Source organism: Mauremys reevesii, linkage group 14 (genome assembly GCF_016161935.1).
Source record: "Mauremys reevesii isolate NIE-2019 linkage group 14, ASM1616193v1, whole genome shotgun sequence".
Lineage (NCBI taxonomy): Eukaryota > Metazoa > Chordata > Testudines > Geoemydidae > Mauremys > Mauremys reevesii.
Window position 1 is genome coordinate 13,380,624 of NC_052636.1, and position 69,841 is coordinate 13,450,464.

At 57.0% G+C, this 69,841-nt stretch overlaps 2 protein-coding genes across 2 annotated transcripts in view; both read left to right on the plus strand.

Moving 5' to 3' along the window:
* Positions 1–19,629: 19,629 nt before the first annotated feature.
* Positions 19,630–44,615, plus strand: LOC120381501 (hydroperoxide isomerase ALOXE3-like). Its single transcript, XM_039499679.1, has 14 exons — positions 19,630–19,837; positions 21,940–22,144; positions 25,692–25,773; positions 26,236–26,358; positions 31,066–31,169; positions 32,002–32,174; positions 32,881–33,024; positions 34,238–34,441; positions 36,138–36,224; positions 37,313–37,482; positions 39,853–39,974; positions 40,360–40,460; positions 41,930–42,100; positions 44,248–44,615. Exons 1-14 carry the CDS (start codon positions 19,691–19,693, stop codon positions 44,425–44,427), a joined length of 2,013 nt encoding a protein of 670 aa, XP_039355613.1. The 5' UTR covers positions 19,630–19,690; the 3' UTR covers positions 44,428–44,615.
* A 22,274-nt stretch (positions 44,616–66,889) lies between these two features.
* LOC120381913 (arachidonate 12-lipoxygenase, 12R-type-like) overlaps positions 66,890–69,841 on the plus strand; it is a 27,105-nt gene continuing 24,153 nt past the window's right edge. Inside the window, exon 1 of the mRNA XM_039500079.1 lies at positions 66,890–67,086. Coding sequence (XP_039356013.1) covers positions 66,940–67,086 — 147 coding nt within the window. The 5' untranslated portion in view covers positions 66,890–66,939. The remainder of the gene's footprint in view (positions 67,087–69,841) is intronic.

Below are 69,841 nucleotides of genomic sequence, written 5' to 3' on the forward strand. Positions count from 1 at the left end.
TGTGGTGCAGCCAAGGGTGGTGCGTGACTCCCACTTTGGGGAGCCCCAGCCCCGCCCCTTCTGCCCAAGGCCCCGCCCACCGGAGACCCGAGCACACCCCTCCCCGGGGCCCACCCAGCCGTGCCTCTCACCACTAGCCCCAGGCTATCGGCCTCAGCTGAGCCCCCACTGGCTTCAGGGGAGAGAGGGAGTGTGGGCGGGGCCTCGGGCAGAGGGTGGGCGGGGCTTCAGGAGGTGTGAGGGCGGAGCCTCCGGTGGCGTGTGGGTGGGGCCACAGCCTGGGTTTGGGAAGGCCTATCCTGGCCTATTATACCGGCATTGATCAATGGGGCTACTCGATCTCAAAAAATAATCTAATGCAGACCTGGCAGGATCCAGGCAAGGCGCAAACACAGCCAAGGGCTCCCCGTGACTCATCCCGGTCTCTGAAGCCCACAGCCTCAAAGGCCTCAGCGGTCAGGATCTGGGCCCAAGGACCCGGGGAACACAAACAGAGGCATTTCATGGTAGGAGATTTTTAACAGGATCCCGAGGCTGGAAGCTGAAGCTGGAGAAAGCCAGATTGGAACGAAGGAGCCAACTTTTAACAGAGCGGGTGATTAACTTTTGGGAAAACTCCCCCAGACCGGTGGGGGGGATTCTCCAACATTGCGATCATGAGAGAGGCCGAATTCGACCCAAATCTTTATTCCCGACAGCGCTGGCTCCTGTCTCTGCCACGCGAGGAAGGACAAAGGGGAACAGGGAACATCAATGCTGAGGCTGGGGGATCATATGATGCCCGCAAATCGGGCCCGGTCTGTTACTGAAGAGGTGATATTAACAAGGGGCTGAGAAATTCCACCCCTCCGCCCGTTAGCCACACTCATTAATAGAAAGAGCACTTGATGGTTACCTGTTCTGTTCATTCCCTCTGGAGCACCTGGCACTGGCCACTGTCGGATGACGGGACACTGGGCTAGATGGACCTTTGGTCTGACCCAGTGTGGCCGTTCTGATGTTCTTATGACTCAGAAGGGCTGGGTTTTTATTCCTGCCTTTGCCGGGTGAATTGAGCAAAAGTTTCTCCCCGCCATGCCTCACTTTTCCCCATCTGTGAAATGGGGATATGGCTTTGTGCTTTGAGATCTCCGGAGAAACCTTGGTGCTGGGGGGAATCCCTGTTTGTTGGCGAGGTTCTGGAGGAGGCATATGGCGGAGTCAACAGGCTAACTCGCTTGAAGATGAAGCTTGAAAAGTTCGAGGGGCTGATATCATGGGAGGTCACCTGTGATGATTTAGGAGGTTCCTTCCAGTCCTACACCCTTGTCAGGGGTGGTGAAAAATCATTGCCCGAAAATCCATCTGTCTTGAAAACTTTCGATCGGGAACCCTCCCCTCCTAAATTTTAGTTTTTGAACCCATTCTACATTTTTTTTCCCCAGTTTGCCACTGGGAAAAGGAAGAAACAAACGAACAACAAAACAATCCGTGAAACACTGGAAAACGATCACTTGCCATTTTTCAAAGGCAATTTTATTTTAATTTTTTTTTGGCCAAACTCCCCACCCCCGCCCCCCAAATATCCCCTGTAAATTTTTACTCCTAAAAAAAGACTGGGTTTTCATTCCAAAAAAAGTTTGAAACAAACAAGCATAAAATTCTACTGGCTCTACAATTTTGGGGACGGCCACTCTGAAAGACAGAGACGAGGTGAGGGAGGGAGAGAGCGAAAAGGAAGGGAACCGGCAGATGGAAATGAAAGTGGAGTGGGGCGGGTAATAGGAGCCTATATAAGAAAGACCCAGAAATCGAGACTGTCCCTATAAAATTAGGACATCTGGTCACCCTAGGAGTAAGGGAGACAGGAAACAAGGCCTCACCGCATTTTGAACGGATACTATCGGCATCCGAATCTTCCCAGCTGGGTTTGCAGCTGGAAATTTATTTCCGTAAGGGATTGGAATAGAGACGGGGGCGAAACGAGGCAAGTCGCAGGGTGCTGGAGGAGGGGAGGACGGGGCAAAGGATGGGGGGCGTAAGGGTCTCATACACCCAGCAAAGTCCAAACTGCAGCCAGTGAGAGGTGGCTGGGGGCGGGGTGGGGTCGATAAACAGACAGATTTGCCTTGTCAGAGCAAGCCCCGGGCCCTTGAAAGGCCCGTCTGGCTCAGGACGCTGGTTGGCCTAATGTCACCCAAGCTGGAAACAGCTGGATATTGGTGCCAGCCATCACCAGACGGTTAGTAAAACCAGGGGGCCTTGGTTTCCAGACAGGATAACACAATAGGTGCCGAGCGTCCCAGCTGGGTCGGGGGGGGATGCATTTCTAATCCAGAACGACACTGAGTTCTCCGAATCTGGAGCGACACACAGACCCGAAACGCAGTGGACCCCAAACCTGCCTCTTCGTGAAGCTGATTTTACGGGGAGGGATTGCGATATGGGCTCTCATCCGGAAAGTACCAGCTAAGTGCAAAGGCCAAGGCCTTAGTGGAGTCATTGGGGCCAGATCCCAGCTGGTATCAATGGGCATCTCCCCACTGGAGTCAATGGGGCCGGATCCCAGCTGGTGACAATGGGCGTCTCTCCACTGGAGTCAATGGGGCCAGATCCCAGCTGGTGACAATGGGCATCTCCCCACTGGAGTCAATGGGGCCAGATCCCAGCTGGTGACAATGGGCATCTCCCCACTGGAGTCGATGGGGCCGGATCCCAGCTGGTGACAATGGGAATCACTCCAGTTGAGTCAATGGGGCCAGATCCCAGCTGGTGACAATGGGCGTCTCCCCATTGGAGTCAATGGGGCCGGATCCCAGCTGGTGACAATGGGAATCTCTCCAGTGGAGTCAATGGGGCCAGATCCCAGCTGGTGACAATGGGCGTCTCCCCACTGGAGTCAATGGGGCCGGATCCCAGCTGGTGACAATGGGAATCTCTCCAGTGGAGTCAATGGGGCCGGATCCCAGCTGGTGACAATGGGAATCTCTCCAGTGGAGTCAATGGGGCCGGATCCCAGCTGGTGACAATGGGCGTCTCCCCACTGGAGTCAATGGGGCCAGTCCCGAGCTGCCCCTAGGAGGCCTGGCTCTCCAGGTAGGCGCACAGCGCGTCCCTGACCTGGGCAGCTGCCCCGCCCCCCTCCCCCTCCGCCTCCGGCGTCTTCTCGGGCTGCTCGAAGCTGGCGCCCAGACGCCGGGCCTCGGCCCCCCAGGCCTCGTCGAAGACCTCGTCCTTGCGCTCGCAGATGTTGTGGAGGATGCAGCAGGCCGAGATGAGGCGGGGCAAGTTGTCCACCGCGCAGTCATTGCGCGTGGTCAGGCAGCGCCAGCGCCCCTTCAGCCTGGCCACGGCCTGCTCCACCGGCTGCCGGCACCGGCTCAGGGCCTCGTTGAACCGTTCCTGGGCGCCGCCCGGCTCCCCGGGGTAAGGGGTCATGAGCCAGGGCAGGAGAGGGTAGGCCACGTCGCCCAGGACCACCATGGGCACGGCCACCCCGTCAAGGTCCAGCGTCTCCGGGGGGAAGAGCGCCCCCTCCTGGCCTTTCTTGAAGAGGGTGGATTTCCGCAGGATCCGGGCCTCGTGGGCTTTCCCCGGCCAGCCCGTGCTGATGTTGGTGAAGCGGCCCCGGTGGTCCACCAGGACCTGCAGCGCCATGGAGTAGTAGCCTTTGCCGTTGATGTACTCGGAGGCCTGGTGCGGCGGGCACTGGATGGGCATGTGGGTGAGGCCGAGGGCCCCGGCGCAGTGGGGGAAGCCCATCTCCCGGAAGCCGGCGGCGATCTCCCGGGCGTCGCCCACCTCGACGGCCCGGCGCAGCAGCACCCGCTGGACGGCCCGGCACACCTCCAGCACCACCGCCCCGGCCGTGGAGCGCCCCACCCCGAACTGGTTGCCCACCGAGCGGTAGCAGTCGGCGGTGGCCAGCTTCCACAGGGTGATGGCCACCCGCTTCTCCACGCTGAGCGGGATCCGCATGCGGGTGCGCTGGCGCTGGAGGGCAGGCGCCAGCTCGGCGCACAGCCCCACGAAGGTGGCCTTGCGCATCCGGAAGGTCTGCAGCCACTGCTGGTCGGCCCAGGTCTCCAGCACGGTCCGGTCCCACCACTCGGTGCTGCGGGGCCGGACCCACGGGCGGCGCCCGGCTGGGCGCTGGCGGGGCCGGGGCACCGGGACGGTGGGCCGGCCCTCCTCGGGCGACTCGGCCCCCGACTCCTCCTCCTCCTCGTCTTCCTCCTCCGCCTCCTTCAGCCGCCTCTCCAGAGCCTGCAGGAAGGCCCAGCCCCGGCGGGCCGAGGCCGCGGCAGAGGCCTCGCTGCGGGCACGCAGGTACCCCATCATGAGGGTGCCGGTCTGCATCAGGGAGAGGATCACCGCATCCCTCCGGGAGGCCTCCATGCCGGGGAGGGAGGAGGCCGGCCTGCGAGTGCCAGGGGGGCGGCTCGGGCCCGGTTCGGCTCCCGTCCTGCCTCCCTAGGCCCCGAACCAGAGATCTCCCACAAGCCCGAGCGCCGACGCTGCCCCACAATGCAGCAGGCTCGGGAGTTTTGCAGAACGCCACACGGGCCGTCGGATGGAGCGACACAGCCCCGGTGTGGACACTTGGCAGAACTGCACCGGGACCAGGCCTGATTATTATGTGTTCACGGCAGGCTCCTCGATCAAGGATCTGCTGAGATCCGGCGGCCGGAAGTTGGAAAGAGACCAATTCAGACTGGAAAGGAAGGGGCACATTTTTCCCAGCGAGGGGAAGGCGCCGTTGGCACGGCAGACCGAGGCCTGTGAGCGATTCTCCAGCCCTGGCAATTTTTCAATCCGGGGAGGACGTGTTATTTTGGGTTTTTTTAATCTCGAAAAGATCTGCTCTGGTCCCAACAGGAATGAATTCAGGCAAGAAGGTGTTATACAAGAGGTCAGAGGGCATGGTCCATTCTCCTGTCCTAATCCCTGAATCCTGAAATCCCGGCACCTGGGTTCAAAACGGTTCTTTTCGCCTTCCGCTGCGAATGAACCTTCTTTGATTGCAAACTTAACGCAGTTCATAGACTCATAGACTTTAAGGTCAGAAGGGCCCATTATGATCGTCTAGTCTGACCTCCTGCACAACGCAGGCCACAGAATCCCACCCATCCGCTCCTGTAACAAACCGCTAGCCTATGTCTGAGTTATCGAAGTCCCCAAATTGCGGTTTGAAGACCTCAAGCTTGGTTCTCGCTTCCCTTCTTCCTTCTCGGACACTGAATAATTATTTTAAACAGGGCATCAGAGAATGGTTTTCTACAATTGTCCTCCATCCGCAGGGCAGGACAAGCCCAGCGGAGGAGAAATTCATCAGCAGTGAGTTTCCTCTGGTGTTTTTCTAACCGACTGCAGCGTTTTCATCCACCTCCCTTCCCGTGGTTCTGGGCACAGCCTCACCCGTGGGTTGGTTCTAGTTCCTGATACGGTCTGTTCGGTAGGGACGGGGAAGGGCCAGAAGTGCAAAAAATATCCGGCCGAACATCTCCAGAACAAGGGCAGAGGCCCAGAGAATCCCTGAGCATTTATTTATGGCTCTGCTCTCTACCCGGGGAGGTGGTGGGATCTCCTTCCTTAGAGGTTTGTAAGGCCCGGCTTGACAAAGCCCTGGCTGGGATGATTTAGTTGGGTTTGGTCCTGCTTTGAGCAGGAGGTTGGAGTAGATACCTCCTGAGGTCCCTTCCAACCCTGATCTTCTATGAGTCTATACCAGAGGTGGGCACACTACGGTGGCCCGCGGGACCCTCCTGCCTGGCCCATGAGCTCCTGGCCCAGGAGGCTTGTCCCCGGCTCCTCCCCTGTTGTTCCCCCTTCCCCGCAGCCACAGCTCACCCTGCCGCCGGCGCAAGGCTCTGGGTGGCCAGGCAGCGCAGCTGCAGAGCCGTGGCCTGACCTGGTGCTCTGTGCTGCGCGGTGGTGGGGCTGGCTCCAGCCGGGGGGCTGCCTGACCCGGGGCTCGGTGCTGCGTGGTGGTGGGGCTGGCTCCAGCCGGGTGGTTGCCTGACCCGGTGCTCTGTGCTGCGCGGTGGTGGGGCGGGCTCCAGCCGAGCGGCTGCCTGACCCGGGGCTCGGTGCTGCGCGGTGGTGGGGCTGGCTCCAGCCGGGCGGCTGCCTGACCCGGTGCTCTGTGCTGCGCGGTGCTGGGGCTGGCTCCAGCCGGGCGGCTGCCTGACCCGGTGCTCGGTGCTGCGCGGTGCTGGGGCTGGCTCCAGCCGGGCGGCTGCCTGACCCGGTGCTCTGTGCTGCGCGGTGGTGGGGCTGGCTCCAGCCGGGCAGCGCGGCTGTAGTGCCACCAGCCACCAGAGCTCCAGGCAGCGCGATACGGGGACAGGGAGCTGGGGTGGGGGTTGATAAAGGGCAGGGAATTTGGGGGGGTGGATGGGGGCAGGGGTGTGGATAGGGGTTGGGGTGGTCAGAGGACGGGGTACAGGGGGTTTGAATGCGGGCAGGGGTTCTGGGGGGGCAGTCAGGAAGGAGAGGGGGGTTGGATGGGGCAGCGGGGGGGCAGTTAGGGGCGGCGGGTGATCAGGGGACAGGGAGAAAGGGGGGGTGGATAGGGCACCTATCCTTTATCCAGCCCCAGTTATAAGCAGCTGGATAATCCACCAGCCAGAGCTTTGTTAAATCATCTGATGATCTAGGGATCAGGTCCCTGGTGTGGCATGAATTACTGGTGTGTGGTTTTTAACATTTCTTTCAGAGACATAGAGACGTTCAGGCCAGGCGGGATTATCTAGCACCCCTAGGGGTGCCCAGAGGTTTTCCAGGGGTCGCATCCACTCACCTCGATCTTTGCCTGGTCTCACAACAGGCTGCGTAACCCTGCGACGAAACCCTGAAATGTGAGGCCAGTGTTTCTAGCCCAAGTGATTTCTTTGCTAATTACGTGGTCGCAGCGAGAAAGGCAGCCATTTCTCAGCCATAACGGGCTGCGAGGCTTTTCTACGTTCCTGTCTGATGGCGCAAGCGAGGCGTTTTTAAGTGCGGTGTAACCGGGGGCTCCGCCAGACAAATCAGACGCCTGAAAGGGGGACGGTCGTCTGTGAAGGCCGAGAGCGACCTGCCCTGCACGCCGCAGGCCGCAAAAACCTCACCCGCCCGCTCCTGAAATAGACCCACACCCTCTGGCTGAGATACTGAAGGCTTCAACTCCTGATTTAAAGACGTCATGTTACGGAGAACCCACCATTGACTCTAGCTGACTCCGGCAAGTGACCCGTGCTCCCGGCTTCAGAGGAAGGCGAACCCCCCCTGCCCAGGGTCTCTGCCGATCTGACCCCGGGGGAAATTCCTTCCCGATTCCAAACATGTCCATCAATTGGAGGCAGGCCAACAATTTTTCAGATTCACGCCAGGCTTTGGCCGTTGTCAGCTGAAGGACCCCTAGGAATGTCCCACTTCCCAGGCCAACCCGCCCGGAGCTCTCTGCAGAGGTTGACAGCTTGATGAAATGAACCGAACAGCCTGAGTGATCTGGGGTGAGTTTCCGATCAGTGCGAGCAAGGAGAATCTTGGAGCGATTAAAATATTTCTCACCCAGGTTGAGGCTGTAATGCCGCTTGACTTACCGAGTCATCAGCTCAGGCTCTCTGCAAACTCAGGCAACGTCGCTGTGTCAATTACGGTTGGGGCAGCTCCCTCCGCCTCACAGCGATGGGTTCAGGCTCTCGGCAGACCCAGGCAGTGCCACTGTGGCAGTGACACTTGGGTGCCATTTGCAAGATTTCCTTTGCCTCAGCAAAGCCTAGAAACGGTCCTTGCCCTTTTGAAACGGCAACCTGAAATTCCAGGCATGAGTGACAGAGAAAAATACCCTGAAAGAGATCAGCTGGGAGAGCAGGAGACTCGTGCGCTAAAGAGGCGCGAGCCAATCTTGCGGTGTAGCAAAACGTTTTGATCTCCAATGAAGCATCTGCTCCCAATCTTTTTCGAGCTGAGATTCATTTACTACGTTCTAATACAAGGTTCATTTTCCTCCTGCCCTGCTGGGCGACAGGTCACGTCTGCCCCATGCCTCAGTTTCCCCAGCTGTGAAACGGGGCCATTGCTACTGACCTCCTTTGTAACGTGCTTTGAGATCGGGCTGACGAAAAGCGCCAGCTAAGAGGTTGGGCTTATTAACATGAGCAGGAAGAATTGTTCCTGGGCCAGCCTACCCTCCTAAATTGTACCCCCCGTCCCCCCATCCCACCCAGAAAAAGACCCAACTGGACTAGAGGGGGTGCTGAAAATGAAGCGACTCCTCTATGAAGACAGACTAGGCCAGGAGCAACATTGTCAAAGTGCCTAGATGATTTAGGAGCCTACGTCTCGTTTTCCAAAGCCTAAACCCCAGTGGCTTTCGCCATGGGAAGGAGCAGGGCATGGGCAACCATGGCCTAGTGGTCAGAGCCAGTAGAGGGACTCAGAGTAGATGATTTAATGGTCCCGTTCGGGTTTGCCCTTCATAAATTAATGGACCCCCCCCCCGCAAAGGTTAGCAAGTGCCTTTTTTTGGGACACGGAAGCCGCCCTTTTCCCAGAATCACGGGACTCCGAGAGCTGAGGCTTTACGGGAAACATCAAATGTCGTGAGACGAAATGGAACCAGGAGAGCTGGCGATGCTGGGTGATGGACGGGGGGGGACTCACAATACAGCCACCGAGAATTTCCTCTTTCCCCCGCGTTCAGCGTGCTCGGCGGGCCCAGGCCGGAGGCGCCCGGCTTTGGAGCAGGAAACAGAGACAATAACTGGGGCTGGCCTTGTATTCGTGTGACCGTAGGGGAGCCCTGCCCTGCGGCGAAAGGGGTTTGAAACGGGTCCTGCCAAAACCACAGACATTTTTGTCAGCGTGTCAGTGGCTAGGAGAAAATCGCTCCTAACACGGCTTAGTTCTGTAGAGTTTTGTAGGGTTGTTTCATATGTTGCTCCCATCCCGAGTAATAACGATGGGGGATCAGATCAGCCGGCGAAATAAATGAACAAATAGAAAAAGAATCAGTGGCACGGAAACACTTTTTGCTTTTCGTTACAAACTTTCTTCAATTTTTTTTTTGCGTCTTTGTCAAAAACTTGCTTGTTCAACAGCAAAATCAACTCCCCCAAATCATCCCAAAAAATGGGAAGTTTTCTGCACGCTTGTGCGCCATCCGTTCCCACTGGAAAAAAAAACCCATGTGGATGGACATTTTTTTCGACTGGTTCTATTTATTGGGATGACTACAACAGCTGATTGCAAAATGTCCACATAATTCGTTATTATTAATAGTGCCTAATAATTTGAAGTGATAATAACACTGCAGAGCCAAAGAGGATGGATCTAGACTGTTCTCAGTGGTAGCAGATGACAGAACAAGGAGTAATGACCTCAAGTTGCCGTGGGGGAGGACTAGGTTGGATACTAGTAAAAACTATTGCACTAGGAGGGTGGTGAAGCACTGGAATGGGTTCCCTAGGGAGGTGGAGTCTCCTTCCTTAGAGGTTGTTAAGGCCTGGCTTGACAAAGCCCTGGCTGGGATGATTTAGTTGGGGATTGGTCCTGCTTTGAGCAGGAGGTTGGACTAGATACCTCCTGAGGTGTCTTCCAACCCTGATCTTCTATGATTCTATGACCACCAGAGTGTTAGGTGTTGTACGTACACGAACCAAAAAGATTTTCCCAGCTCCAAAATTATTTATTAATAAGAATTATTATTATGATTTCATTTTATTATTCTTATAATAAATGCACCATCAGCTGTTCTCATTTTCTCTTTCCTTCTCCATCTTTACGTTCTCTGGCTCCCTTCCCCTGGCTAGTTTCTAATGACGGTTAATTAAAATTAAAGGTCCTACTCTTCCTTCAGAAATATGGAGGGTCCATTTTTGCATTTTCTGAATGGAAAAAAATCATGCTTTGGGAATTCCCCCCCACCACCACAATTTGCACGGACTTGAAGAGCTCTGCAAATTCAGCAGGAAAACGTAAGAAGAGCTCTGAGGAATCTACCCAATTTTCCAGGTTTTTAACCCAAAAAGCCACACCTAAGGTCCCACTGAGACTTGAACTCAGATCACTGGATTCAGAGTGCTAACCATTACACCATGGAACCACTGCACTGGCAAGCATTTTGTCATGGCCACTTTCCGAATGATGTGGTCACACCCGGCTTCCAATGCGGTGGGTTGGCATATTTAACCAACACACGTTGGTTCACCTGGAGCAGGGTTTCTCCAACCTTTTTTTGGCTGGGATCCCCTCTGAAAATATTTCAGGCAGTGACAGCCCCTCCAAAAAGTAACAACCCACCCACCTCAGGCAACTATTCTGTGCGGAGTCAGGTGCCTTGCCAGCAGCTGCCACTCTCACAACCCACCCCCCTGGCCTCCCTTTTGGGTCAGGACCCCCAGTTTGAGACACGCTGATCTAGAGTCGCAATCAGGTGTGTTTGTGTGTCTCTTTCACCACATTGCCTGATGATATTTTTGTAGCAAATTTCAAGACAGCGGGGATTTCTCCTCCTGAACGTTTCTTACCTTCCATTTTATCCCGCTAAGTTTATCTTAAACCCTTCCCCGAAAACCCAAGGCCTTTATTTTTCCGGAATGATTTAGAAATCCACCGAACCTGGAGGGAGAGTTGGGGATCCCAGGAACTGGGGGAGATGTTCCCTGTTCCCCGCATAGAAGCAGCTCTGTGTGGAGGGACCTGTGTGACGTTATCGACGTGACCTGTGCCCGTATAGATCCTCGTTGCCACCAAGGTCGTAGAGTGGCACCAAACGTTGTACACAGGTTGGCGCGTGAGGTGTCTGTGGAAAGGTGCTGGTTTGCTGGTTATGATTATGACGGCTGGATGCGTGTGTCCTTGGGTGACACCCCAGACAAGCTGGTGTCAGCTCTGCCTGGTGGCCCATTCAGGACCATCAGCTGTACAAGTTGACCCATCGAGAGATGGCAGATACGCCTTGGACTCAGCAACGCATGCAGGGACAGAGCCCTACGGTTTTTTCCGTGCCGGGTGGCTTGTGATTGGAACAAAGAAAGCAGAGGCCACATGGCAAGAGACGATAAAAGGCTGCTGCATCTCCTCCATCCTACTTCGGGAGGAACCTTGCTCCCAATGGAAGCTCCGAACAAAGGACTCCATGACCCATCCCAGCTGCGGATGGACTCCAGAGACTCGATTTGAACTTGCAGCTTCTTCCGTCGCTGCGACAAGCCTGAACCAAGAACTTTGCCGTTCCTGGATGTAATTGACTCCATTTAACCCCTTCTAGCTCTCAGCTAGATCTTTCTCCTTTTAGGAATAAACTTTTAGACGCTAAAGGATTGGCAACGGCGCGATTGGTGGGTAAGATCTGACTTGTATGTGGACCTGGGTCTGGGGCTTGGTCCTTTGGGATCGAGGGAACCTTTCTTCTTTCACGGGGCGAAGAGGGGGGAGCACTCGCTCCACCCAGAAACCCCGGCTGATTGGGGGAAGTGGCTGCAGCTGGGGGCCACACCCCAAATCTGGGCCTTATAAGGCGGCCAGGGAAGCCAGCGGGACGGGCTCTCCCTGACTGGAGATGGAGCCAGGCCTGGCTGCTGGGAACTCACCCAGGGGACGGAGCGGGAGGCAGGGCCGGGGAAAGGCCTTAGGAGCTGGGACAGGGGGCAGGATCTGGTCCTAGGCCCCCCCTAGGTATTGGGCTCGCGGAGGGGCAGCCCGAGGGGGGTGGGGCGAAGGCAGCCGGTCCATCCCCCTTTGCCTGTGATGAGTGGCGGCTACTGCAGTCTGCCCCAGTCAGGCCGTACCCCCCCCCCCCCCGCGAAGTGCTGATGAAACCCCCCACCCCCCGAGCGCCACGCAAGCCCCGCCCCCCAGCACCGTGCTGCCGGAAGCCCCGCCCCCTCGAGTACCACACCGCCCAAAGCCCCGCCCCCCTCAGAGCGCTGCCCCAAGCCCCCAGCGCCCCCAGCAGTGCACCAAGCCCCGCCTCCTGAGCACCACGCCGCCCAAAGCCCCGCCCCCCTCAGAGTGCTGCCCCAAGCCCCCAGTGCCCCCAGCAGTGCGCCAAGCCCCGCCCCGAGTGCCACCCAAAGCCCCGCCCCCCTCAGAGTGCTGCCCCAAGCCCCCGAGTGCCCCCAGCAGTGCGCCAAGCCCGCCCCAGTGCCACCCAAAGCCCCGCCCCCTCAGAGTGCTGCCCCAAGCCCCGAGTGCCCCAGCGGTGCGCCAAGCCCCGCCCCGAGTGCCACCCAAAGCCCCGCCCCCTCAGAGCGCTGCCCCAAGCTCCCCCAGTGCCCCCCCAGTGGTGCGCCAAGCCCCGCCCCCCTCAGAGTGCTGCCCCAAGCGCCCCCCCGAGCGCCCCCCCCCAGCGGTGCGCCGCCCTGGCCCCAGTGAATGGGGGCTAGATGGAGACTGGGCAGTAGCCAAAACTGAGGTGAGGTGGGGCTAGTGGGTGGGGGGTTCCCTGGGGAGGGGAGACCCAAAGAGAAAGGGGTTACTGCTGGGGGGCAGCACCCCGGTTAAAGGGGCACCGAGGTCTGGGAGGGACACGGGGGCCACCCAGAGAACAGGCAGATCACCAGCCAGCAGAGGGCGCTCCGGAGTGGGAGCGGAGCTAATTCCCGGGAGTCACCAGCAGGAGGCGCCGCGGGGGGTGAGTCCGCACCTCGGCCCGGGGGGGCGTCGGTTTGCGGAACCGTTCGTCCCCCATAACGAGCGGCCCTGGTGGGGTGCAGGGGCTCCCTCAGGGGTGGGGCAGGGTGCAGCCGGGGGAGCCCCTGGGATCTGTGCCCCGCCCCACACTTTTCAGGGCCCTCCACTGCCAAATCTATGCCAGCTCCGGTGCCAGATGCCTTTTTTTTTTTAAGCTCGGTCAGGGGGAGGATGGGTGCGTCTTGTCTCCGCCGCACACGCAGCTGGCCTCTTTCGCTCCCTTCCTCGGTGCATCCTTCAGGTTTCTCTGGCGCTGGCCTCAGCCTTACAGCCATCTCCCTCCCGCCTCCGGTTGAAATGCAGCTGCTTCTGGGGGTGGGGTATTGGGGCCCCCTCGCCCGGCGCTGAGATGCGGCCACCTCTGGGGCGGGGCGGCCGGTTACCCGGGGACCCCTCGCCCGGCGCTGAGATGCGCCCACTTCTGGGGCAGGGCGGCCGGTTACCCGGGGACCCCTCACCTGGCACTGAGATGCAGCCACCTCTGGGGCGGGGCAGCCGGTTACCCGGGGACCCCTCACCCGGCACTGAGATGCAGCCACCTCTGGGGCGGGGTGGCCAGTGACCCAGGGACCCCTCGCCCGGCACCGAGATGCGGCCACCTCTGGGGAGGGGCGACCGGTTACCCAGGGACCCCTCACCCGGCGCCGAGATGCGGCCACCTCTGGGGCGGGGCGGCTGGTTACCCGGGGACCCCTCGCCCGGCGCCGAGATGCGGCCACCTCTGGGGTGGGGCGGCCGGTTACCCAGGGTCCCCCTCGCCCGGCGCTGAGATGCGCCCAGCTCTGGGGCGGGGCGGCTGGTTACCCAGGGACCCCTCGCCCGGCGCTGAGATGCAGCCACCTCTGGGGCGGGGCGGCTGGTTTTCCAGGGACCCCCTCGCCCGGTGTTGTGCAGCACCTGACACCATGGGGGTCCTGATCTCAGTTAGGGTCTGGGTAGCCCCTGGCACAAGCGGGGGGGGGACCTCCAGCTGCTACCATAACACAAATAATTCATACAAATATCTGCCCCCTTCCTGCCCCCTCAGCCATCGCTCAGGGCAGGATGAAGGCTTCACCGGTCGCTCCCTACCCAGGGGCGCTGGCTGCATGTGCTCTCAGCTGGTAACTCCCCATGGAAATACACTGACCACCGGGGGTCCCTGAGGCTCCATGGGAGGCTTGGCCACCATCCCTGCGGCTCCATGGGAGGCGGGGGGCAGAGGCGGGGGAACACACCTTGTGAATTACCCAAGTTGGCCACCAGGGGTCACTGCTGGGAGATTGGAGAGAAAAATCCTTTCCGCTAATTGGCCAAACGCGGCCGGGGATGGGGGGGTGGGTGGGCGAGGCTAAGGTTTCAGGGGGCAGGAGGGCAGGGATGGGGCGCAGGGCGCTGGGGGAGGGATGGAGTGCAGAGATGTGGTGCAGGCAGATGGGGAGCAGGGATGGGTGTAATGGGGTGAAGGGATAGGAGGTTGGGGAGCTGGGATGGGGTGCAGGGAGCTGGGGGGAGGATGGGGAGCAGGGATGGGGTGCAGGGGCTGGGGAGGATGGGGAGCTGGGATGGGTGTCATGGGGTGAAGGGATGGGGCGCAGGGAGCTGGGATGGGGTGCAGGGGAGCTGGGGAGGGATGGGGAGCAGAGATGGGGCGCAGGGGGCTAGAGGGAGGGATGGGGAGCAGGGATGGGTGTGATGGGGTGAAGGGATAGGAGGTTGGGGAGCTGGGATGCGGTGCAGGGGACCAGGGATGGGGCACAGGGGGCTGGGGGAGGGCTGGGGTGCAGGCAGATGGGGAGCAGCGATGGGTGTCATGGGGTGAAGGGATAGGAGGTTGGGGAGCTGGGATGGGGCGCAGGGGAGCTGGGATGGGGCGCAGGGGACCAGGGATAGGAGTTTGGGGAGCTGGGATGGGGCACAGGGGAGCTGGGATGGGGTGCAGGGGACCCGGGATAGGAGGTAGGGGAGCTGGGATGGGGCACAGGGAGCTGGGATGGGGCGCAGGGGAGCAGGGATGGGGTGCTGGGGAGCTGGGATGGGGCACAGGGAGCTGGGGGAGGACTGCGGTGCAGGCAGATGGGGAGCAGCAATGGGTGTCATGGGGTGAAGGGATAGGAGGTTGGGGAGCTGGGCTGGGCGCAGGGGGCTGGGGAGGATGGGGCACAGGGGCCTGGGGAGGGATGGGGTGCAGGCAGATGGGGAGCAGGGATGGGTGTGATGGGGTGAAGGGATAGGAGGTTGGGGACCAGGGATGGGGCGCAGGGGAGCTGGGATGGGGTGCAGGGGACCAGGGATGGGGGCACAGGGGCTGGGGAGGGATGGGGTGCAGGGAGCTGGGATGGGGCACAGGGGCTGGGATGGGGTGCAGGGGACCAGGGATGGGGCACAGGGGCTGGGGAGGGATGGGGTGCAGGGGCTGGGATGGGGTGCAGGGGACCAGGGATGGGGCACAGGGGCTGGGGAGGGATGGGGTGCAGGGGAGCTGGGATGGGGCGCAGGGGAGCTGGGATGGGGACCAGGGATGGGGCACAGGGGGCTGGGGGAGGGCTGTGGTGCAGGCAGATGGGGAGCAGGGATGGGTGTCACGGGGTGAAGGGATAGGAGGTCGGGAGCAGGGCTGGGGCACAGGGGAGCTGGGATGGGGTGCAGGGGGCTGGGATGGGGCACAGGGGCTAGAGGAGGGATGGGGAGCAGGGATGCGGTGCAGGCAGATGGGGAGCAGGGATGGGTGTCACGGGGTGAAGGGATAGGAGGTCGGGAGCAGGGCTGGGGCACAGGGGAGCGGGGGGGATGGATGGGGAGCAGAGATGGGGCACAGGGGGCTAGAGGGAGGGATGGGGAGCAGGGATGCGGTGCAGGCAGATGGGGAGCAGGGATGGGTGTCATGGGGTGAAGGGATAGGAGGTTGGGAGCAGGGCAGGGGGACAGGGGAGCTGGGGGGATGGATGGGGAGCAGAGAGGGGGCACCGGGGGCGAGAGGGAGGGATGGGGAGCGGTGATGGGTGTCACGGGGTGAAGGGATAGGAGGTTGGGAGCAGGGCCGGGGTTCAGGGGTGAGGGAACAGGGACGGAGGCGCGGGGGCTGGGAGGGGCGCGCGGGAGGCGGGCGGAGGCGCGGGGGGGGGTGTTGGGAGCATGGCTACTCTTGGATCTGTCCAGCCACGTGTTTGTTCTGCGCTCGTGACCGCAAACCTGGGCCGGGTGCAGCCGGCCCGAAGGCAGGTGACTAACCCCCGTCATGGGGTGTTTGTTCTCTGCCCCACTCCCTGGGGGGGGGTGACGCTCCTGCCGCGCAACGTCTTCTCCGGGTTTCTCCTTTTAATTAGGACTCGCTGCCCGTACCCGTCGCGACGTCTCTGCGGCCCCGAGGGCAGGGCAAGGAAACGTGGCCTGGAAAGCCGGGGGTGGGGGGCGGTGGTTTGTGATGGTCTTGGGGCGGGGGGGTTCCCCGGTCTCCGATCGGCCCCGCCGACTCATTGGGACACAGTCGTCGAGCGTGATCGTCGTCCCCGGATTTTGAAATCCTCCGGTAGGTGTCCTGGCCCTGAGACACGGCGGAGGATAAAGAGAGAGACGTTGAAGTCGGGGTTGAACCCTTCTCCGCTTCTGGCAAACGGCGGCTAGGGACGCCCTCCCTGCCCATCCTGGCTCATCGCCGTTGGCCGACCCGTCCGCCGTGAATTTAGCTAGTTCTTTTTTGAGCGCTTTGGCCTTCACCCCATCCTCCGGCGAGGAGTTCCCCAGGTTGACCGTGCGTTGCGTGAAGAAACACGTCCTTTGGTTGCTGTCTAATCCTTTCGGTGGGTGACCCCCGGTTTGTGCGTTGAGCGGAGGGGTCAATGGCGCTCCCTTATCCACGTTCTCCATCTGATAGATCCCGGACATATCCCCTCCCGCGAGAGGCCAGGATCAGTGAGGAACCCAACGTGGGTGGGGGACCTTTCAAGCCATGGAGGCCGCCCCGCGAGCGTCCCCTCTGCCTTGCCCGGCTCTTCATCCCGGAGCCGAGCTCCTCCGAGCCCTCTTGGCGGTGGCGGCGGGGTGGTCTGCTCGGCATTCGGGCTGCGGGTCGGACCCGTTCCCCCCACCGGCCACTTGCGGATGTCGGAAACGACCGGCGAGAGGACGGAGGGCCCCTGTCACTACCGGCTGAGGGTGTGTCCCCAGAACCCCCCTTGTTCCCCCATCCCCCCCCCCCCCGTCCCCCCCCGGCCCCCCCCCCGCCGCCACCGCCGCCTCTGTCATGGCCAACAGTGTCGGAGGTCCAGGCCAATGAGACCAGATGCCTGGTCTTCCGGTCCCGTGGCTGCCAGCCCTGCTCCCCAACTCCATCCCCTCTGTTCCCCCAGCCCTGCTCCCCAAACCCAGCCCTGCTCCCCCAGCCCTGCTCCCCAACCCCCATCCCCTCTGTTCCCCCAGCCCTGCTCCCCAACCCCATCCCCTCTGTTCCCCCAGCCCTGCTCCCCAAAGCCCATCCCCTCTGTTCCCCCAGCCCTGCTCCCCCAACCCCCATCCCCTCTGTTCCCCCAGCCCTGCTCCCCAACTCCATCCCCTCTGTTCCCCCAGCCCTGCTCCCCAACCCCATCCCTGTTCCCCAGCCCTGCTCCCCAACACATCCCTGTTCCCCAGCCCTGCTCCCCAACCCCATCCCTGTTCCCCAGCCCTGCTCCCCAACCCCATCCCCTCTGTTCCCCAGCCCTGCTCCCCAAACCCAGCCCTGCTCCCCAGCCCTGCTCCCCAACCCCATCCCCTCTGTTCCCCCAGCCCTGCTCCCCACCCCATCCCTGTTCCCCAGCCCTGCTCCCCAACCCCATCCCTGTTCCCCATCCCTGCTCCCCAACCCCATCCCCTCTGTTCCCCAGCCCTGCTCCCCAACCCCCATCCCTGCTGCTCCCCATCCCGCCTCCCCAAACTCCAACCCTGCTTCCCAGCCTCCACCAGCACTGCACCCCCATCCCTGCTCCGCAGACCCCATCCCTGCTTCTCCCCAACCCTCAGCACCCCAACCCCTTTTTCCTTCTCCCCTGCTCCCCAACCCTCTGCACCCCCTTCCTTCCCCCCCCACACCCCACCCTGCACCCCAACCACCCCCCCCTGCTCCCCAACCCCCGGCACCCCCTTCCTTCCCCTTCAAATCCATCCCTGCTCCCCACCTCCCTGCTCCCCAATCCCCTGCACCTCCTTCCTTCCCCCTCCAAACCCATGCCTGTTCCCCAAACCCCTGCAGCCCAACCCTGCACCCCAACCCCACCAACCCAACCCTGCTCCCCACCTCCCTGCACCCCAACCCTGCTCTCCAACCCCCTGCACCTCCTTCCTTCCCCCTCCCAATCCAACCCTGCACCCCAACCCCCAACAACCCAACCCTGCTCCCAACCTCCCTGCACCCCATCCCTGCTCCCAACCTCCCTGCACCCCAACCCTGCTCTCAACCCCTGCACCTCCTTCCTTCCCCCTCCAAATCCAACCCTGCATCCCAACCCCCAACAACCCAACCCTGCTCCCCACCTCCCTGCACCCCAACCCTGCTCTCCAACCCCCTGCATCTCCTTCCTTCCCCCTCCCAATCCAACCCTGCATCCCAACCCCCAACAACCCAACCCTGCTCCCAACCTCCCTGCACCCCATCCCTGCTCCCAACCTCCCTGCACCCCAACCCTGCTCTCCAACCCCCTGCACCTCCTTCCTTCCCCCTCCAAATCCAACCCTGCATCCCAACCCCCAACAACCCAACCCTGCTCCCCAACCCCCTGCACCCCCTTCCTTCTCCCCAACCTCCCTGCACCCCAACCCTGCTCCCAACCCCCTGCACCTCCTTCCGTCCCCCTCCCAATCCAACCCTGCACCCCAACCCCCAACAACCCAACCCTGCTCCCAACCTCCCTGCACCCCATCCCTGCTCCCAAACCCCCTGCACCTCCTTCCTTCCCCTCCAAAGCCAACCCTGCTCCCCACCTCCCTGCACCCCAACCCTGCTCCCCAACCCCCTGCACCTCCTTCCCTTCCCACTCCCAATCCAACCCTGCACCCCAACCCCCATCAACTCGACCCTGCTCCCCACCTCCCTGCAACCCAACCCTGCTCGCCAAACCCCTGCACCCCCTTCCTTCCACCTCCAAACCCCACCCTGCACCCCAACCCCAACAACCCAACCCTGCTCCCCAAACCCAAGCACCCCAACCCTGCTCCCCAACCCCCTGCACCCCCTTCCTTCTCCCTCCCAATCCAACCCTGCTCCCCACCTCCCTGCACCCCAACCCTGCTACCCAAACCCCTGCACCCCCTTCCTTCCCCCTCCAAATCCATCCCTGCTCCCCACCTCCCTGCACCCCAACCCTGCTCCCCAAACCTGCTCTTCCAGTTTCTTCCACGCCCGTCACCCTCCCAGGGGAGCACAGTGCAGGGCAGCATTGAGCAACAGGACAGCTGGCTCCGCCGGCCCCTGTGCCCGGCCTTCTCTGGCACCGGCACCGGGCAGCTGCTCTGTTATTACAAAAAGAAAGAAGCGTCTGTCTCTGGGGTGAGGCCAGAACAACCCCCCCCCCAGGACAGACATGCAGCCACGTTGCACAACTGGCCCGACCTGTCCTGCTCCGGTGACGAACGGAGAAAGGGGGCTGGGGAGCAGGGATGGGGGGATGGGGTCTGGGGAGATCGGGGTCCCCGTCGTGCCGGGCGCTGCCCAGCCCCCCGCCCCCGACCGAGATCGGGGTCCCCGTCCTGCCGGGCCCAGACCCCAGCCGAGATCAGACCCTCCCCCCCTTGCACGACTCTCTGGATCCGTCCCTGGGTCCGTGGCAGGCCCCGTGCTCTGGAGCTCCCCCCGCCAGCTCTCCGGGCACCGCCACGTGCCAGCTGGCACCGCCGCTCTCCGGCCCCGGGGCCGGGCCCTCGTCATGGATGCAGAGAGGCGTGGGGTGGCGTGGAAGTGCCTGGGGGCACTGCCTTCCCCGCCTCCTCTGCTCACGCTTGGCCTCCCTCCCAAGCCAGCACAGAGGTCACCCGGCCGGCTCCAGCGGCACCGCCGAGACGGGCTCAATCCCCAGCCCTGATGGCCGTCTACAAAGTCCAGGTGGCCACCGGCCAGGACTCGCTGGCTGGCACGTTTGACACCATCTCCATCACCCTCGTGGGCAGCCACGGGGAAAGCCCCAAACGCGTGCTGGACCGACACGGGTTTGACTTTCGGCCAGGATCGGTGAGTATTTGAGGGGGGGGTTCCTTCTGTGGCGGGGGGGTGGCTCCATTCAGGACGAGCGGAGCAGTGGTTTGGGGGCCCTGGCCGGGGCTCAGGACCCCTGGGTTCTATTTGTGGTTCTGCCCCAGAGGCCGGCGCCCGTGCCTCAGTTTCCCCGTGGGGACAACGGAGGAGAATAACCCCCGTCTCTGGGTTTTGCCTCCTCAGACGGGCTGTGCTGGATCTCCCGTCTCCGCCGGAGCCTGGCTGACGCCGGGCCAGACGAGGATGACTCGCGCACCTGCAGCGAAAGAGGATGGGGGGGGTGGGAGAGGCAGGGCTGGGGTACCCTCATGCCAGCCCGACCTGGGCGGGGGGAGCCCTAGCCCTTCCCCCGAACCCCTGCCCCGCAGTGGGGGTGGGGGGGGACTGCAGCCTGGATGCCGGGGATTTCCACGGGGGTGCCAGCGGCCTGCAGAGCCGAAAGGTGCCGGCTCCGTCTTTGGGCTCCACCCTCACCTGGCACTGGGGGGCTAGGCTCAGGACGGTCTGTCATCGTAGGTCTGGGGGGCCGATCTCGGCCGGGGTCTGGGCAGCGCCCGGTGCGACGGGGCCCCGATCTCGGCCGGGGTCTGAGCGGCGCCCGGTGCGACGGGGGCCCCGATCTCGGCTGGGGTCTGAGCGGCGCCCGGCGCAACGGGGGCCCCGATCTCGGCCGGGGTCTGGGCAGCGCCCGGCACGACGGGGGCCCCGATCTCGGCCAGGGTCCGCGCCTCCCAGCTGGGGCTGGCAGCAGCACTGTGCCTCCGGGAGGTGGTCCCAGACAGGGATAACGGAGCAAAGGCTCGGGGTGGGCACGGGGCCAGGGGGTCGGGTGCGGGGCCCTGGGCCAGTGGCTGGGGAGCGAGGCCGGCAGCTGGCACCCCAGCCCCGGGCCAGAAGCCCCGCGTAAAACCGGGGGGTGCTGCAGCAACCCTCACGCCCCCAGTACCCAGGCCTGTGCCCTGATCTAAGCCCCTGTGCAGCGCCTGGCACAATTATTTACCCCACCTGAGGAGCTGGTCAATCAGCTCTGTCAAGGTTTGTGTCACTTGGATGAAACGGAAATGGGGGAATGGAGTGAATGGGGCCAGACCCCAGCTGGTGTCAATGGGCGTCTCTCCACTGGAGTCAATGGGGCCAGACCCCAGCTGGTGTCAATGGGCGTCTCTCCACTGGAGTCAATGGGGCCGGATCCCAGCTGGTGTCAATGGGCGTCTCTCCATTGGAGTCAATGGGGCCAGATCCCAGCTGGTGTCAATGGGCGTCTCTCCATTGGAGTCAATGGGGCCAGATCCCAGCTGGGGTCAATGGGCATCTCTCCATTGGAGTCAATGGGGCCAGATCCCAGCTGGGGTCAATGGGCGTCTCTCCATTGGAGTCAATGGGGCCAGATCCCAGCTGGGGTCAATGGGCGTCTCTCCATTGGAGTCAATGGGGCCAGATCCCAGCTGGTGTCAATGGGCGTCTCTCCATTGGAGTCAATGGGGCCAGATCCCAGCTGGTGTCAATGGGCGTCTCTCCATTGGAGTCAATGGGGCCAGATCCCAGCTGGGGTCAATGGGCGTCTCTCCACTGGAGTCAATGGGGCCGGATCCCAGCTGGTGTCAATGGGCGTCTCTCCATTGGAGTCAATGGGGCCAGATCCCAGCTGGTGTCAATGGGCGTCTCTCCACTGGAGTCAATGGGGCCAGATCCCAGCTGGGGTCAATGGGCGTCTCTCCACTGGAGTCAATGGGGCCAGACCCCAGCTGGTGTCAATGGGCGTCTCCCCACTGGAGTCAATGGGGCCAGACCCCAGCTGGGGTCAATGGGCGTCTCTCCATTGGAGTCAATGGGGCCAGACCCCAGCTGGTGTCAATGGGCGTCTCTCCATTGGAGTCAATGGGCCCAGATCCCAATTGGGTTCAATGGGGCTGAGGATCTGGCCCTGTTGATTGCAATGGAGAGACTCCTATTGGCACCAGCTGGCAAAGAGGGGGCTGGACCCACAGCTCTGCCTGTTCAACTCTCTCCTTCCCGAGTGGCCAGGAACGCAGGCTCCGTGCACGGAGCTCGAACCCCCCGTGCTCTGTCTCCCCCAGGTGCGGGAGTACAAGGTGCCCAGCGACCGAGCCCTGGGGCCGATCCTGCTGATCCGGCTCCACAAGGAGCCCTATTCCTTCTTCCCCGAGAACATGTGGTACTGCAACACGGTCCGGGTGACGTCCCCCGAGGGCAACACCTACCACTTCCCCTGCTACCGGTGGATTCATGGCTACCGCACCGTGGAGCTGGCGGAAAGCACAGGTATGACCCACTGAGGGTGCGCCAGGACTCCTGGGTTCTCTTCTGCCCCTCCTGCATCTCGGGGGCTCCTGGATCTCTCCCGGGCCTTGGCCCCGCCAGGAGAAACCCACTGCCCAGTATATCCGAGGCCTGGTCTGCACCCAAGTCACGGGGATGATTTTAAATCCAGTTTAGCCACGTCGGTGCATCTTTGCGTGTGGACGCGCTTCACCTTGGTTCAGCCCACGGGGGTCCATTTACAGCTGGCTGGAGCTTGGCATGAGAGGGGTCAGCGACCGAGCAGAGACCATTTTCTTTGTTCTGATGACAAGTGGGAAGGGAGGAAAGGTACCATGGCCATTAGCTCGCTCGCTAGGTGCGTGTGGGGTGGAGGATGGCTGGCTGGCTAGACAGAAGGGGGGGTGCAGGGGGAAAGAACATAGGAATGGCCACCCTGGCTCAGACCAAAGGTCCATCTAGCCCAGTGTCCCGTCATCCGACAGTGGCCAATGCCGGATGCCCCAGAGGGAGTGAACAGAACAGGTGACCCCCGAGTGATCCTTCCCTTAGATAGTTTGATTTAGTTGGGATTGGTCCTGGGCTGAGCAGGGGGATGGACTAGATACCTCCTGAGGTCCCTTCCCACCCTGATATTCTACAATAGATAGATAGAGGGGGTGGATGGATAGATAGATAGAGGGGGTGGATGGATAGATAGATAGATAGATAGATAGATGGGGGTGGATGGGGATGGATAGATGGATAGATAGAGGGGTGGATGGGGATGGATAGATGGATAGATAGAGGGGGTGGATGGGGATGGATAGATAGATAGATAGATAGAGGGGGTGGATGGGGATGGATAGATAGATAGATGGGTGTATATGGGGATAGATGGAGGGATCCCCATTGTGGGGTTGTAGGGAGACGTGTACTGGGGAGATGAGTGTCAGGGGCTGGGCACAGGGGGTGTATGGGGATAGGGAGAGAGAGAGGAGGCGGGTGTATGGGGATGGGGGAGAGAGAGAGAGAAGGGGGTGTATGGGGATAGGGGATAGGGGAGAGAGAGGAGGGGTGTATGGGGATGGGAGGATAGGGGAGAGAGAGGAGGAAGGTGTATGGGGATGAGGGGATAGGGGTGTATGGGGATAGGGGATAGGGGAGAGAGAGGAGGGTGTATGGGGTTGGGGATAGGGGAGAGAGAGAGGGGGTGTATGGGGATAGGGGATGGGGGAGAGAGAAGGGGGTGTATGGGGATGGGGATGGGGAGAGAGAGAAGGGGGTGTAGGGGATGGGGAGAGAGAAGGGGTGTATGGGGATAGGGATAGGGGAGAGAGAGAAGGGGGTGCATGGGGATGGGGAGAGAGAAGAGGGGTGTAGGGGATGGGGGAGAGAGAAGGGGTGTAGGGGATGGGGAGAGAAGGGGTGTAGGGGATAGGGGAGAGAGAAGGGGTGTAGGGGATGGGGGAGAGAGAAGGGGGTGTAGGGGATGGGGAGAGAGAAGGGGTGTAGGGGATGGGGAGAGAGAAGGGGTGCATGGGGATGGGGATGGGGAGAGAGAGAGAGAAGGGGTGTAGGGGTTGGGGAGAGAGAAGGGGTGCATGGGGATGGGGATGAGGAGAGAGAGAGAGAAGGGGGTGTAGGGGATGGGGAGAGAGAAGGGGGTGTAGGGGATGGGGATGAGGAGAGAGAGAGAAGGGGGTGTAGGGGATGGGGAGAGAGAAGGTGTAGGGGTTGGGGAGAGAGAGAAGGGGTGTAGGGGTTGGGGAGAGAGAAGGGGTGTAGGGGATGGGGAGAGAGAAGGGGGTGTAGGGGATGGGGAGAGAGAAGGGGGTGTATGGGGTTAGGGGATAGGGGAGAGAGAAGGGGGTGTAGGGGATGGGGGAGAGAGAAGGGGTGTAGGGGATAGGGGAGAGAGAAGGGGGTGTAGGGGATGGGGAGAGAGAAGGGGGTGTAGGGGATGGGGAGAGAGAAGGGGGTGTAGGGGATAGGGGATGGGGAGAGAGAAGGGGGTGTAGGGGATGGGGAGAGAGAAGGGGGTGTAGGGGATAGGGGATGGGGAGAGAGAAGGGGTGTAGGGGATGGGGAGAGAGAAGGGGGTGTAGGGGATGGGGAGAGAGAAGGGAGGTGTAGGGGGTGGGGGGGAGAGAAGGGGGTGCAGGGGATGGGGGGAGAGAAGGGGTGTAGGGGATGGGGAGAGAGAAGGGGGTGTAGGGGATGGGGAGAGAGAAGGGGTGTAGGGGATGGGGAGAGAGAAGGGGTGCATGGGGATGGGGATGGGGAGAGAGAAGGGGTGTAGGGGATGGGGAGAGAAGGGGTGTAGGGGATGGGGAGAGAGAAGGGGTGTAGGGGATGGGGAGAGAGAAGGGGGTGTAGGGGATGGGGAGAGAGAAGGGGGTGTAGGGGATGGGGGAGAGAAGGGTGTAGGGGATGGGGAGAGAGAAGGGGTGTAGGGGATGGGGAGAGAGAAGGGGTGTAGGGGATGGGGAGAGAGAAGGGGGTGCATGGGGATGGGGGAGAGAGAAGGGGGTGTAGGGGATGGGGGAGAGAGAAGGGGGTGTAGGGGATGGGGAGAGAAGGGGGTGTAGGGGATGGGGAGAGAGAGAAGGGGTGTATGGGGATGGGGAGAGAGAAGGGGGTGCATGGGGATGGGGAGAGAGAAGGGGGTGTAGGGGATGGGGAGAGAGAAGGGGGTGTAGGGGATGGGGAGAGAGAAGGGGTGTAGGGGATGGGGAGAGAGAGAAGGGGTGTAGGGGATGGGGAGAGAGAAGGGGTGTAGGGGATGGGGAGAGAGAAGGGGGTGTAGGGGATGGGGGAGAGAAGGGGGTGTAGGGGATGGGGGAGAGAGAAGGGGTGTAGGGGATGGGGAGAGGAAGGGGGTGTAGGGGATGGGGGGAGAGGAAGGGGTGTAGGGGATAGGGGAGAGAGCAGGGGTGTAGGGGATGGGGGAGAGAGAAGGGGGTGTAGGGGATGGGGAGAGAGAAGGGGGTGTAGGGGATGGGGAGAGAGAAGGGGGTGCATGGGGATGGGGATGGGGAGAGAGAGAGAAGGGGGTGTAGGGGATGGGGAGAGAGAAGGGGGTGTAGGGGATGGGGGAGAGAGAAGGGGGTGCATGGGGATGGGGATGGGGGAGAGAGAGAAGGGGGTGTAGGGGATGGGGGGAGAGAAGGGGTGTAGGGGATGGGGAGAGAGAAGGGGTGTAGGGGATGGGGAGAGAGAAGGGGTGTAGGGGATGGGGAGAGAGAGAAGGGGTGTAGGGGATGGGGGAGAGAGAAGGGGTGCATGGGGATGGGGAGAGAGAAGGGGGTGTAGGGGATGGGGAGAGAGAAGGGGGTGTAGGGGATGGGGGAGAGAAGGGGGTGTAGGGGATGGGGAGAGAGAAGGGGTGTAGGGGATGGGGAGAGAGAAGGGGGTGTAGGGGATGGGGAGAGGGAAGGGGGGTGCATGGGGTTAGACAGGCAGCTGGAAGACCGGCGCCAAGGAGCCCCGGAGGCTTAGGGGGGCCGGGACGCGTCCCCCACTCCAGCGTGTGCCCAGATTTCCTCGTCTCTCTCTCTCCTCTCTCCAGCCCGAACCCCTTGTGACGACTCCCACCACCTGCTCCAGAAGCACCGTCGTGAGGAGCTGGTGCTGCAACAGGAAATATATAGGTGAGTGGCGGGCGGGGGGGCAGGATATTAAGGGCAGCCCCCCCCCACCCCCGGAGTAATGGGTTCAGGCTCCCTGCAAACTCAGGCAGTGTCGCTGTGTCGGTGACGGCCGCGTCCTGTTTTAACGCCTCTCTGTGCAGCCCCGAGGGCGAGAAACGAATGAACCTTTTTTTGTTGCCATCGACTAAATCCAGGGGGCGGGACGGGGTCTGGGGGGTGAGCCGGGAGGGCCGAGACGGCGCGCTCAGTCCCTGCGGTCTTAGTTCAGGCCCCGGTGCGGGGCGGCTTAGTGGCTAAAGCCCTGGAGTGGGGAGTCAGGCTAGCTGGGTTCTGCCCCCCGCCCCGTGCCTCAGTTTCCCCACCTGTAAAATGGGGATAAGGGCGCTTGGCCACCGCGGTTTGAGCTCGGCTGACGGCCAGCACCAGAGGGGCCTGTGGTTCACCGGCTCTCCCCCGGGACAGGTGGAAGGAGTACAGCCCCGGCGTCCCCTGGTGCGCCGACGTCGACAGCGCCATGACCGCCGTGGTCGACCTCCAGTACTCGTACCCCAAGGCCTCCGCTTTCTTCGGGCGGGGCGCGGCGGCGTAAGTGACGGGGCCGAAAGGCCACTTCCTGGGGGGGGTGGCCCAGCTCCCCCGAGGGACGGAGGTGCCTAAATCCCATGGGAACGAAGGGGAGTTAGGCGCCCGTCTGTCCTTCAGGAGCGGAGCTTTCGTGGCTGTCGTTAGGAGATCCAGCAATTATTTCCTTAGCCGGACCTCTGCCCCCCCCCTCCGACCTGACTCTCTCTCCCCCCACCCCCCCTCTCCATCCACCCCCCCATCTATCTCCTGCCGTCCACCCCCCCGCCTCCATCCCCCCCTCCCACCTCACCCACCCCCCTCTGCCCCCCCTCCGACCTGACTCTCTCTCCATCCACCCCCCATCTATCTCCTGCCGTCCACCCCGCCTCCATCCCCTCTCCCACCTCATCCACCCCTCTGCCCCACCCTCCAACCTGACTCTCTCTCCCCCACCCCATCTATCTCCGCCATCCACCCCCGCCTCCATCCTCCCTCCTCCCACCCCACCCACCCCTCCCCTCTCTCTCCCCATCTACCCTCTCTCCATTCACCCCCCCCATCTATCTATCTCCCGCCATCCAGCCCCCTCTGCCTCCATCCCCCACCTCATCCAACCCCTCCCCTCTCTCTGCCTCCATCCCCTCCCACCTCATCCACCCCTCTCCCCCCCTCTCTCTCCCCCATCCACCTCTCTCCATCCACCCCTCTGCCTCCATCCCCTCTCTCTCCCACCCCATCCACCCCTCTCTCCATCCACCCCATCTATCTCCCGCCATCCCCTCTCTCTCCCATCTCATCCACCCCTCTCCCCTCTCTCCCATCCTATCCACCCCTCCTTATCCACCTCCCCTCTCTCTCCCCATCTACCCTCTCTCTCTCCTTCTCTCCTCATCCATCCCCTCTCTCTCCCCCCATCCACCCCCCTCTATCCCCATCCACCCCCTCTATCTATCTATCTATCCCCATCCACCCCCTCTATCTATCTATCTATCTATCTATCTATCTATCTATCCATCCCCACACACCCCTCTATCTATCTATCTATCTATCTATCTATCTATCTATCCCCATCCACACCATCGATCTATCTATCTATCCCTATCCCCCCCTCTATCTATCTATCTATCTATCTATCCCCAGACACCCCCTCTATCTATCTATCCATCCCCAACCCCCCCAACAATCTATCTATCTATATATCACCACACACCCTCTATCTATCTATCCCCATCCACCCCCGCTATCTATCTATCTATCTATCTATCTATCTATCTATCTATCTATCTATCTATCCCCATCCACCCCATCTATCTATCTATCTATCTATCCCCAGACACCCCCTCTATCTATCTATCCCCATCCACCCCATCTATCTATCTATCTATCTATCTATCTATCCCCAGACACCCCCTCTATCTATCTATCCCCATCCACCCCATCTATCTATCTATCTATCTATCTATCTATCTATCTATCTATCTATCTATCTATCTATCTATCTATCAATCCCCATCCACCCCCTCTATATATCTATCTATCCCCATCCACCCCCTCTATCTATCTATCTATCTATCTATCCCCAGACACCCCCTCTATCTATCTATCTCCATCCACCCCCTCTATCTATCTATCTATCTATCTATCTATCTATCTATCTATCTATCTATCTATCCCTATCCACCCCCACTATCTATCTATCTATCTATCTATCTATCTATCTATCTATCTATCTATCTATCTATCTATCTATCCCCATCCACCCCATCTATCTATCTATCTATCTATCTATCTATCTATCTATCCCCAGACACCCCCCTCTATCTATCTATCCCCAGACACCCCCTCTATCTATCTATCTATCTATCTATCCCCAGACACCCCCTCTATCTATCTATCTATCTATCTATCCCCAGACAACCCCTCTATCTATCTATCCCCATCCACCCCCTCTATCTATCTATCCCCAGACACCCCCTCTATCTATCTATCCATCTATCTATCTATCTATCTATCTATCTATCTATCTATCCCCATCCAACCCCTCTATCTATCTATCTATCTATCTATCTATCTATCCCCATCCACCCCCTCTATCTATCTATCTATCTATCTATCTATCTATCTATCTATCTATCTATCTATCTATCCCCATCCACCCCCTCTATCTATCTATCTATCTATCTATCTATCCCCAGACACCCCCTCTATCTATCTATCTCCATCCACCCCCTCTATCTATCTATCTATCTATCTATCTATCTATCTATCTATCTATCTATCTATCTATCTATCTATCCCCAACCACCCAATCTATCTATCTATCTATCTATCTATCTATCTATCTATCTATCTATCTATCTATCTATCTATCCCCATCCACCCCTCTATCTATCTATCTATCTATCTATCTATCTATCTATCTATCCCCAGACACCCCTCTATCTATCTATCTATCTATCTATCTATCTATCTATCTATCTATCTATCTATCTATCTATCCCCATCCACCCCCTCTATCTATCTATCTATCTATCTATCTATCTATCTATCTATCTATCTATCTATCTATCCCCAGACACCCCCTCTATCTATCTATCCCCAGACACCCCCTCTATCTATCTATCTATCTATCTATCTATCCCCATCCACCCCCTCTATCTATCTATCTATCTATCTCTCATGTATGTAGGTAGGCTCTGCAGGGCTCAGTCGCACCCGGCATTGTCCTCGGAGATCGGGGTGCTCAATATAAACTTGCCGCTGCTCCGAGGGAGGTTGAGGCAGGGACCGGCGGGGCAGGAAGCAGCACCGGAGACAAGGCAGCCCCACCTCGCCGGCTGGATCCCGGCCGGCTGGGCCCTTTTCCTGCAGGCCGACGCGTCGGGGGGCAGCCCTGCCGAAGGGGGGCCGGTGCCCCGGGAAGCCGAGAACTAGGGGTCACCCAGCTGGAGGTCCCGGCGGTGCTGGGGCTAAGGGACATGGAACCGGGGAGGGATTTGCCCAATCTGTGGCATTGGCTCTGGGGTACTGGCCCCCACGTCCCGGGCTGCGGGTGAGGTCGGCCAAAGGGCTGGACCCATAGCTAGAGAGACAGATAAGTGGGGTGTGTGGGGCTGGAGAGACACAGGGGTGTCTATGGGGAGAGACACAGGGGTGTGTATGGGTCAGACAGACAGAGGGGTGGGTATGGGGAGAGACAGACAGAGCGTGTCCATGGGGTCAGACACAGAGAGTGGGGTGTGTGGGGACAGAAAAAGGGGCCACGTGGGGCCAGACAGACAGGTGTCTATGGATGGACAGAGGGTGCACGTGGGACGAGCCAGGCAGAGGGGTGTGAAGGGGGGACAGACAGAGGGTGTGTATGGGGTCAGAGGGCTGTGAAGGGGGGACAGACAGAGGGTGTGTATGGGGTCAGAGGGGTGTGAGGGGGGACAGACAGAGGGTGTGTATGGGGTCAGAGGGGTGTGAAGGGGGGACAGACAGAGGGTGTGTATGGGGTCAGAGGGTGTGAGGGGACAGACAGAGGTGTGTATGGGGTCAGAGGGGTGTGAATGGGGGACAGACAGACGGTGTGTATGGGGTCAGAGGGGTGTGAGGGGACAGACAGAGGTGTGTATGGGGTCAGAGGGGTGAAGGGGACAGACAGAGGTGTGTATGGGGTCCGCGGGCTGGGAAGGGGGGACAGACAGAGGGTGTGTATGGGGTCTGTGGGGTGTGAGGGGGGACAGACAGAGGGTGTGTCTGGGGTCAGAGAGGCGTGAAGCGGACAGACTGTGGGTGTGTTTGGGGTCAGAGGGGTGTGAAGGGGACAGACAGAGGGTGTGTATGGGGTCAGAGGGGTGTGAGGAGCACAGACAGAGGGTGTGTATGGGGTCAGAGGGGTGTGAATGGGGGACAGACAGAGGGTGTGTTTGGGGTCAGAGGGGTGTGAAGGGGGACAGACAGAGGGTGTGTATGGGGTCAGAGGTGTGAGGGGACAGACAGAGGGTGTGTATGGGGTCAGAGGGGTGTGAAGGGGACAGACAGAGGTGTGTATGGGGTCAGAGGGGTGTGAATGGGGACAGACAGAGGTGTGTATGGGGTCAGAGGGGTGTGAATGGGGACAGACAGAGGGGGGGTGTGGGGTCAGTGGGGTGTGTGGGGGGCAGACAGAGGGTGTGTATGGGGTCAGAGGGGCGTGAAGGGGGACAGACAGAGGGTGTGTATGGGGATCAGAGGGGTGTGAAGGGGGGACAGACAGAGGGTGTGTATGGGGTCAGAGGGGTGTGAATGGGGGACAGACAGAGGGTGTGTATGGGGTCAGAGGGGTGTGAAGGGGGACAGACAGAGGGTGTGTTTGGGGTCAGAGGGGCGTGAAGGGGACAGGCAGAGGGTGTGTATGGGGTCAGAGGGGCGTGAAGGGGACAGACAGAGGGTGTGTATGGGGTCAGAGGGGTGTGAAGGGGTCAGAGGGGTGTGCAGGGCACAGACAGATGGGTGTACATGGGGGCAGAGGGGTGTGATGGGCAGAGGGTGTGCCGGGGATGGACACAGAAGGGCGTGAAGGGGTCAGAGGGGTGTGGAGGGGTCAGAGGGGCGTGAAGCGGACAGAGGGGTGTGAGGAGCTCAGACAGAGGGGTGTGGAGGGGTCAGAGGGGTGTGAAGGGGTCAGAGGGGTGCGTGCGGCTCGAGGCCCAGGGCTCACAGCGCGGGAGGCTCCCGCTCTCACCCGGCTCCCCGTCCCCGCAGGCTGCTGGAGTGCAAGCTGAAGGGCTTCCTGGACCGGCCGTACTCCTGGGAGAAGTTAGCCGACATCCCCAAGGTTTTCTGGTTCTACGGCAACCAGGTCTCAGGTCCGTGCTGCCCCACACAGTGTGGGGAGGAGCAGGGAGGCAACCCCGTTCTCCTTCCCGGCATCGCCTGTGGGTGCTAAGCCCACACATGGCCCCCCCAGGTCAACTGGTCCTGCCACCCTCAGCCCCCCACCAGGGCTCCCCTCAGGGCTTCCAGCCCCCTGCTCTAACCACTAGACCCCACTCCGCTCCGTGAGCTGGGAAGAGAAACCAGGAGTCCTGGCCCCCAGCCTCCACCTGGTCTAATGACTAGTCCCCACTGTCCCCATACAGCCGGGAAGAGAACCCAGGAGTCCTGGCTCCCACCCCCCTGCTCTAACCCACCAGCCCCCACTCACCTCCCAGAGCCAGGGCGAGAACCCAGGAGTCCTGGCCCCCCGCCCTGCTCTAACCCACCAGCCCCCACTCCCCTCCCAGAGCCAGGGAGAGAACCCAGGAGTCCGGGCTCTCAGCCCCCCCTGGTCTAACCCACCAGCCCCCACTCCCCTCCCATAGCCGGGGAGAGAACCCAGGAGTCCTGGCTCCCAGCCCCCCCTGCTCTGACCCACCAGCCCTCCCAGAGCCGGGGAGAGAACCCAGGAGTCCGGGCTCCCAGCCCGCCCTGCTCTAACCCACCAGCCCCCACTCCCCTCCCAGAGCCGGGGAGAGAACCCAGGAGTCCTGGCTCCCAGCACCCCCTGCTCTAACCCACCAGCCCCCACTCCCCTCCCAGAGCCGGGGAGAGAACCCAGGAGTCCTGGCTCCCAGCCCCCCCTGCTCTAACCACCAGCCCCCACTCCCCTCCTCAGGCATTGGGGTTTTAGTTAAAGGGCCGGTGTGTGTGTCCCCCCAGAGTACGTCACTGAGCACTGGCAGGAAGATGCGTTCTTCGGGTACCAATATCTGAATGGGTTCAACCCAGTTCTGATCCGGAAATGCACGGCGCTGCCGGAGAACTTCCCCGTGATGCAGGAGATGGTGGCCGGCTCCCTGGGGGACTCCACCAGCCTCCAGGAGGAGCTGCAGGTAACACCCTGTCTCCCCGAAAAGAATCAGGGTCTGCTGAGTCCATCCTGCCCTCCTTCCCCAAGAACTCCTGCTGGTGGGAGCACGGTGCTCTCTTCCCAAACTAAATTGTTTTAGCATAGCCGGGTCTGGGTTAACAACTGCCCCGCCCCAGAGGTGGCTGCATCTCAGCGCCGGGCGAGGGGTCCCTGGGTAACCGGCCGCCCTGCCCCAGAGGTGGGCGCATCTCAGCGCCGGGCGAGGGGTCCCTGGGTAACCGGCCGCCCCGCCCCAGAGGTGGCTGCATCTCAGCACCAGGCGAGGGGTCCCTGGGTCACCGGCCGCCCCGCCCCAGAGGTGGCTGCATCTCAGTGCCGGGCGAGGGGTCCCTGGGTAACCGGCCGCCCCACCCCAGAGGTGGCTGCATCTCAGCGCCGGGCGAGGGGTCCCTGGGTAACCGGCCGCCCTGCCCCAGAAGTGGGCGCATCTCAGCGCCGGGCGAGGGGTCCCTGGGTAACCAGCCGCCCCGCCCCAGAGGTGGCTGCATCTCAGTGCTGGGTGAGCGCTCCCTGTACAACCAGCTACTCCACCCCGGAGGTGGCTGCATTTTAACACTGGGTAAGCGATCCCCGCGCAGTGCTCTGTGTGTTGCTTGCTGGGACACTGCTGAAGGAAGCTCACAGCCCTGGCAGCGGGGGCACTGACCCTCCTCCGCTCTGCATGACAGAGAGGGAGCATCTATATCGCAGATTACAAGCTCCTGGAAGACATTCCCACCATTAAAGTGAACGGGCACCAGCAGTACATCGCCGCCCCCCTGTGCCTGCTGCACCAGAAACCCAGCGGGGAGGTCGTGCCCTTGGCCATCCAGGTGAGGGGTTTCTCTGCTCGCCGGCACCCAAGCGGGGGGGTATCCGGGCCCCTCCTGAGCCACCTGGGCCCCCCTGCCGCTAGGGAGCAGCTCGGCTCCACCATTGCTAAAGGCACAACGATTATTGTGGGCAGGGCGGGAGTGCGCCAGGCGCTGCACAGACCCAGTGGACCCATTGCTCTGCTCCAGCGGGGATACAGGGGTGAATGGGTCCCCTGGGGGCATAGGGGCTGGATGGGCCCATTGCTCCCATCCAGGGGGGATGCCAGACTGGATGGGCCCATTGCTCCCATCCAGGGGGGATGCCAGACTGGATGGGCCCATTGCACTGATACAGGGTGGATACCAGACTGGATGGGCCCATTGCTCTGATCCGGGGGGGATACCGGGCTGGATGGTCCCATTGCTCTGACCCAGGGGGGGATACCGGGCTGGATGGGCCCATTGCTCTGACCCAGGGGGGATATCGGGCTGGATGGGTCCATTGCTCTGACCCGGGGGGGGGGGTTACTGGGCTGGATGGGCCCATTGCTGTGATCCAGGGTGGGATACCGGGCTGGATGGGCCCATTGCTCTGATCCGGGGGGGTTACTGGGCTGGATGGGCCCATTGCTGTGATCCGGGGGGGGGGGGTTACTGGGCTGGATGGGCCCATTGCTCTCACCTGGGGGGGATACCAGACTGGATGGGCCCATTGCTCTGACCCAGGGGGGATACCAGACTGGATGGGCCCATTGCTGTGATCCGGGGGGGTGGGGTTACTGGGCTGGATGGGCCCATTGCTCTGACCCAGGGGGGATACCAGACTGGATGGGCCCATTGCTGTGATCCGGGGGGGTGGGGTTACTGGGCTGGATGGGCCCATTGCTCTCACCTGGGGGGGATACCAGACTGGATGGGCCCATTGCTCTGACCCAGGGGGGATACCAGACTGGATGGGCCCATTGCTCTGACCCAGGGGGGATACCAGACTGGATGGGCCCATTGCTCTGATGCAGGGGGGATACTGGGCTGGATGAGCCCATTGCACTCACCCGGGGAGGGGGGAATACCAGGCTGGATGGGCCCATTGCTCTGACCCAGGGGGGATACCAGACTGGATGGGCCCATTGCTGTGATCCAGGGGGGATACTGGGCTGGATGGGCTCATTGCTCTGACCCGGGGGGGGGGGGGGGATACCGGACCCATTGCTCTGACCCAGCTCCCCCACAGCTCAGCCAGCGCCCAGGTCCCGACAGCCCCATCTTCCTGCCCAGCGACTCCGAGTGGCTCTGGACTCTGGCCAAGACCTGGGTGCGCAACTCCGAGTTCCACCTGCACGAGGTCACCTCCCACCTGCTCCGCGCCCACCTGCTGGCAGAGGTCTTCGCCGTGGCCACCCAGCGCCAGCTGCCCATGTGCCACCCGCTGTACAAGGTGAGGGGGGTGGAGCTAATGTGGGTGGGCGGGGCCACAGGTGGGTGGGCGGGGCCCCGCTCCGCTTGGCGCATCAACCAACGGGACGGCGACGGGCACCCGGTGTCCACACCTGGCACCTTGTGCACAGAGCAAACAGGTGGCATCAAGGGGTGGGGCTAGTCCCATTCCTGGCTACCCGCTTCTGCCGGTGCTGGGACGTGTTAAGGGAGGTGACCAAGGGCGCCCAGTTCTTGCTTTGCCCGGCGTACGCCCCAGATGTGCCCGCCTGGGGCACGTGCCCCCCAGCGGTGCCCCGTGTGCGCCTTGGTGATGCTCAGACAGGCCCAGCGGGATGTTTGTCCCTGGACACGTGAGTTTGAGAGGGGCCCAGCCCGGCGTGTATCCCCGGAGGTGCACCCGTATCGCCGTGTGTGTGTTCTAGAAGTGTCCAGTTGTGTGTGTGGTGCGGTGCAGACGTGTCTGGCCGTGTACGTGGGTGTGTGGTGCAGACGTGTCTGGCCGTGTACAGGGGAGTGTGGTGCAGACATGTCTGGCCGTGTACGGGGGTGTGTGGTGCAGACATGCCTGGCTGTGTACGTGGGTGTGTGGTGCGGACGTGTCTGGCCCTGTACAGGGGTGTGTGGTGCAGACGTGTCTGGCCGTGTACAGGGGAGTGTGGTGCAGACATGCCCAGCCGTGTACGGGGGTGTGTGGTGCAGACATGCCTGGCTGTGTATGTGGGTGTGTGGTGCAGACTTGTCTGGCCATGTACATGGATGTGTGTGTTGTAGACGTGCCCGGCCTTGTACGGGTGTGTGATGCAGACATGTACATGAGTATGTAGTGCAGACATGCCCAGCTGTATACATGTGTCTGTGGTGCAGACGTGTCTGGCAGTGTACGTGTGTGTGTGTTGCAGACATGCCTGGCTGTGTACACGTGTGTGTTGTAGACATACCTGGCTGTATACAGGTGTGTATTGCATATATGTCCAGCTGTGTACATGGGTGTGTTGCAGACATATCTGGCTATGTACATGTATGTGTGGTGCAGACATGTCCGGCTGTGTGTGTGTGTGTGTGTGTGTGTGTGTGTGTGTGTGTGTTGCAGACATGTCCGGCTGTGTACGTGTGTGTGTGTGTGTGTGTGTGTGTGTGTGTGTGTGTGTACGTGTGTGTGTGGTGCAGACATGTCCGGCTGTGTACAGGTGCATGTTGTATGTATGTCCGGCTGTGTACGTGTGTGTGTGTGTGTGTTGCTGACATGTCCGGCTCTGTGTGTGTGTGTTGCAGACATGTACGGCCGTGTACACATGTGTGTTGCATATATGTGCGACTGTGTGCGTGTGTGTGTTGCAGACATGCTCGGTTGTCTATGTGTGTGTGTGTGTGTGTGTATTGCAGACATGCCCAGCAGTGTACGAGTGTTTGTGCTGGAGGCGTGTCCAGCTGGGTACCTGTGTGTGCCCCAGAGGTGGCCAGCTGTTGACGTGTGTTCCTGAGATGCCCGGCTGTGCAAATTCCAGGAGTGCCCAGCTGTTTGTGTGCTGACCCCAGCTCTTTGCTCAGTTCTCTGCTGCCTCCTGCACCAAACACGCCTCCCTAGTGCCCTGCAACCAGGGTGGATCAGAGAGAACAAAGCCATTCGCCTCTGCCCTCCGTGGGCTGACACCTCCTCCCCGGCTGCTTCAGCCCCTGCGCCTCTTCTCTTCCAGCTCCTGATCCCTCACATCCGGTTCTCCATCCACATCGATGTCCTGGCCCGGACCTTTCTCATCAGCCCCGGGGGCGTATTCGATCGGGTAAAGACGGGATTGTCTCATCAGAACAATATAATCCTTTCCTTGTAGCTGGTGCTTTTCACCCCTAGATCTCGAAGCACTTTGCAAAGGACATCAGGAGCATTAGCCTCATTTTACAGATGGGAAAACTGAGGCAGGGAGTCATTTGCCTATGCTCACTCAGCATGCCTTTGGTAGAACCCGGGGGAGCTGGGTTCGAGTCCTGGGTGCTAGCCTCCCATAGCGCGTTCAAAAAGGAGGGAGAGTGACCAAACTGCCCATCAAATCAACTACACCCAGCAAACTGCTGGCGGCCTGCTGTGACTGCCACTCCCCAACTCCACCCACCCAGCTCCGCCCCCAGCCTGCTCAGCCAATCAAACGAAAGGGAGAAGCAGCTCCTCCTGGAGGTCGGCGCTCATTGGCCGCCTCGCAACGGGGATCCAGCGAACGTCCTTTTCCACCCAAAGCCGGGCCCGTTGATAACGGAAATCAGATTTCAATCCGGTTTAGTGACCACCCCGTGTGGACGCTCTTAATTCGCTTTTACTGAAACCACTTCGAGGCGGGCCCAGTTAGCCCTTTTGTGGGCGTGGCCAGCACCGCAGTTTCCTGCCTTCTACTCAGGGCGAGGGAGCATGGTTTCCACCGAAAAACGGCCAGTAGGTAAAAATGAAAGTTTTGCACTTAAAATGGTCGGTTTTCCAAAAAAAAAGTTTGTGACATTTTTATGGCATTTTCCTTCATACTAGTCATTTCCCTTCCTTTCCTGCCGTGTTTCCTTTGGCTTGTTTTTCTCTCCTCTTTTCCTTTTTTTCTCCTTATTTTTTCACTTTTTTCCCCGTTTTTTTCCCCATTATTCAACTTTCTTAGTTTTTCCGTCTTTCATCCCTTTTTTCCTTCTTCTCTCCTTTGGCCCCATTTCCTTTTACTTTCATCAGTGGCCATTTTTCTGGCGGGAAAATAAATTCAGTCGCCAAAGGATTTCGTAAGTCCGATTCCCAGCCCCTGGGCAATTAACGCAATTCCAGTGTCCTACCCTCTCCCTGGCACCTGCCGCTCCATGGCAATAACCCCCATCTGGCCTGGGCTGGGCCTATATCCCGCAGGCCATAGCGACCGGGCGTCGAGGCCTCGCCGAGCTTCTCCGCAAGGCCCTGGAGGACCTGACCTACGCCACGCTCTGCCTTCCCGATGACATCCAGGAACGCGGCGTCGCCTCGCTCCAGAACTACTATTACAGGGATGATGGGCTGAAGATCTGGGCAGCTATCGAGAGGTGAGGGGGGCGCTGGGCCACGTGGGGTGCTGCGTAGGGAGGAGAGACGCAGGCAAGTGCAGGGGAAGGGGTTAGACCTAGTGAAATCATAGGGGGCAAAGCGATGGGGCTCTGAGTGTGGAGGGGGTCGGGGCAGAGCCCCCTGGGAATCCAGGTCTTGTATGGGAGGGAGCCGTGCATGCGGGGCTTGTTCTGCTGGGATCCAGCAAACATCCTTTCCCACACAAAGTTGGGCCCGTTGATACCTGAAATCAGATTTCAATCCAGATTAGTGACAACCCATGTGGACGCTCTTAATTCATTTTCACGGAAACCACTTTGACACGAGCCCAAAATGAGACCGTCAGCCCCAGGATCTGCTGTCGGTTCATAGAATCATAGAATATGAGGGTTGGAAGGGACCTCAGGAGGTGTCTAGTCCAACCCTCTGCTCAAAGCAGGACCAATTCCCAACTAAATCATCCCAGCCAGGGCTTTGTCAAGCCGGGCCTTAAAAACCTTTACGTTCAATGAACTGACTTTAAATTCACTTCTGTGCTTAACCTGAGTCTCCATTTAGAGGGTAATATTTTTCCGAAGCGCCCACACGGTCAAAGGAGTGAGGGGTTTTTGCTGGGTTGGCAGTTTTGAAAAGTCTAAATAAATAACAAAACGGTTTTAGGTGGGTCCCCAAAACTGACCATTTTTTCCAAATTTTCAGCCCCTCGAAAAATCACACCCCCAAAATAAAATTCCTTTCAGGTGAAACGACACGTTTCGTTTCGTGTCAAACTGACCTGGTTTGTTTCCATCTGGAGCATTTTGACACATTTTTGACTTTTTAAAATTCATTTCCAGAACTTTTTCAAGCACCAAAAATATTAAATTTTTTTCCGGGACGGTTCCAGAGTTTTGGCCGGTTTGTTTCTCAGCCCCAAATCTGGCAAAACCGAATTCATTTGAGAACTCGTTCAGGGTCGCCGCCACTCCATTTTGTACCCCGCAAAGCTTTCAGCCCAAACCAGTAGTGCCGGAAACTCCCGTGAAGTAGGGAGGCCACCGGTGCCGGCCCCATGGCCCCGCCCCCACTCGACCCCGTCCTCCCGAGGCTCCGCCCTCACTCCGCCTCTTCCCCGAGGTCCTCCCCCTGCTGGCTCCTCTCTGCCCCCTCCCCCATCGCTTCCCCTTAAGGCAGGTAAAAAGCAATGGGGCCGCGGCCCCCTGGCCTCCCCTGTTCCGGCCACCCTTGTGCAAACATTTCACCCCGCTCGACTTAGGACCCTAACTGCCAATGTCAATGGGATTTAGGCACCAAGGCAGCTCGGGCATTTTTTAAATGCCTCTGGGTGCCCAGCTGCCACTGTAAATTTAACCCATAATGCGCCTAAGTCCCTTTTGAGACTGGCAGGCAGGCTCCTAAATCACTTAGGGGCTTGGAAACATTTGGCCCCAATCTCCTGCATTTAGGACGGAAGAATCCCAGGCACCGCTACAGACTAGGGACCGAGTGGCTGGGCAGCAATGCTGCAGAAAAGGACCTGGGGGTTACAGTGGACGAGAAGCTGGATATGAGTCAGCAGTGGGCCCTTGTTGCCAAGAAGGCTAATGGCATTTTGGGTTGTATAAGTAGGGGCATTGCCGGCAGATCGAGGGACGTGATCATTCCCCTCTATTCAGCATTGGTGAGGCCTCATCTGGAGTATTGTGTCCAGTTTTGGGTCCCACACTACAAGAAGGATGTGGATAAATTGGAGAGAGTCCAGCGGAGGGCAACAAAAATTATTAGGGGGCTGGAGCACATGACTTATGAGGAGAGGCTGAGGGAAATGGGATTGTTTAGTCTGCAGAAGAGAAGAATGAGGGGGGATTTGATAGCTGCTTTCAACTACCTGAAGGGGGTTCCAAAGAGGATGGATCTAGACTGTTCTCAGTGGTAGAAGATGACAGGACAAGGAGTGATGGTCTCACGTTGCAGTGGGGCAGGTCTAGGTTGGATATTAGGAAACACTATTTCACGAGGAGGGTGGTGAAGCCCTGGAATGGGTTCCCTAGGGAGGTGGTGGAATCTCCGTCCTTAGAGGTTTTTAAGGCCCGGCTTGACAAAGCCCTGGCTGGGATGATTTAGTTGGGGATTGGTCCTGCTTTGAGCAGGGGGTTGGACTAGATACCTCCTGAGGTCCCTTCCAACCCTGATCTTCTATGGTTCTAAAACCAAATCTCCTAGGTGGCCGGTGACACGGCATGGTGGATGGACCACTGAGAAGTGATGCTGAAGGGTAGCAGGCCTAGCACGGTGGAGATTGGAGGGAGGGGGCTCCCCGGCTTGTCCTAGGGGGAAGCATCTCACCGTGGACCCCGGGGCTGACCCGATTTCCCCTTTAACTCTCCCAGCTTTGTCTCCGGCATCGTGGGAATCTACTACCGGACCAGCCTCTCGGTGCAGAGTGACCATGAGCTGCAGGCGTGGGTGGGCGAGATCTTCGCCAAGGCATTCCTGGGCCGACAGGCGTCGGGTGAGTGCCCGGGGGTGGCTAGCCCGGGGTCACAGATGCCGCTGAGGAGTCCTCCCCACCCCCCCCAAGAATCAGCCCCCCATTAAGGTGTCTCCAAAACCCAAGACGCTTGCGGAAACGTCAGCCACGGCCTACGCGTGACACCTGCCGTGTGTCACCCACCCGCCTCCACGTGGCTTTCAGCTCACGCGGTGGAGAGTCAGGGGCTACGCTCCGGAGGCCCCCGGTTCGATCCCGCCCGTCTGTCGGTGTTACACGCGCACAGAAATGAGCGATGCTGGTATTGCACTGACCAGCATCACCGCGGGCGGGGAGAGGGGACGTTCCCAGCTAGGGACGGGGGAGAGGGTGGTCCCATGCTCACCAGTCCATCCCTCCCCGGCAGGCGTCCCCTCGGCTCTGGGCACCGCGGCCGAGCTGACCAAGTACCTGACCATGGTGATCTTCACGTGCTCTGCCTATCACGCCGCCGTCAACGCCGGGCAGGTGGGTGAGGGCCGCCCGCCCTGTCCCCCTCTTGGAGGGGTGTCTCTTTCCTCCCCCCCATCCTCTCCTTACACCTGTGTCCCCAGCCTGTCCCCTCCTGCCCTTTGGGCCCCACTGGGTACACCCCAGACTTTGGGGGTCTGAGCTGGATCTGGGACTTGGTGGCTCACGCCCGGGAGTTACTGTGGCTTAAAGTCCAGCCCAGATGGAGTTGCTGGGAGCCAGGACTCCTGGGTTCTCTCCCTGGCTCTGGGAGGGGAGTGGTGTCTAGTGGTTAGAGCGGGGGGGCTGGGAGCCAGGATCCCTGGGTTCTCTCCCCGGCGCTGGGAGGGAGGGGGCTGGTGGGTGAGAGCAGGGGGCTGGGAGCCAGGACTCCTGGGTTCTCTCCCCAGCTCTGGGAGGAGTGGGGGCTGGTGGGTGAGAGCAGGGGGCTGGGGCCAGGACTCCTGGGTTCTATCCCCAGTGCTGGGAGAGGAGCGGGGGCTCGGGGGTTAGAGCAGGGGGGCTGGGAGCCAGGACTCCTGGGTTCTCTCCCGGCTTTGGGAGGAGTGGGGGCTGGTGGGTTAGAGCAGGGGGGCTGGGAGCCAGGACTTCTGGGTTCTGTCCCCAGCTCTGGGAGGGGAATGGGGGCTGGTGGGTTAGAGCCAGGGGTGGGGCTGGGAGCCAGGACTCCTGGGTTCTCTCCCCGGCTCTGGGAGGGGAGTGGGGGGCTGGTGGGTCAGAGCAGGGGGGGCTGGGAGCCAGGACTCCTGGGTTCTGTCCCCAGCTTTGGGAGGGGAGTGGTGTCTAGTGGTTAGAGTGGGGAGGGCGCCAAGACTCCTGGCCTCTATTCCTGGCTTTGTCAAGCATCTTGCCCATGTTCCTTCCCCTCCTTCTGACAATTTTTTTAGACAATTTTCATTTCCTATGTAATTTTTCCATTTTTCAACAAAATAAATCGAAATGAAAATCCATGGCAGAGATCGGGGCCCAGTCCTGCCGGGCGCTGCACAGACCCCAGCGGGAATCAGGGTCCCCCTTGTGCCAGGCACTGCAGAGACCCCCCCTGACCGAGATCAGGTCCCCCCCTTGTGCCGGGCGCTGCCCAGTCACATAGTGAGAGATGGTCCCTGACCCAAAGACCTTCCCCCTCTAAGTAGACAAAGCCGACAATGGGCAGAACGATCACCTCCCTCATACAGATGGGGAAACTGAGGCACGGAGCGATTTGGTGCCTTGCCCGGTGGCACAGAGGGAGACCGTGGAGTCTCTGGGACTGGAACGCAGGTCAGAGGCCCAGCCCCATATCCGCACTGCCTCTGCGGCTGACTGAACGGGCTCTGGGTCCGGCTGGGTGATGGGCAGGGTCTCGGGACCCCCGGGGCAGCAGGTCCTGCTTCTCCTGCTCTGGACTCCTGCGTCCTCCCATGACCTGGCCAGCCAAGCTCCCGGGTGGGATCTAACCTCTGGCTTCCTTTTCCCGGCCCCAGTTCGAGCTGGCCGCCTTCATGCCCAATTACCCGTCGTCCATGCGGAAGCCGCCGCCCCGGAACAAGGCCACGGTGACCCTGAAGGAGTTCCTGGACACCATCCCCGAGATGAACACCACCAGCCTGATCCTCTCCGTCCTCTGGGTGCTGCAGAATGAGGATCGGGACTTGGTGAGAGCGGGGCGGCTGGGGCTGGTGGACCCTGAACCCAGGGGGGCATCTTTCGGGAGAAGAGCCCCCAACCCTGAATCCATCAGTATTGGACTAGGGATGTGTGTCCTCCACTACCTGCGAGACACTTACAGAGGGGCCAGATCCCAGCTGGGGTCAATGGGTGTCTCTCCATTGGAGTCAATGGGGCCAGATCCCAGCTGGGGTCAATGGGCGTCTCTCCACTGGAGTCAGTGGGGCCAGATCCCGGCTGGGGTCAATGGGCGTCTCTCCATCGGAGTCAATGGGGCCAGACCCCAGCTGGTGTCAATGGGCGTCTCTCCATTGGAGTCAATGGGGCCAGATCCCAGCTGGTGACAATGGGCGTCTCTCCATTGGAGTCAACGGGGCCAGACCCCAGCTGGGGTCAATGGGCATCTCTCCATTGGAGTCAGTGGGGCCAGATCCCAGCTGGGGTCAATGGGCGTCTCTCCGTTGGAGTCAATGGGGCCGGATCCCAGCTGGTGACAATGGGCGTCTCTCCATTGGAGTCAATGGGGCCAGATCCCAGCTGGTGTCAATGGGCGTCTCTCCATCGGAGTCAATGGGGCCAGACCCCAGCTGGTGTCAATGGGCGTCTCTCCATTGGAGTCAACGGGGCCAGACCCCAGCTGGGGTCAATGGGCGTCTCTCCATTGGATTCAACGGGGCCAGACCCCAGCTGGTGTCAATGGGCGTCTCTCCATTGGAGTCAATGGGGCCAGATCCCGGCTGGTGTAAATCAGCAGGAGGTCCATTGGAACTGCTGCTGATTTGAGGACATGGGCCCAGGCGTTTCGGCCCCTTTCCTGTTACCCGCTCGACAGGCAGTGGGACATGGTGGGTGTTGGCGGCCGCTGTGCGGGCAGGGAGGAAATGTCCCCAAAGCGAAATGCATGTGATTATTGTTTAGAGGCCTGGGGCCTTTCAGAAGAGGTGGGGAGATGTCTTTCCCTACGGACACCGGTTCGACCACTATTCAGACATAACGTACTCTCCAGTTCCCTCCAGAGACCCTGAGTATTTTTAGCCATTTCTGACCCAACCAAAATTTTGGACCCTGCAGTTAGAATCATAGAAGCGTATAACTGGAAGGGACCTCGAGAAGTCACCTAGTCCCACCCCCGGTACTCATGGCAGGGCTAGGTATTATCTAGACCATCTCTGGCAGGTGTCTGATTAACCTGCTCTTAAAAATCTCCAAGGACAGAGATGGGTGAATCGATGACTTTTTTGGTTTGTTAGAGAGACAAGGTGGGTGCGGGAATCTCTCTGACTGGACCAAAGTCTGTCAGTGAGAGAGAAACTTTCGAGCTCTTTCACCAAGATAAGTTGATCCAGTAAAAGATATAACCTCCTCCACCTTGTCTCTCTAATATCCTGGGCCCAACACGGCTACAACACCACTGCCTACGATTTTTGGTTTGTCGGTGATTTATGAAAAGTTGAAAATAAATCATTTGGGGGGTCAAACAAACCCCTTTATTCAATGTTTCCTCTTGATTCTGAGCATTTTTCGTGGACATTTTGGAACGTTCGACACAAAAAGTCATTTTGAAAGGAAAACTCGAAATGGGTTGAATTTTTTTTTCAGTTTTATTTTTAAATTAACTCTTTGGCAAAAGGGATAATTCAGAAAATATTCTGGTGTCCCCAAATGTACATTTTTTTTCCTCAAAGAAAAGAGAAAAGTTTGGGTGGAAAATATTTACTCAGCTGCTGGGGTGGGTTGTTTCCATCAGGAGGAGAAATTGGTGACGGATCCAGGTGTTTCTTTGATGGTATCGTGTTTATTTGCAAAGTCTGGAGGACTCAAAGAACAGGAGGCAATTTCCTTGGTCACAGTTCCAAGCCTCCTTCCAACTAGCACTCAGCCCAAAAAACTTTCTCTAGGCTTTGTCCTGGGGCCACACCCCCAAAGCTTGTTCTGGCTGTCTCCTTGGCTCTGTGCTGTTTCAGTGTCTGTTTCTCTCGCATGCAAAGCTCCACCACTCAGTGCCTTTGCTATCTCAGTTCCCAGGGAAAACCTCTCCTGCCTTGGAGTAATAAGAATGCAGCCCTGGAGTTGATCCCGGGAGTTCAGTGATTTTGATGTCTCTGTATTCACCACTCTCCCTATTCCCTTCCAGAGACCCCTGGGGACATACCCTGAGGAGCACTTTACCGAGCACGGGCCAAAGCTGCTCATCGCTGCCTTCCAGGATCGCCTAGCAGAGATCTCCCAGGAGATCGAGGAGAGGAACCGGTCGCTGAGTCTGATCTACAACTATATGTATCCTCCTAACATAGAGAACAGCACCGCGATATAACACCCAGAGGTGCCACCCCTCCGACTGCCCCGCGATGGAGAACCCCTCACCCACACACCCACCACTGAATACCCCCGCGGTAACAGGCAACAGCATCTCCATGGCACACCACCAAATGCTCACCAGCGTCCTGAGAACATGCATCCAGCCTGATGGAGCAATGGTGAATCACACTCCCTGGGGGTCTGGCCCCATTGACTCCAATGGAGAGACGCCCATTGACACCAGCTGGGATCTGGCCCCATTGACTCCAGTGGAGAGACGCCCATTGACACCAGTTGGGATCTGGTCCCATTGACTCCAATGGAGAGACGCCCATTGACACCAGCTGGGGTCTGGCCCCATTGACTCCAATGGAGAGATGTCCATTGACACCAACTGGGGTCTGGCCCCATTGACTCCAATAGAGAGATGCCCATTGACATCAGCTGGGGATCCGGCCCCATTGACTCCAATGGAGAGACGCCTATTTCCCTACAGCCCCCCCCCCGAATTTCCCCCCCCCCTCCCGTTTTGTGAATTAGTTGCATGCAGTGTTGCCAATTTAGTGATGGTTTGCAAATTCGAATTGAAATTGAAACATCAATATATTCTTTAAAAACATAAAACGTGTACGATACAATGCGTGTATCTGCAAAAGTATCATAGATTTGAAAAGCATGAACATAGAGTAGCTTCCTTATACCGCTGTTGTTGTTATGACGATGTCAGTGCATTCGTTTCGGTGACGTTGGCCAAATTACGATTTGTAAGCAAAGGCTAAATGAGCTTTTCCTGACAGCCAGTGACAAGCTGGGGGCTGGGGGGCAAGGCTTGAAGACCAGGTTGTATTTACACTCACACCTAATCTACCTAGGTGTCCAGCACACAGAGCTGTGTTACCCAAGCGATAGATTTTGGCTGGGGTTGGGTTACAAATCGCTTGAATGTGCGGGGCGGGAGGGATGAAATGTTATTCTTATTGTACGAGTAAAGGGCAGCAGAACTGTACTTAGCCTGTGCTGATTGAGGGCATTGAGAGAGGGTGGGGACAGGTGTTTTGTTTGATGGTCTGCCTGAGTCAAGAGTCCTAACCCACCAGCCCCCACTCCCCTCCCAGAGCCGGGGAGAGAACCCAGGAGTCCTGGCTCCCAGCCCCCCCCGCTCTAACCACTAGACACCACTCCCCCTCTCCACTGTTTAAAGACAGAGCTGATTAGGCTCCATAGAGAGTCTTTTGTTCTGTTAAGTGACCACTGCAGCTGAAATCACTGAGAATCAGGTCTAAGAGGACGAGAGGGCCCCGTCTGCACTAGCAGCGAGATTCCCTCTAGACTCATAACCCTAAACCTAACCCCTACCCATAAATGTAACCATATGCCCCATCCCTACAACGAATCCCTAATCATAACTGTAACCCTATACCACATCCCCAACTCTAAAACTAAGCCCTAACTATAATTGTAACCCTATACCCCATCCCTAACCTTAAAACTAGGCCCTACCCATAAATGTAACCCTATACTCCATCCCTAACCCTAAAACTAACCCCTACCCATAACTGTAACCCCGTATCCCATTCTTAACCCTAAAACTAACCCCTACCCATAACTGTAACCCTATAACCCATCCCTAACCCTAACTAAGACCTACCCATAAGTGTAACCCTATACCCCATCCCTAACTCTAAACTAACCCCTACCGATAAATGTAAATAAATTTGTTAGTCTCTAAGGTGCCACAAGTACTCCTGTTTTTTCCGTAATCATAACTGTAACCCTATACCACATCCCCAACTCTAAAACTAAGCCCTAACTATAATTGTAACCCTATACCCCATCCCTAACCTTAAAACTAAGCCCTACCCATAAATGTAACCCTATACTCCATCCCTAACCCTAAAACTAACCCCTACCCATAACTGTAACCCTATAACCCATCCCTAACCCTAAAACTAACCCCCTACTCTGGCAGTCGGTGGTTTAGGACATCTGGAATACGGGGCTGTGTCCGGACCAACTTGGCTAGCAATCGGTGATGAAGCTGTCATATGCACTAGTGGTAGATATGAGTGTCTGCCGAAGTCAAAAACATCTGCAGCTATCCTGTGTCTTGGTAAATCTGGATCTCCGTGAGATCATAATGGTTTTCTTCGGTTACCCCTCCTACATTCCTGGCATACTTCACATTCTGCCCTCAGTTGTTCTCTGCGTGTCGACTTACACCTGGCCATATATTATCTGCCTAGCTTTGATTTTTGTTCTTTGAACGCCTTAATGCAACTCATCCGCAGGTGGTTAATCATTGCCTGCCGCGTCTTGTTAGGAATAAATCACTTTTCTTTGCTTCAGTCTTCACGGCTGAGGATGTTAGGGAGATTCCCAAACCTGAGCTGGCTTTTGTAGGTGACAAATCTGAGGAACTGTCACAGATTGAAGTGTCACTAGAGGAGGTTTTGGAATTAATTGATAAACTCAACATTAACAAGTCACCGGGACCAGATGGCATTCACCCAAGAGTTCTGAAAGAACTCAAATGTGGTTGGAACTATTAACCAAGGTTTGTAACCTGTCCTTTAAATCCAATGACTGGAAGTTAGCTAATGTAACGCCAATATTTAAAAAGGGCTCTAGGGGTGATCCTGCAATTACAGACCGTAAGTCTAACGCGGTACCGGGGCAAATTAGTTGAAACAATAGTAAAGAATAAAATTGTCAGACACATAGAAAAACATAAACTGTTGAGCAATAGTCAACATGGTTTCTGTAAAGGGAAATCGTGTCTTACTAATCTATTAGAGTTCTTTGAAGAGGTCAACAAACATGTGGACAAGGGGATCCGTAGACATAGTGTACTTAGATTTCCAGAAAGCCTTTGACAAGGTCCCTCACCAAAGGCTCTTACGTAAATTAAGCTGTCATGGGATAAAGGGAAGGTCCTTTCATGGATTGAGAACTGGTTAAGGACAGGGAACAAAGGGTAGGAATTAATGGTAAATTCTCAGAATGGAGAGGGTAACTAGTGGTGTTCCCCAAGGGTCAGTCCTAGGACCAATCCTATTCAATTTATTCATAAATGATCTGGAGAAAGGGTAAACAGTGAGGTGGCAAAGTTTGCAGATGACACTAAACTACTCAAGATAGTTAAGACCAAAGCAGATTGTGAAGAACTTCAAAAGATCTCACAAAACTAAGTGATTGGGCAACAAAATGGCAAATGAAATTTAATGTGGATAAATGTAAAGTAATGCACATTGGAAAAAATAACCCCAACTATACATACAACATGATAAAGATCTTGGAGTTATCGTGGATAGTTCTCTGAAGATGTAAAAGCAAACAGGATGTTAGGAATAATTAAAGGGGATAGAGAATAAGACTGAGAATATATTATTGCCCTTATATAAATCCATGGTACGCCCACATCTCGAATACTGTGTACAGATGTGGTCTCCTCACCTCAAAAAAGATATTCTAGCACTAGAAAAGGTTCAGAAAAGAGCAACTAAAATGATTAGGGGTTTAGAGAGGGTCCCATATGAGGAAAGATTAAAGAGGCTAGGACTCTTCAGTTTGGAAAAGAGGAGACTAAGGGGGGACATGATAGAGGTATATAAAATCATGAGTGATGTTGAGAAAGTGGATAAGGAAAAGTTATTTACTTATTCCCATAATACAAGAACTAGGGGTCACCAAATGAAATTAATAGGCAGCAGGTTTAAAACAAATAAAAGGAAGTTCTTCTTCAAGTCAACTTGTGGAACTCCTTACCTGAGGAGGTTGTGAAGGCTAGGACTATAACAATGTTTAAAAGGGGACTGGATAAATTCATGGTGGCTAAGTCCATAAATGGCTATTAGCCAGGATGGGTAAGAATGGTGTCCCTAGCCTCTGTTCGTCAGAGGATGGAGATGGATGGCAGGAGAGAGATCACTTGATCATTGCCTGTTAGGTTCACTCCCTCAGGGGCACCTGGCATTGGCCACTGTCGGTAGACAGATACTGGGCTAGATGGACCTTTGGTCTGACCCGGTACGGCCTTTCTTATGTTCTTATGTTCTTATGTCACTGGTGATGAGTGTCTTTCACCAGCCATCATGGCTGCCTTAGGTGGCCATCTTTGGGAAGGCTAATCCCCAGCCTCGCCCCTTCTGCCCAAGACCCCACTGTCCTTGCCATAGCCCCGAGCCTCTGGACAATGGCTAGCTTAGCCGAATTAGGCATTCAGCTTTAAGACCCATCAGCACAATACACCCACTGCGCTTGTGTCTATGTTCGTGATGTGCCGATGGTTTGACCATGGCTGCGTTTGGTCAAGAAGATCTCAGAAAGGCGCGGGACCCCGCCAGATGAGCGTTGGGCACCCGGGTGAAATCTCGGCGACGTCCTGAAGGCGAGGAAGTGATGTATATTGGTACCGAGTGGCCGGAGAACAAATGAGCCGGCCTGTGAAAAACAGGGCACCCCCAAAGTGGCGGGGCATGGATGTTCAGAAGACAAAGGGGGGAAAAAACCATCATCAGTGGGTATGGACTTCAGTGGACTTCAGCGTAACGCTGCAAATGCCGTACCCCGGCCTGAGTGCGTTGCGGGAGATGCCAGGATGAGGATGAAGATGAAGGCCAATATTTAAGGCTTTGCCACTGTGTGAACCATTCATTCTCAGCCAGGGGGACACGCGCCCCAGCGGGTATGCCGAGGTCTTCCGGGCGGTCCATCAACTCATCTAGAAATTTGCCTGGTTTTACAGAAAGGGGGTTCCAAAGAGGATGGATCTAGACTGTTCTCAGTGGTGGCAGATGACAGAACAAGGAGCAATGGTCTCAAGTTGCAGTGGGGGAGGTTTAGGTTGGATATTAGGAAAAACTTTTTCATGAGGCGGGTGGTGAAGCACTGGGATGGGTTCCCTAGGGAGGTGGTGGAATCTCCTTCCTTAGACGTTTTTAAGGCCCGGCTTGACAAAGCCCTGGCTGGGATGATTTAGTTGGGTTTGGTCCTGCTTTGAGCAGGGGGCTGGACTAGATGACCTCCTGAGGTCCCTTCCAACCCTGATTTTCTCTGATTCTATGAAAGCCCTGGATGGGATGATTTAGTTGGGGTTGGTCCTACTTTGAGCAGGGGGTTGGACTAGATGACCTCCTGAGGTCCCTTCCAACCCTGATCTTCTATGATTCTAAAGAGCACGAGCGAAGTCAGTACAAACCAAAATTTCGTACCATGACTTGTTTAAGACTCCTCTGTAGACTAGACACTGAAATGTAAGGGCAATATTTATATTCCGATCGATGTATTTTATAATGATCTGACAACAAGGAGAAAGTTAGGCATTTTTTTAAGTCACCGCCTGCTGTGAGACTTTGGTATTTTGCTGTCTGCTTTTTTAAGGGAGGTGAACCGGGGCTACGCCGGACAAATCGGCCTCCCAAAATGGAGACAGTCGTCTGGAAAGGTTGAGAAGATCCAACCGCATGGCAAATTCTAGGCTCTGTGCGGAAATCTATTACTCAAATACGGATGGGGAACCAATCATAAAGGCTGTGTCTATGCTAGAGAGACATAGCTGTAGTGTAGACACCACATACACCTGTGGAATGGGGTTATCCATAGGTGGGGGGACATCACTTCCTTTGAGAGATCTGCGTCTACACTGGGGGTGTATGTTGGCGGAGCGAGGTAGGTCAGGAGTTTTAGTTCACACCCCTGATCGCTATAGCTATGTCAACCTGACTTTGAAGTGTGGACCATGGCTTGGGGTGAGTCATCTGCTGAAGGAAAGTCCAGGTGGGGTTTGTTTCATGGACCACGTGCTGAGGAGGTGACGCCGTGCTTGTGCAACTGCCCTGGCTGTTTGCTGAGAGCTATTTATAGAGGCGATGCAACGGTGGCATCATTCCAGCCACGGGCATGCAGACTGACTTCCCGGTGACTGCTCCAAACGCTTCCCTCCAGCAACCTGGGCTCCTCCCTCCAAGTTCCATGTAGTGATTTGTGACGCAGGTTGCTACGTTTTTTTAAAAGGCAACCGGCAACTGACTTTATTTTGAATAAGACCCTTTTTGTGTCTTTATGATGGAGAAAGAAAGTTTATCTTTTTAAAAGTTGGTGGGTTTTTTTAACTTTGGAAATATCAGGGCTGTCAAATCCGCTTTAGAACTTTTTGCATCATCGCTGAAGCGGCAAGAGACCTCAGATCTTGCACGCTGACTTCCTTTCACCAAACTATTAGCTAGTCATTGTTATATTATAAAGCGGCCAGCGGGTGAAAGGATCCCTGCCTATCACACGACTGGGCTATATGACGGAAAGGAAGATGAGACCATGGGTAGTCACAGGGAGGGAATATGTGTCCTCTTTTCTCGTGGCAAGTTTGTAGTAATCAGTACCTTTGCAAATACAAAAGGAACACTCTTGACTTGTGAATAAGATTTTACGTTTTGCTGATTGCAAACAAGATCTCTCTTTGCAATTGTCTATTATCTGAAGAACTGGGAAGTGGAGGAAACAGATTTTTTTCAGCTCTTTGGCAATTCTGAAATATCGGGGGGGGGGGAATCTGGTTCCTCATGAAACAATTTTCCAAATTTTCTGTGACTCAAAAGCTCAAAACCAAATCCATTTGGGGGTGAATAAAATGTTTCATTTCAACAAAATTAAACGTTTCATTTTGATCGCAAGCTTTTAAAAAAATACGGTTTTTATTTCATCCAGTGAAAGGGGATTTTGAAATGAATCTTTTCAAAGCAAAACAGTGAAACTTTTCATGTTTTCATGTGAAACATTTCATTGAAATCGTGTGCCTTTTTTTAAAAAAAAAAGAATTTTAAGAAATAAAATTAGTCAATTCCGAAACAAGTCGTTTCAAACGGAAAATTGGAAACCTTTGTTTCAAAAAAACTGGCCATTTCCAATGATTGGGGTTTGTAGCAGGGTTTGGTTCCTGGGTTGGTGTTTCTGTGGTGTGCTGTGTGGTTGCTGGTGAGTATCTGCTGCAGGCTGGGGGGCTGTCTGTAAGCGAGGGCTGGCGAAAGGCGATTGGGGAGTTGATGGCCCAGAGCAGTGGCAGGCAGGGACTCACCCATTGGTATCGGCTAGTTCCTTTTTGGCCTTCAAATGGATTTTGGGGGCACGGCTGACGTCCCAGCCATCGTAAATGGGAGGGAGCGGGGGAGAAGCAGGACGCGGCCGTGCACCCAGGGGAGGAGGCGGAGTGGAGGCGGAGGTGAGGCGGGGAGCTGCCGGTGGGACCCACCAATTTTTCCCCCGTGGGTGCTCCAGCCCTGGAGCACCCACGGAGTCGGCGCCTATGCACCGAGGTATCGCACTGCCAAGTCCCTAGCCTCCGCATCTATTTATTGACATTTGCAGGATTTGTGTGTGTGTGTGTTTGCCCCTTTTGCTTCTCACCCACGGAGAGAGACGTTTTCAATGTATTTTTAAGTAATTTGGGGGGAAGGTATCCAGGTGTGGCCTCACCAATGTCGAATCGAGGGGAATGATCACGTCCCTCGATCTGCTGGCAATGCCCCTACTTATACAGCCCAAAATGCCGTTGGCCTTCTCGGCAACAAGGACCCACTGTCGACTCATATCCAGCTTCTCGTCCGCTGTAACCCCCAGGTCCTTTTCTGCAGAACTGCTACCCAGCCACTCGGTCCCCAGCCTGTGTCAGAGCCTGGGATTCTTCCGTCCTAAGTGCAGGACTCTGCACTTGTCCTTGTTGAACCGCAGCAGGTTTCTCTGATCACTTCCTCCCGCCTCCTTAAGAATAGGTACTACGTTAACAATTCCCTAGTTGTAGGGAACGACGCCCATGTTCACGGATCCATTAAAACGGCTTGTGTCGCCAGCTCCGAACTAAAACCCCCCTCCAGCCGTCTCACCCAGCCTCCCCCGGCTCCCCCTTTGTCCAGTTTCCCGGGCAAAGGTGTCACCCGGCCCCAACCCCCGTCCTGGGCTCAGGTATCGTCCCACAAGTGAAGTCACACCCTGATATCGCCAAGGCAGACAGTCCCAGGAAAACTCCCACGCAACGTTCCCGGGTAAATCTGTTCCACTCCCTGCTCCGTCACGGCTTGCTGTTGGCTTTGCAGTTTCCCGTGCCAGGGCATTTCATCTTCTTGGCTGGCGAAGAGGGAGGAGGTCGAGGATCCCAGAACATCTTTATGCTATAACACACTGCTGCACTCGAGCCGCAAGAGGGTTGATCCTGGCTTTGGGCCTGCACTTCAACGGGGTCCTGACGTGACCTGAGAGCAGCGGCGGACGCGCAGGATGTGACAAAGTGGGAGTTTTCCCTCATTGTGTTGTGAGCCAAGGTGAGTCTGACTGTTTGGCATGATTGATGTGCGTGCCTCAGTTTCCCTGTGTATTGCACCAGCGCCTAGGTGGTGGGAATAAGGGTGCAGGACTTTTGGTGAGGCCCTCGGGGGCAGGTGAGGCTGCTCCAGCTGCCTGCACATAGACTGCGTCTGATTTCCTTTGGCACCAGGAGGGGATGCAACTGAGTGACACTGGAAGCGAGACCATGGGAAGAGGGGGAGCCCGGGGCAGTATACGGCAGGGGACGGGAAGAGGATGGAGCTCGGCTGTTCTCAGTGGTGGCAGATGACAGAACAAGGAGCAATGGTCTCAAGTTGCAGTGGGGGAGGTCTAGGTGGGATATTAGGAAACACTATTTCCCTAGGAGGGTGGTGAAGCACTGGAATGGGTTCCCTAGGGAGGTGGTGGAATCTCCTTCCTTAGAGGTTTTTAAGGCCCGGCTTGACAAAGCCCTGGCTGGGATGATTTAGTTGGGTTTGGTCCTGCTTTGAGCAGGGGGTTGGACTAGATCCCTTCTGAGGTCCCTTCCAGCCCTGATCTTCTATGAGTCTATGAGTCTATGATTCTACCGCCCTAGTAGTTTGACCTCAATTGTACACCAGAACTTGGAACAAAGTTTGAGGAGAGAAAGCCGTTAAGGCCACAGAAGTGAACAGTCGTTGGGCTAAAATACAGGACGGTTTTACCAAAAGCGGATCGTGCCAGGCCAACCTGACCTCTTTCTTTGAGACGCTGACCGGTTTTTTGGACAAAGGAAATGCAGTCGCTCTAATCTCCCTGGATTTCAGTGAGGCATTTGATACGGTTCCACGTGGGAAATTATTTGTTCCGTTGGAGAAGATGGGGGCTGATATGAGAATTGAAAGGTGGGACACTAGATGGGAAGGACTCTGGGTTACTACAGAGAATTCTTTCCCTGGTGGGTCTTGCCCACATGCTCAGAGTCTCACCGATCACCTGATTTGGGATCGGGAAGGAATTTTCCCCTGGGTCAGATTGGTAGAGACGCAAGGGTGGGGGTTTTGCCTTCCTCTGCAGCATGAGGCAGGCGTCCGTTGCAGGTTGAAACTAGAGTGAACGGCGGCGCATGAGTGGGCGTGGTTGTGCTGCCGGCAACGTGCAGGATATCAGGCTAGAAGATTGCGATGTGTATGAGCCTGAGTGAAGGTGCCAAAACCACACTTCGGGTTAATTATAGACCCATCCACCTGAGGCGGCTCCCAGGCAAGATAACGGAGCGGCTGACATAGGTAATATCCATAATGCCAATTAATGAAGGATTATGGAAACTAGATCCTGTCAAACTAACTTGATACCTTTTTATTTTATAATGAGATTACAAGTTCTGTTTGCCAGAAGCTGGGAGTGAGTGACAGGGGGTGGATCACTGGGTGATCACCTGTTCTGTTAATTCCCTCTGGGGCACCTGGCATTGGAAGACAGGACACTGGCTAGATGCACCTTTGGTCTGACCCAGTCTGGCCGTTCTTATGTTCTTTAGATAAAGGTCATGGAGTTGATATAATCAACCTGGACTTCTGGGCACCATTTGGCGTGGTACCGCCCAACGTCCCGATGAACCAACTAGAAAGTAAGATGGGGCGAGCTCGATGGATTCAAAATTGTCAGCAGGAACCCAACATCGAGTGAGGGCACTGCCGGGTGGGTCCCGCAGGGCTCAGTTCTTTGCCTTACGCGACTTAATGTTTTTAATCCATGAGCTGGAAGGAAGCATAAAACCAGCCCCGATACGGCGTGCAGAGAACACCAAACATTTGCAGAGTGGTAAATAAGGTAGAGGACGGGTCACTGATACAGAGCAAGGGGCTCCCACCCCCGATCTCCTCCAGCACATACCGCCTGATGCTACCACTCCTGCCCCCGGAGGCATGACAGCTCTGCCAGCCCCTGCTCCCCGGAAAAGGACCTGGTTGCAAGCCCCCTGCCCTCCGAGGGGGAAGCACCCCACAGTTTGAAAACCCACAGACCAGGGGAAAGTAGATTTCATATCTTTGACGTTTCCACAAAACCTTCCCCCAGAATTACTTAAAAATACATTGAAAACGTCTCTCTCTGTGGTCGAGAAGCAAAAGGGACAAACACTCACACACACACAAATCCTTTGCAGATGGCGGCTAAAAAAATTCAGAACCCCTTGGTGCTAATCCACTTTCTTAGCTCCTCCAAGGAGAGCACCAGGAAAATCAGCAGGCTAATAATAAATAATAATTTTGAGTGCTTTTCATCAGTACATCTCCCAGCGTTTTGCAACAGAGCTCAGCATCATAACCCCCATTTTATGGCTGGAGAAACTGAGGCACTGGGCGGGGCAGCGTCTTCCCCAAGGTCAGCCAGCACGAAATCAGGGCTTGCGGTGATTGTTATGATTACGCTCCTGATTTTCTCGGCACTTTCCTTGGAGGAGCTGTGGAAGTGGATTGGGACCAAGAGGCTTTGAATTTTTTTTAGAGGTGAGCAGCAAAAGGCAGCAGCAAAGCCCTGGTCACCAGTGCTGCGTCCACTGAGCCATACTTCCCATTTGACAGGCAGGAAATAAATTGGTTTTGGAAATTTTCTTTCACGGCCTCTTAAAAGGGCATAAACCCTGCAGCCGCCTGCATGGAACTTGGAGGGAGGAGCACAGGCTGCAGGAGGGAAGCATTTGGAGGAGGCATCTGGAAGTCGGTCTGTGTGGCCGTGGCTGGAATGGCACTGCCAGAGGACCGTCTCTAGAAATAGCTCTCTTAATAAAGGGCCGATGTACTCATACAAACGCGGCATCTTCTCCTGTCACGTGGCCCATGAAACAAAGCCCAGCTGGACTTTCCTTTGGCAGGTCACCTGTCAAGAAGACTCACGACCAGGATCTTCCAGACTGAACCATGGCCTAGCACGGCCCGGCGAGTTATTTCTGTACAGGGCCCAGACCGTCTCGTGGTACTGGATCTTCTAGATTTCAAACTTTCAAAAGTTTTCAAACTTTTTTTCTGGGGACCCATTTGAAGAAAATTGTTGGTGCCCGCGACCGAGTGGAGCTGAGGATGAGGGGTTTGAGGTGTGGGAGGGGATCAGGGCTGGGGCAGAGAGTTGAGGTGCTGGGGTGAGGGCTGCGGGTGGGGCTGGAAATGAGGGGTTCAGGGTTTGGGGGGATCAGGGCTGGGGAAGGGGGTTGGGGTGCCGGTGGGGACCAGGGCTCTGGGCTGGGGGTGCAGGCTCTGGGATGGGGCTGGAGATGAGGGGTTTGGGGTGCAGGAGAGGGACAGGGCTCTGAGCTGGGGGTGCCGGCTCTGGGGCGGGGCGGGTGATGAGGGGTTGAGCTGCTGGAGGGGTTCTGGGTTTGCGGGGAGGCTCTGGGGTGTGGTTGGGGTGGAGAGTGAGAAGCGATCAGTGCTCTGGGCTGTGGGTGCAGGCTCTGGGATGGGGATGGGGGCTTGGGGTGCAGGAGGGGACAGGACTCTGGGCTGTGGGTGCAGGCTCTGGGATGGGGATGGGGGCTTGGGGTGCAGGAAGGGGTTCTGGTTTGGAGGGCTCAGGGATGGGGCAGGAGGTCGGGGTGCAGGAGGGGGTCAGGGCTGAGGGTGCAGGCTCTGGGATTGGGCGGGGGATGAGGGGTGTGGGGTGCAGGAAGGGGTTCAGGGTTTGGGGGACTCAGGGATGGGGCAGGGGTTGGGGTGCAGGAGGGGTCAGGGCTCTGACTGAGTGCAGGCTCTGGGATTGGGCTGGGGATGAGGGGTTTGGGGTGCAGGAAGGGGTTCAGGGTTTGGGGGGCTCAGGGATGGGGCAGGGGGTTGGGGTGCAGGAGGGGGTCAGGGCTCTGACTGAGAGTGCAGGCTCTGGGATTGGGCTGGGGATGAGGGGTTTGGGGTGCAGGAAGGGGTTCAGGGTTTGGGGGGCTCAGGGATGGGGATGGGGGCTTGGGGGTCTAGGAGGGGGACAGGGCTCTGGGCTGTGGGTGCAGGCTCTCGGATGGGGATGGGGGGCTTGGGGTGCAGGGAGGGGTTCAGGGTTTGGGGGCTCAGGGATGGGGCAGGCGGTTGGGGTGCAGGAGGAGGTCAGGGCTGAGGGTGCAGGCTCTGGGATTGAGCCAGGGATGAAGGGTTTGGGGTGCAGGAAGGGGTTCAGGGTTTGGGGGCTCAGGGAGGCGGATGGGGGTCTTGGGGGTGCAGGAGGGGTCAGGGCTCTGGGCTGTGGATGCAGGCTGTCAGATGGGGATGGGGGGCTTGGGGTGCAAGAAGGGGTTCTGGGGGGGCTCAGGGATGGGGCAGGGGGTTGGGGTGCAGGACAGGCTCGGAGTTCTGGGCTGAGGCAGTGTGCAGAGCCCCGTGGCCCCCCGCCCCACCTAGCAGCTGGCCCCGCTGCCGGCAGCGCGGTGCCCGAACAGGTACGGACTAGCCTGCCGTAGGCGGGCACCACCACCGACAGCCCTTTGAACGGCCCAGTCGGCGGCGCCGAGCAGAGCGACCCAGTGCCTGACATGCCACGACCCACGGCCCGTGGGTCGCAACCAGAGCTTTGGAAAACCCTCTTCTAGAAAGAGACGCCCACGTTGACTTAAGGCACCTCTGCCCTTGAAGGGGCTCTTTCAGATAAGACTAGAGCATAAAAACGGCCATACCGGATCCAACCAAAGGTCCATCTAGACCAGTGTCCTGTCTCCCGACAGTGGCGGGAATGTGTGACACATTTATGTTACTAATTTGCCTGGGGCTTTAGGTGATTAAGACCCTCATTCCCCGTACTTTTGGTACCCGTCCAAACAGGCCTTCCGTGGCACCCTTAGCGTCCCCCAAAACACACCGGTTTCAGGATCACAAGACGGTTGTGTTCCAACTCGCTGACTTTGGCAATCTGACTAGTTTTGCAACCTCTCTTCAATTCTATCTGGCTTCGTTTTTCTTTTTTTACAGGCTTCCGGCTGTTTGGCAGCGGCGAGCCTGTTTGTGTGCGCTGGCCTGGAGCTGCAGTTTCATTTCTTCTTTTCCGGCCCAGCTGGAGTGTCACGTTAACCCGTTCCTTTCTCCCTTCCGCCCCCTTCCGCCTCTTGTAACCTGCAAAAAAAAATCTTCCACTCCACACTCACACGTTCGGCCCTTCCCCAAGTCCTTTCCAATGCATATAAAAGTGTGAGCAATATACAACGCTGCTGCTTGCCCAGGGCACAATTTTTATTGTGACAAATCAACACAACGGGGCAAGCATTGACTGATCCAGTCCCAGTGTCTGGCAATCAGAGGCTAGTGGAACCCAAAGCACAATGGGATGGTGTCCCAGACAATCTCAGCTAATAGCCATGAACAGACCTATCCTCCACAAACTTAGCTAATTTCTAAAGGATCATATTTTAAATTGGAATTTGTTTGGTTTAAGATGCCAGCTCTGCGTTCTGACTTTCACCACAATGCTTAAAACCCCTTTAGTTCCTGGGAATTTCTTGCTGTTAAACAACACAAGGATCCTCTCTTTCATAAGCTAAACCACGTCTCCCTGTCAGGCAATTTCTGAAGCCGTCAAATCACTTTTTCTGGATTAGAGATGGGGTATACGGTTAACTTCCAGTTATGGGTAGGGCTTAGGTTTACGGTTCGGGGTGGGGTATAGGGTTACAGTTATTGGTAAGGGTTATTTTTAGGGTTAGGGGGTAGGGTATAGGCTTACAGGTATGGGTAGAGGTTAGTTTTAGGGTTAGGGATGGCGTATAGGGTTACAGTTATGCTTAGGGGTTAGTTTTACGGTTGGAGATGGGGCATAGGGTTGTAGTTATGATTAGGGGTTAGTTTTAGGGTTAGGGATGGCGTATAGGGTTACAGTTATGCTTAGGGGTTAGTTTTAGGGTTGGAGATGGGGCATAGGGTTGTAGTTGTGATTAGGGGTTAGTTTGAGGGTATAGGGTTACAGTTATGATTAAGTTTAGTATTAGGGTTACGGGTGGAGTATAGGGTTACCGTTCCAGTTAGGGGGGTCATTATTAGGGTTAGGGGTGGGTTATAGGCTTACAGTTACAGGTAGTGGTTAGTTTTAGGTTTCAGGTGGGGTATAAGGTTACAGTTATGGTTAGGGGTTAGCTATAGGGTTAGGAATGGGGTATAGGGGTACACTTATGGATAGGGGTTCGTTTTATGGTTAGGGTGTAGGATTACAGTTACGCATAGGGGTTAGTTTTAGGGTTATGGAATGGGGATATAGATGTAAGCAGAGTCAGGATGAGCTCTACCCTGACATCTGGTGGTGAATGATGGGGAGCGTGGAAAGGAATTTCAGGTGTTTGCATTGGCACACCCACCCCGCCTACAATAGCCCACGGCAGCCTGGGATGGTTATTTTAACAGCTCTGGGATCCCCAATTTCTTTGTTATTGGGGCAGGAGGAATAAAGTGTTGTCACCCTGATTATGTGAATGAGGAACTATGAGACTGTTTTTTGACAGAGGGTCTCACCATAAATTAAGTAGCACTCGCTAGACAAGGGATATGGGTGTCAGAACCCAGTGAATTGAGAGAGGTTGGGGTGTGTGTGTGTGTGTGTGTGTGTGTGTGTGTGTGTGTGTGTGTGTGTGTGTGTGTGTGTGTGTGTGTGTGTGTGTGTGTGAGAGAGAGAGAGAGAGAGAGAGAGAGAGAGAGAGGCTGGAGGAGCGGCACAGCCGGTGGAGTGGAGCCGGTCGAACTCCATGGAGAGGCGGAGCAGTCGGCCCCGGCCCACGTAAGGTGCCCCTTAGCACCCTGTGTGCCCCTCGCCCCCATTTCCATCCAGGCTGGGGGGGGGGGTTGAAACTCTGCAGATAAACTTTTGAACTCTGGGGCGGCACTCTGATCAGGGACAGAGATTTTGGGGTGGTTGGACTTCGGGATGATTGGACTTAAGACCCTAAGGAGAAAATGACATTGCCAAAACTTAGTTGGTGGTTTACATTATGAATCCTGTTTGTGGTGTTTCCCCAATATGATGCCGCATGGTTTCCCTCCTTTATTAAAAGGATTTTGCTACACTCAGACTCTGTGCTTGCAAGAGGGGAAGTATTGCCTCCTAGAGGCACCTGGGGGGCGGGGGGGTTATGTAATTGTCCCAGGTCACTGGGTGGGGGCTCGAGCCGGTTTTGCATTGCGTTGGAACCCCTGGATACTGAACCCGGCCCTTGTTGCTGCCAGAAGGGTTACATAGGGTTACAGTTATGGGCAGGGGTTATATTTAGGGTTAACGGTGTGGTATAGGGTTAGAGTTATGTTTGGGGGTTAGTTCTAGGGTTAGAGATGTGGTATAGGGTTACGGTTATTGGTAAGGGTTAGTTTTAGGGTTGGGGTGTGGTATAGGATTACAGTTATGGGTAGGGGTTAGTTTTAGGGTTATGGAATGGGTTATGGGGTTGCATTTATATGTAGGCGGTTGAGAGGAATTATTTCAGCTCAGTACTAATGTGGACACGAGAACAAATGGATATAAATTGGCAGTCGGGAAGTTTAGGCTTGAAATTAGACGAAGGTTTCTAACCGTCAGGGGAGTGACATTCTGGAACAGCCTACCGAGGGAAACAGTGGGGGCGAAGGATCTCTCTGGCTTTAAGTTTAAGCTTGATAAGTTTATGGAGGGAATGGTTTGATAGGATAACACTATTTAGTCAATAGGTCAATAACGTGCCGCCACTGGTAATTAGTACCGAGGGCCAATGTTGGGATATTGAAAGTCTTTTTCCCGAGTGTCTGGCTGGAGAGTCTTGCCCGCATGCTCAGGGTTCAGCTGATCGCCATATTTGGGATCGGGAAGGAATTTTCCTCCAGGGTAGATTGGCAGTGGCCCTGGAGGTTTTTTGCCTTCCTCCGCAGCATGGGGCAGGGGTCGCTTGCTGGAGGATTATCTGCTACTTGAAGTCTTTAAACCAGGATTTGGGGACTGCAACAGCTGAGTCAAGGGAGAGAATTATTTCAGGAGTGGGTGGGTCAGCTTTTGTGGCCTGCATTTTGCGGGAGGTCAGACTAGATGATCATAATGGTCCCTTCTGATCTTAAGTTCTATGATTCTATGATTTAGGTTGGGGTATAAGGTTACAGTTATGGTTGGGGCTTAGTTTTCGAGTTAGGGATGGGGTATAGGGTTACAGTTATGATTAGGGGTTAGATTTAGGGTTAGGTATGAGGTTAGAGTTACGATTAGGTGTTAGCTTTAAGGTTGGGGTGGGGTATAGGGTTACAGTGATGGCTTGGGGTTAGTTTTAGTGTTAGGGATGGGGTTTTGGGATCCAGTTACGCATAGGGGTTAGTTTTAGGGTTACGGAATGGGGTGTTGGGTTACAGCTATGGGTAGGGAATAGTTTTAGGGTTATGGAATATACGGTTATAATTATGGGTAGGGGTTAATTTTAGGGTTAGGGATGGGGTATAGGTTTACAGTTATGGATGAGAGTTACCTTTAGTCTTAGAGATAGGGTATAGGGTTACAGTTACGGGTAGGCATTAGATTTAGGGTTACGGATGGCGTATGGGGTTACAGTAATGGGTAGTTTTAAAATTAGGGATGGAATATCAGGTTACAGTTATGGGTAGGGTTTAGTTTTCGGTTTAGGAATGGGGAATAGTGTTACAGTTATAAAAAGGGGTTTGTTTAGCTTTGCGGGGGGTTATAGGGTTACAGTTATGATTAGGGGTTAATTTTAGTATTATGAATGGAGTATAGGGTTACAGTTATGGGTAGAGGTTCGTTTTAGGGGGTTATGGAATGGAGTATAGGGTTACAGTTATGGGTAGGGGTTAGTTTTAGGGTTATGGAGTGGAGTATAGGGTTACAGTTATGGGTAAGGGTTAGTTTTAGGGTTATGGAGTGGAGTATAGGGTTACAGTTATGGGTAGGGGTTAGTTTTAGGGTTATGGAGTGGAGTATAGGGTTACAGTTATGGGTAGGGGTTAGTTTTAGGGTTAGGGATGTGGTATAGGGTTACAGTTATGGTTGGAGGTTAGTTTTGGGGTTAGGGATCAGTTATAGGTTTTCAGTTATGTGGAGGGGTTAATTTTAATACTTGCAGTTAAGTTTAGGGTTGAATAGGGTCTTAGGGCTAGCGATGTGTAGCACCTAGGGGCCGTGATCTCAGCTGGGACCGCTATTCACTACGGGAATGATAGCAATAGCACAATGAGCTGACGTCCAATAGAAAAGGAAATACATTTCTGTTGACGGATAACTCACTTGTGGAACTCCCTGCTGCAGGAAATAATTGAAGTCCAAAAGCTCACGTAGACTTAACACGCTGTTTGAATTTTTTCTCTCTTCATCTGTCACTTTCCAAAGAACCCAAACCAGCTTTAATTGCGCCTTCGTGCAAGCCCATGAGTCATAGCCTGGCAACGAAAGGCTCCTCCACTCGGGCGGACTCTTTCTGTTGGACTCAGTGTGAACCGGGTGGCCTGCCCCTGTTCGCTCTTTGATCTAGTGGCAACGTTCATCCCAGCTATAAATCACAATTTAATGAGTGTTCTGATGAGGCTGGGACCTTTCGCAACGTGATTCGGGTGAGCACTTCCTGGCTGGAACAGCTTGCGGGCAAGACACCAGCGCGGCCACAGTGCGTCACGTGGGGAACGGGTCCGGGGAGCTGGGTAGGAGGCTGCGAGCAGGGCCGGATTAACCTTTTGTATGCCGGGCACCAAACATATTTGCGGCCTCCATGAGGGCAATGGTGTGGAGTGGGGGGGTCGGTCAGACACTCTCTCCCGGACCCTCTATGCCCAGCACCTCCCCAGACCCTACCACAAATGCCCAGCGCCATGCACAACACCACCCCTGCCCAGCGGCCCCCTGCCCACAGCCCCACCACAACTGCCCAGCACCCCACACAGAACCCCCACTCCCTAGTGCCCCAACACACACCTCTTTCCCGCCCCCTCACAGCTGGGACCTCTATTCACTAGGGGAATGATATCAAGAGCACAATGAGCTGACGTCCAATAGAAAAGGAAATACATTTCTGTTGACAGATAACTCACTTGTGGAACTCCCTGCTGCAGGAAATAATTGAAGTCCAAAAGCTCACGTAGACTTAACATGCTGTTTGAATTTTTTCTCTCTTCATATCTCACTTTCCAAAGAACCCCCGAGACCCTCCAGAGACCCACTGCCCCATGCCATGCCTCCTGGCCATACACACCGGCCCTGTGGGATGTTGAGTGGTGTCTGCCGGGTGGAGCCGCCAGCGCAGCCAGGGCTGGTGCCGGGGTGGGAAAATCGCTCTGGCCCCTTGGGAGTGGCGTGAAAGGCCAGGCGAGGGCCGTACCCCACCAAGCCCCCCACACTGTCCCCCCACCACAACTGGCTGAGACCGGCCAGGTTTCTGCACCAGTCCCAGGCGTCTCAGCTCCGGGGGAGACAGGTGGGCCCCCCCCCCAGCTGGTGGGAAACAGAGACTGCCCGGAGCCGGAGGTGCCCTGGGGTCTGGCCGGGGGAGCAGAGAGGAGCAGGGGCGGGGGCAGTGGTGTAGCCAGGTTTTAAGTGTAGGGGGAGCAAACATAAAAAGGCGCCCCCCCTCTTGGCTCCTCCTCTGGCCACGCCCCTGACCCCTCCCATTCCCCCCCCCAGATTAACCCTGGGGCCGGCTCAGGACTCCTGCAGGCTTCCCGGGGGTGCGGATGCCCCCCCCCGTCCCCAGCAGAGTCTCTCCTGCCCAGTGTGCTCTGCAGGTGTCCCCTGCGGGGCTGTGCCGGCCGGCCCCACCCGCGGGGTCCCGTCCCCCCCACCCCAGGCTCCAGGCTCCTGCGCCCCTGCCCTGCGAGCCCAGCCCCGGGGAGCCCCTTGCCCGGATCTCCCAGTGCAAGGCACCGGACACCCCCCCCCGCCGCTCACCTTCCATCCTGCACCACCGCCTGTCCCCGGCAGCTCCCGGCACTCGGCGCGCTCCACGTGGGGCTCGCCAGCCAGGCGGCCTTAAAGGCGCAGGGGCCCTTTCGCCTCCCCCCCGCCCGCCGCATTAGCAAGGGGCGGGGAGCGCTTGGCCGCCGAGCCCTGGTGGCTGCGGCGACGTTGGGGCCGCGCTGAGCGTGGGGGGCGCGATGGCCGAGGAGCCGGCTCCCCTCGCTCCTCCGGCCGCACCTGCCACCTCCCCACGGCTCCTCCGGTCGTGCTGCCGCCAGCGCCGGCCCGGCAAGTGCCGCTTTTTGAAAACTTCCTGAGAGGAAGCGGCTGCTTCCCCTGAACCCCGCTAGCTACGCTACAGGGCGTGGGTGGGAGAAGCCAGAGGGAGTCTCAGGGTGCAGTGCAAGCTCCATTGCTGGCTCCACTGTAAACCCGGGACTGGCTGCGAGGGAGGCGTGGATGCAAAGAAGAGCGCAGGGGAATTCAGAGGAGAACCACGGGAATGACGAAAGGGTTAGAAACCTGGCACCGGAGTGAGAGACTGAAAGAGCTCAATCGATTTAGCTTAACAAAGGGGAGGTTAAGGTGCGACTTAATCCCAGTCTGTAGATACCGACACGGGGAACAAATACTGGATCCTCGGTCCGGCTGACAACGTATAACACGATCCATTTTTTCAGTCTCGATGGGACGTTTCCGCTAGCTGATCTGTGCTGGGGGTTGCTTTGGGGGCAGGTCTCTGGCCTGCCCTGGGGTAGGGGGGTCAGACTAGATGAACGCAATCGCCCCTTCTGGCCTCAGAGTCTGTGGCGCTACAGAGGAGCCACCCTAGGTGAGAGTTAGGGCTTACTTATGAAGCTACGGCACCTGGCAGACCCTCAGCTGAGTCGGATCTCGCCGATCCCCCGCCCCCAACTCACGCCGTTTAAACTCCTTGGAGCGGGATGGGACTCGCTTTCCTTTCCCGCTGGCCCCTGGCATCGTGGATAATCCCTGGCAGGTTTCACCCAGCGATCGCGATGGAGCCCAGGATCCGTAACCTCATTTTATAGGTGGGGAAACTGAGTCATGCAAAGGCAAAAGGGAGTCACCTGAGATCAGCCAGCAAATCTGGGAATAGAAACCAGGTCAGCTGACTGCTGGGCCCTTGGGCCACCCTACGATGCAATGGGACAGAGGTTTATCTTCCCCACGTGTTTGTAAAAATGACAGGGGCGGGGCATTCAGAGATTTCCCAGGCCAAAAGGTGATAATCTAGTCTCTTAAAGAGGGTTTACGTATCACACGCAGCTTTCTTCTTTAGTCCAGCCCCGAGTATTTCCAGATTCTGTAGTAAAACAAACACCCAAGTGAGGAGCAACAATGACCCGTTCCGGTGCAACTTGACGTCTTCATATCAGTGCCAGGCTCCTCCTCATTCTCCTCGGGGATGACGGCTGAAGAGGAGGCAACATTTGCGGCACTCTCCTCTCCGCAAAGTGTTAATTGGAAAAAAAAAACCACCTGCCCATGTTGAGTCGCTCACGGGATGCCATTAATCGTAGACATGTCGGACTGGCCGGACCAAGTAAACCTAGGCCCTCCCTGGTTGGTATTTGTCCAACTCTTCTGAAAAGAAGAGACCCTAAGAGTGGAGGTCTTCAGAGAACTATCCACAATGACTCCAAGATCTCTTTCGTGAGAGGCAACAGCTAATTTAGACCTCAGGAGATCATCTAGTCCAACCCCCTGGTCAAAGCAGGACCAACCACCTATTCCAGAGTTTAACGATCCTTAGCGGTAGAAAGTTTTTCCAAATATCTACCCTAAATCTCCCTCGCTGCAGATTAAAACCCCCTTACTTCTTGTCCTGTCTTCTGTGGACGCGGGGAACAATTGATCTTTATAACAGCTCTTATGTTTGAAGACTGTTAGCGGATCCCCCCTCAGTCGTCTTTTCCCAAAGATGCCCATTTTTTTGTAACCTTTCCTCGTAGATCAGCTTTTCTGAACCGCTGAGCGTTTTTGCTGCTCTCCTCCGGACGGGGTGCGATTTCGACCCATTCTCTCTGCAATACACGTCAGAACGTAAGAACGGCCACTCTGGATCAGACCCATGATCCCTCCAGCCCACTGTCCCCTCCCACCAGCGCCTCCCTCCACCGGTGGGCCCCACCGATCAGCTCCTCTCCCGCCCCCTCCCAGTGCCTCCCACCCACCGTGATGAGCCCTGTGGGAGCAGGAAGAGGTGGGGGAGGGGGAGGAAGAGGAGGGGCGGGAGGAGGCAGATCGGGGTAGGGGATTGGGGACGGGGTGGAGTGGGGGTGGGAATGGGGGCGGGGCCGGACGAGGAGGGGCAGGGGGGAGGAGGCAGAGAGGGGGTGGGGGACTGGGAAAAGGGGCGGACAGGGGTGGAGCCTGGGGGCGGAGCCGGCGTTGAGCACCCACCCGGAAAGCAGACACTCGGCGCCTGTGTCTGGGGTGGCACAAAGTGGTGGGTGTCACGAAACGATGACTCACCGCGCGGCGCCTCCTGCTGGTGACTCCTGGGCATTAGCTCGTTCCAGCTCCGCAGCGCCCCCTGCTGGCCGCTGTCTCGCCTGCCGCTGGCCCCCGTGTCCCGCCCGGAGCCCGGTGCCCTTTGCCTCAGGGCTCTGCCCCAGAAGTACCCCCACACTCTGGGTATCCCCTCCCCGGGGAGCCCCCACCCCTCTATCCCCACCTTGCCTCAGTGGCTACCGCCGGTCGTCCTCTACCCCCTCTCACCGGGGTCTGTCATGGCCATTCGTCATTGGCAAGGGGGGGCCGGACCGTCTGCCTCTGCAACCCCCACTACCTGCACTGGCCTTTAACCAGGCCCGCGGCCTGGGGACTTTCCAGGATGGAGTGTCCCAGCCCCTGTGGCCTTTCCCCAGCCCTGCTCCGTCCCCTGTCCCCTGAGCTCCCAGGCAGCTCGGTCCTTCTCCTTCCAGAGCCAGAGAGAGACTAACTCTGCCCCTGGCTCACCGCCCTTTTATAGGGCCGGCTGAGCTCTGATTGGGGCGTGGCTCTCCCAATCAGGAGCCCCGCTACAGTCAGGAAAGGCTGAAACCGACCCGTAACCGGTTGGAGGTTCTGGGAAGGCCGTGGCATCCTGTCCGGCAGGAAGGGAACTCAGCAGGCAGGTTGCTTGTCGGAGGTGCCAATTAGCTGAGCCAGCCTCCGTGGGCCTTGCCCTTGTCCTCCCCGAGGGCTGGGGAGTGACTGAACCATCAAAGCACCCGCAGCTGCGTCACCGAGAGCGAGCAGCCAATATAAAAACTACCGCCGGTCCAGGAGCAGGCGACAACAACGCCGGATCTCCGGGGACGGACAGACAGCAGGACAAGGACTCCCACCCGATACGCTCCTCCCTGCCTCCCCAACTACGATGGGCGTCTACAAAGTCCGCGTCGCCACCGGGAACTTCCTGCTAGCCGGGACCTTCAGCTCCATCTCCATCACCCTGGTGGGGACGCACGAGGAGAGCGACAAGAAGCCCCTCGACAACTGCGGGAAGGACTTCAACCCCGGGGCGGTGAGTACTAGTAGAATGGGGCCCGATCCACCCCGTCGATTTTGATCATCAATCCCCAGCTTCTGGAGTCATGGGATCATGACGGGAGACGCTTCCTTTTTTGTTAAAAAAAAATTCAGTCTCTAGCCCTCATGGGTGCACAGAAAAGCCTAAAACCATGAACGTGGAGCAGGCGAAAGGGTCTGGAGATACTTTATGCTTTTCTTAAAGCTCCAGCTCCCGGAGTCAAAGGATCATGCTAGGAAGAATCGCAGCTTTAGTTTTACAATATAAACTTTTAGCCCTCGGTAGTGTGGAGAAAAGCTTCCAACTTTTGCTGCTTTTGCTAGGTGAAATTTTTCGATGGAAAGTTTTTTGGGGTTTTTTTTACTGAAAAATGAAGATTCCATGTCCCTGAAACCTTTTTTTTTTTTTTTTTTTTTTGCAAATTTGTGTCAGTTTTACCAAATTGTTTTGGTTAGGCGGGGACCCTAACCCCCCCCCCCCAGGCCTTTTCTTTTGTTTTCAGTTCAAAATGATTTTTCCTTGAATTTTATTTTTAAGAACATTGGGGGAAAAAGAACTTCTTTCAAATGCCCCAAATCGAAACAACACTTTTCGCTTCGGACCCTTCGTCCCGCCATTATGTTCCCCCTGTCTGTCTGATTCCCCAAAGATTTCATTGGTTTGCTTTCACTCAAAAATGGCACTGCTTTATTTTTGGTTGTTTGTCAAGGTCCAACTTTCTTGGCCAAGGTCTGGTTAAGGTCCAGCCTTCAGAGAAATTAATAATAAAACCCCCGATAATGATAAGAAGTAAATAAAAAGATTTTCAGATCCGTTCAAAAGCATCTGGCGGTCCAGATTTGGCCTGTGATCGGCTTATTGACTACCCGTGGTCCAGCAGTTAGAACAGGGGTCCCCAACGTGGTGCCGCATCGCTGCGAAATGCTGCTGATTTTTGGCGGTATTTTAAGGTTGGGGACCACTGGGTTAGAGGCATCAGCTGGACTGTGGTTGATAAGGGTTCAGTGCCCTGTCCTGCCACAACCTTCCTACGTGACCTTAAACAAGTTACTTAGACCGCCTCTGCCTCAGTTTCCCCATAAGCACAATGAAGATAATAGCATAGCCCTGCCTTAGAAGGTGTGGTGAGGCTAAACAAATTACAGAGTGTGAGGTGGTGATGGGTGGCAGGTAAGTATTACAGATGGCTCAAAAAGAAAAAACCAGCAACACACGGAAAATATCAAGCTCCTGGAGTCAGGTGAGAATCTCCGCTTTTTCTGTGGGGGAGGGTGGGGGGGCAGTGGCAGAGACTAGCTTGAAAATGTGACTGCTGCTAGCGAACCCAGGAATCAAATCAAACAAATGGATTGGAGAGGGGGGCAGAGAAACGCCACTGAAACGGTCTGAGCGCTGGGGAAAAAGTGATAGACTGAAAGCTCCTGATTCCTTTCACTTCTCAAACGGGAGACAGGGCGATGACTTGATTCCACGGCGTAAGGACATACACGGGGAGAAAATTCCCGGGATCTTAGCGGAGAAAGACACAACAGGCCCCACCAGCTGGAAGTTAAAGCCAGCGAAACACAATTTAGAAACAGGGCGGAAATTAACTGTCCGGAAGAATTAACCACTGCACCAAACTCCCAAGGGAAGAAGCAGATGGTCGGCCTCTTGGCGGCTTCGGATCCAGACCGAAGGCTGTCTCAGATTCGCAGAGGTTCAGAACAGGCCAAGCGGAGAAAATTGACGGCGGGAAACTTTTGTTCTCGTCTCGCCAAGAATCCTGACAATCTAGCAAAGAGGGTCCTTCCCGCTAGCGGAGACAGGTCTCAGAAAAGCCGGCGTCGGGAAGCTGAAACTGGGTAAATACGACACAATTGGTTAACAGGGAGCGTAATTAACCAGTGGAACCAGACGAGTGCAAAACAACCAGAAATTAACTGTCCGGAAGAATTAACCACTGCACCAAACTCCCAAGGGAAGAAGCAGATGGTCGGCCTCTTGGCGGCTTCGGATCCAGACCGAAGGCTGTCACAGATTCGCAGAGGTTAAGAACAGGCCAAGCGGAGAAAATTGACGGAGGGAAACTTCTGTTCTCATCCCGCCAAGAATCCTGACAATCTAGCAAAGAGGGTCCTTCCCGCTAGCGGAGACAGGTCTCAGAAAAGCCGGCGTCGGGAAGCTGAAACTGGGTAAATACGACACAATTGGTTAACAGGGAGCGTAGTTAACCAGTGGAACCAGACGAGTGCAAAACGACCAGTGACGGAGTATCCCCCGCTGCCCTCGACCGGGCATTCATTCTGCGCCGTACTCTCAAGCAGTACAGCCCCTAGCGTAACGGGCTGCCGGTCCATGACCGGGACCGCTGCTGCCTCAATGTAATAACCATAATAATGGCCAAAAAAAAACCCAACCCCGTGACAGTCAACGAAAGCGGCAAAACTTCATCGGAGGAAAGGACTTTATCCAGGATTCAGGGCGGCTTTGCAAGAGGATTAAATATTTCTACGAACAACCATAACGGCCTCGGGCTTTCCACCGGCCGCGATAAACACGGGCGGGGGTTGTTCGCCCTAAGATCCCTGCGCTCCCTCCAGTCCCTGAGCGCCCGGGGATGAGGGATAAATGGCATTTACGGGCAGGTTATCGCAACCTGCTCCTTGATGGGGTTTCTTGCTTTCAAGCAGCTGGGACTGGACATTGTGGGAGACAGGACGCTGGGTTAGATAGGCCCATGGGGCTGAACCAGGGCAGCAAGGAGCAG

Excerpts from the sequence above, each read along its gene's own strand:
- LOC120381501 (XM_039499679.1), top strand. The coding sequence starts at position 19,691 with ATGGCCGTCTACAAAGTCCAGGTGGCCACCGGCCAGGACTCGCTGGCT. Across the intron at positions 19,838-21,939 it reads TTGACTTTCGGCCAGGATCG|GTGCGGGAGTACAAGGTGCC; the intron begins GTGAGTATTTGA and ends TGTCTCCCCCAG. Across the intron at positions 31,170-32,001 it reads CTACGGCAACCAGGTCTCAG|AGTACGTCACTGAGCACTGG; the intron begins GTCCGTGCTGCC and ends GTGTCCCCCCAG.